Source organism: Haemaphysalis longicornis, unplaced genomic scaffold, assembly GCF_048455015.1.
Source record: "Haemaphysalis longicornis isolate Haplotype H1 unplaced genomic scaffold, Haemaphysalis longicornis Haplotype H1 scaffold_1, whole genome shotgun sequence".
Taxonomy (NCBI): domain Eukaryota; kingdom Metazoa; phylum Arthropoda; class Arachnida; order Ixodida; family Ixodidae; genus Haemaphysalis; species Haemaphysalis longicornis.
In genome coordinates, this window is record NW_027526203.1 from 398,583,641 (window position 1) to 398,649,287 (window position 65,647).

The window sequence follows — 65,647 nt, forward strand, 5'->3', positions numbered from 1 at the left end:
GATGGTAGACCCTATGGGTTGAACCAGGATTCCACGGGCACAGAATGAGCTCACGCTGATCTTGAGGTGACAAGCTGGTCAGGGCAGCCTGTCTTGTGTTGATATCAGGTGTACATGTAATATTTGAGTTGTTCACCCCTGAGAATATTTTTGGATTTAGCCAGATTTCGCAGTAGAGGGTGGGTGTTTGTCCCTATTTAGCACAGTTTTAAGCTAATGTCGGACGTTTTCCTACAAACATTTTCACCCATCTAGATGTGTGCATATCTGCGTTGGTTCGTATCCTGAGCGGAGTTTGCGATTCTTCAGCAATAAGATCCCCGTGGGCACGGGGAAAGATGGTGTTCCTAGGCGTAGGCTGAGGAGATTTTTCCCATATTTCTTGAGGAGGCAAGTTCCCTAGCCGGGGTCAACAGGAAGCACGGTATGCGACGGTTCGAGTAGACCTTGGTCGGCTGAGTCTCTCCCTTCCAGACCCTTGTGTCCGTGTTAAGGTATTGTAAACTTTTATCATTGTGGCTTGGAGAATCTTTCTCACGCTTTGAGTTACTCTGCCTATAGCCAAGAGACTGGGGGCCATGTTAAGCGTGTGTAATGATGTTTAAGCATGTATTCGCTGTTTTCGCTAAGGGAATCGCAAACAAGACTCAGATCCCTTGTGTAGGAAGATACTGCAATTACAGCGATTGTCACGGTACTCTAGTATGACAATTGCTGCTTTCGTACTTTCGGACATCCAGGCGCGGGCGTATACTCTTGCTTTCGTGGTTTAGGAACTTTCCTCAAAGGAATTTGATCCTGGGTTGTCACCTGTCCTCGTGTAGGTTAGGATCTATGTTTTTCAGTAGGGGGAGCGCTTTTTTGGAAAGCCTCTGCATCGGTTATATATCCATCGTGGCGTCCACCCTTTTCTCTGGAGGCTGGCCTATATTTTATAGGATGACTTGTCCCCATTTTGTTTTTCCCAGAAGTTCTTTTTGTCCTAGAAGAGTGCATGGCCTCTCTGATTTCTTCAACAGCATTATAAAACACAATTTAAAGGCTCTTGCGGTGACTGTGAAAATAGTAATGTTAAGGGCTGCCCTATATGCGGTTGGGATGATGGTGATTCTTTGGCCTTTTTCAGTGTGGGTAGGTAGTTTCTGGTACTGCGGGCTGCCACGATATCTGGCTCATGAGCAGCGGCTGCACAAGTTTTATCATTTTTTTCTGTCATCCTGTTGCACTTCCCCTCTGCAGGCGTTTTACAATGTGGGCTAGACGGTAAAAGATTTCTGTATTTTGGCGATTGTGAGATTCCATGGCTCTTACGTAAGAATGCCGAAGATTCTTACGTGACTTCTTTTGGGGATCACATACTGGCCGATATTTAATGCTTCTTTTAAATCTGCGGCATGGCGCCATTCACCATTTGCCGGACAGAGCTTGCGGCAATGACACGACCGCGAAGAATCTTTGTTGTTTTAAAATTCGTGTAATAAAGGTCATATATACTAGGTTATATTTGGTATTGTGAAACAATGTTGCTCGTTTCTGGTTACAATGCAGGCTTTTCTTGCTTTTTCAGGTCGTGGCGTTATTCTGTTGCCCCCTTTTTCCAGCTAGGGGTCACAATATTGGCACCAGCATCATTTCGGTTGTCAAAGAGGTGCACGAATGGTAGCGAAGCTTCGGGCGAAAAGCGGTTCAGAACCTATTGCCAGCGATATCAGCATGGGGGGCTTATGGAAGTGGCGATTGAAGCGCGACTAGGTGAGGAGGGAACAAACACTAGTAACGAAAAACCAAGTTTTGTTCAACAATAAAACAACATTTATATTTTTACGAACGATATTTATTTCTGAATCACATTTATTTAAGCACAGTATGTAAATAATTTATGAAAATGTTCATTTCTCAAAATTTTTTTTTTGTAGCGCCATCTGAAGAATGGCGTTGCTTTGTGATGCTTTGTGATGCAGTCCTTGTAGTGTTCGGAAAGGCGCTCCTAAAATTCGTCTGCTAGGGAAACGCCCCTCGCGTGTTTTGGTGGTGCGCATTTTGCATTCGTTTTTTCCTTGTTAATTTGGTGTGCACTTAATTTTTGGTGTGCGTGGAGTTGCGAGGTGCGTTGTATCGTCGGTGAACACGTTTAGTACCGTGCCCGGCGGGCACGGTGAACTACGGGACGATAATGCCAACGGTTGGAGCGGAGCGCTTTCCTCGGTACCTACGGAAACGTTGTGCTGTGCAAGCTTGCAACAGCAACTCCCGTATGCCTGGCGTTTTACTGCACCATTTTCCTCCCATTTTCACAGGTAACGCGAAACTATAGTACTGTTAATATGTGCACGGGGGTTGTGTGAGGGGGCGTGGTGGTTCTTCGAAAAAAAATGGGTCTAAAGCTTTGTTATGTCACAGTTATCTCTTGATTTCACCTCAGGCCGGCTCGGAGCAAGCGGTGTCAATTACTCTAGGACTGCTCAGCGTAGTACAACTCGAATATGAACGAGTCGCTTTAATTGTTTATCTCAGTGTCCTCTCTATTGCATTACAACGCTTGTAGTGCTCGTTGCTTCCCGCACTTGTATGCGCAAGCATTATTTCCATCGCAGTACTGTGTTGGGCTGCTCCGTGCTTTCCTGCTATGTGCTTTTACATACTGCCGTCGCTTTCGTTTGAATTTATCCATTTTTCCTCTTTTTACTTATCTGTTGCGACACTTGCTTATAATGCAACCAGGAAATTGCAGGCGTGAATGCTGAGTGAACTTCTGTAGAAACCCATGTCTACTTGATAAGACGCCGGGACAGCTGCGGTGTGCTCGCTGCACTTTCGTGAATCGGCATTCCTGCGGCCCGGTTTTCTGCGTCAAGATGCAGTGCCTAGTTCTTTTCTCTTGTTTCGAAGTAGTTCTGCTGTTGACGCTTTCATTGCTCATAATGGTATGTGTTACGGGTAAAGTCAATTTTTCGGCGCGTAAGGAAAATCATAATGCATGTAGTGCCCACGAACATTTGTATACTTATTGTATACGTGATGATTTTGTGCACTGTGATAAATTTGTTTTATGTTTATCCTGGAATAAAATTCGAATGTCTTGATTATAGCATGACTATGCGTTATTTCTTCTCTTAGAACAGAAGTACACAAACTGAGCAAGCATTATATAACCTTGATCTATACTTAAGGCACGCACGCAACCTGGGTATGTGCGACGCAATTAAGCCCAGCAGTGGCGTTGGTAGAAATTGGTATCGGGGTTAGGAGTGGGCACGTTTTTTATATGAAAGGGGGCAAGAAGAGTGGTCAAGTGTCGTTTTGTGCTCTGTATCCCAAGGCTGAAAAAAAATTCCGGTCGGGAATGGGGGGGGTGGGGGGGGGGGGGGGGGGTACGTTTGCCACTTACTGCAATCAAAATAAACAACTGATTGCTTTTATACAGCAGTGGAAGGCATGAATACAGAATAAAGGTTCAGAGAAGTTGCAAGATGTTTTTATAAACACCTAGGTCAATCATACGACAGTATGCTAAAGTACGTTTCTCTAGTGACGAGTATAAGCTGGCGTTGACTTGAAGCGCACACGCCAAGGGCTCGCCAACTTGCGTCAGATGGCAATGACATGAGCCCTCAGCGATCAGAAGCCTGCTAAGGCTATTTTGAAGTCAAATTTTCCCGCTAATGCCACCAGAATGACGTCACCTTCTGACCGGATCTTGCGTCACATCCTGTTTATTTTTTGTTCCGCCGGAAGTGTTCCCTCCTCACAGAGATGGCGCTAAGCCCCATGAGCAGCTTAAGAGCCGCCATTTTCTGAACGTATGGGCTTCTATGGAAGCTTCGCTACCAGATATATTGAGGTGCTTTGGTGGTGGCATAAGTTGCGGACACGGCTGGCAGCCATGTCTGCTAAGAAACGAACTTCACTGCGCAGGCGCGCGGTTCGCTCAAATCTCGTATATTTTCTTTTACCTGGGCCGTAGTATCATTGTCCTTCTTTCCACAATCTAATTGCAGCTGCTCGGCATTCCCTATTCCGGGAAGCCATCGTATCTGGGTGCCTCTGTAGTATTTTCCTGTTCGCACTGATGACATATATCTTCCGCGGACGCTTGATAAGCGTGGCTGATAGCGGACCGCTAGCAGCCACGGTAAAATCCAAAAATGAGCCTAATAAAGCTAGATCGTTAAAAGAAACAGTCCAAAGACGAAGGGCTAAAAAACTGCAAAGGAGGTAGAGAGTCAAAAGAAAGTAAAGACCTTTTTTGGTCTTTCGGCTTTGCGCTGTTTCTCTTTTTTAGTAGTAAAGTTCCAGCAGCTCGCACATCCCCACTGACGCCCCGGTACTCAAAAGCGATTAAGACGTCGACTTGAGTGCCTCTGCCTGAGGCAATTCCAGTCAGGCAAAGTAATAAACTGGAGGCATTATTGTAAGACTGTATAAGATAGCGTTACGAATATGTGCGATCTGATATCTTGTATTCTTAATATACAACGCCTTGTTAAGTTGAACAAAGAATACTAAACCAAGAAAGTGTGTTCGAGATTTCGGCGCACTTTAAAGGTCTCCAGGTAGTCAAATTAATCCAGAGCCCTCCACTATGGCGCGCCTCATAACCTGTGTAGCTTCGGTGCCTTAAACACCGTAATCAATCAACTATGCCAAGAAATGCGTTTCATCGACCTGCATCATTAATAAAGAATAGCCTTGATGTGCGGTGCCCTTGTTGTGAAACAAGAGCACAATAATTTGAAATCCGCGTTTATTCCATTCCAGAGAGCATAGGATTTTCATTATGAATAAATGAATGAATGAATGAATGAATGCAAATATTTTTTTCCAAAAGAGGATGGCGACTCAGTTGGTTTGAGGCAGGGGTGGTTGTGGTTTTAGAGGTTAAAGGGGGCGTGAAGAGAGCACAGGTTTGTTTTATACGAACGATTTGGTGTTTTATAGTGCCCCCAACGCTTTCCCAGCAGCGAACGATAATTTACTCATAAAGAAACGCCTAAATCTTTGTCTTGTTTACTGTCTGCCTTCATAGATGGTGGGACGATACCGCTCAACAACCGCTGTACGCACTTGCTCTATTATGTCTAGATTTGTACCTGGCTTGCCTTTGTTACGGTTGATTGTAATCATTCACGAAAAATTGGGTATGCTCGACAAACAGGGTCCCGTAAGTGGCGGTGGTGCTTATGCCAGTTGGCCAGTGTCAGACAAGCCCAAGCGCCCGACGGCTGTGCAGCTTTTGTCGGCAGAGCGCGCCATACGCACTGGTACTTCTACGTTTACGTGTTCGTTCGCAACCATTCTTACTGCTATAAAAAGAAGGTCCCCTCCGTTTAAGCGCAAATAGCTCTGTCTGCAAGCTTATAATAGCTGCTTAAATTGCGTTGGATTTTGCTGGCCTCAGCCAATCGCAACCAGCTGCCCATAATACGTCATTAGTTCAGTGCGAAAGAGTAGCTAGATTGTCGTATGCCTATTCTCTATTTTCCTCATCACACAGCTTAATTTTGTCATGTTCGCATTAAAAGTGGTGTCAGTGTTATTCTGGCAAGGCAATCTTTTTAACGAACCAAACTTGCATTTTGTCTTCATGGCCCATTTAAGCAGTCTTCACATCCGTGGGTAGATGTCGCTTGCTTGGGCGAATTGCGAGAGGGACGTGAAGATCTGCCTACCATCCGCTGCTGGTGGATATATATCCACTCGTGCAGCGATGGTGTTTTTCTCTTGTGTTAGTACTTTTCCTACCAGGGCCCCAGGCAACCCCAGATGAGGCTTTGTAAGTCATGTCTCGATCCGGTGTTGCGCGTGTGGCACGTTGCGTGCGGGTTTGGAAACAGGTTCTTCCTGCCTCTTGACCCTGTAACCGTCGTCTTCCTTTTCTGGTGCCGTATGCTCTCCACTTTTAGAGGGCGTCCTCTGTCAGTGCTGCTAAAATGTCGGCCTTATGGTTGCTGATCTGGCCTTTCCTGGGCAGGCCTTTCGGTCGAGGGTAGTCGTTGTTGGGAGTCATGCCTGACAGTCTTTTCTTTGTAGCCTTTCTGGGTGTAATACGTTTCTCGTTTGTACCAAGCGGAAGTTCATTGTGGGAAGCCATTGGGCATGAGCGTTTCTTAATAGCCTCGCTTTCTAGTTTCTGCGCTGCTCTATTGCCTCTGTTTTGCCCATCCTGGCACCCAGTCAGCCTTATTACTTCTTTGTTTTCAATGCTCTCACAGTTTCCTAGTCGTGTAGCTCAACGAACCTTAGTTCGGTGTCATTCCAAATGCCTTTATCGCTTCCTAGTAGACCGTAAGTACGGTCAATTGTCTGCAAGATGTCGGTAGTTTGGAGTCAGCAATCTTATTGATTGCGAGAAAACGACTCCCACCTCTCTTGTGCATTGATGAAGGTCCCTCTGCATACGTCTGTCGGAGAGCAACTTTCTAGTTAGTGTTATAGGTGCTTAAGCCTGATGTACCGCATTCTGTGTCCCACGCTACGTCCGTGACACAATGCCATTCTGTTTTTCTGGATATCTCGATTTGCTTTGTTCTTTTGTGTGATCTTATTTGCGACATTTTTAACAGCGAAACTGTTGATCAAATCGTTTGTGTATGGTGCCCGTAGTTAAAAATACCAAGATAATTCCGAGCGTTCGGGCACGCGTGCCTCGAGCGCACAATCGTCAAGCTAAGCATGCCGAAATAGGTAGATTGGCCATAGTTGGCAAAAATAAAACTCGAGCGTTCGCCCCGTGCCTCGAGATCACGTTCGTCAAACCAAGCATACCCACTTAGGAAAATTCTCCAACATTGGCCGCAAAAAAGAAAAAAAAAAGAAAAAAAAAACTCCAGCGTTCGCCGTATCGTGGCAACACCTGCTCGGAACGAGAAAGACACGTCATAGTGTACGCCCCACGTTCATTCGTCCTCGAGTCGTCGTCCGCATGCGCTCTGTACCGTAGAAGAGCCGCGACTTGAATGTCGAAGCTGCTGTAGGTGGTCATTGACTCCACATGGTCCGGCCGCGGATAGTTCGCACGGCCGAGGAAGGGGCCGCGCTTCGAGATGCTCGGTGTGCCAAGCATCCGCTAGAGACGATAAGTAGCGCTTGCAGAGTGGCGTACGAAAACGTCGACCAAAACGACGAGCCTACTCTGGCCTTGCTCAACATAAGGTCATTGAAATGCCATGCCGCTGACGTAAACCACGACACCACAACGATATTAAAACTCAAATTTATGTCCATCAATGACCACCTACAACAGTTTCGCCATGCAAGTCTGGCGCGTGAGTGCAAGCTTCTTGTTTCCTTTTTTTGCGTTCGCGGCTTGGGATCGACTGATATCAGATTACTCCTTGAGGGAAGTTTGACTAGCAGGGCGTCCATTGTATCCATGACTACCTGGCAAGAACTTAGGAGGGCCTTAGCCGCTTTGCCAGATTCTTTTCTAGCTTCATGTCCTTCCTGTCTCGATTGGATGATTTCAATTAAAGGTGGCAGTTTGGTTTGTGTAGCGGTACAATTCTTCACATCGGGTGTGCTGAAGCAGCCCTGTGACGACTCCTGTGCTCTGTGCTCTCCCTGAGCAGAATCTCTGCCAGCTTCTGTTGTCATTGTGTCTCGTCAAAACATACCGCGCCATAGGTTCCCTCACTTGTTAATACTAGCTCTGTGAGGACTCTCAACGTTCCTGTTTTGGACCGTCCCGCTCAGTCGCTAATATTTGGAACGATGGGCAGTTGCTTCTTGCATAACTTTTCAGATTGGTTTGGCATCCTGTGCAACCCATGTCCTCTTGTATGCGAACGCCGAGAACCTTTATCCATCCTTCTGTGACTGGTTCAATGGATTCCCCGGTGAAATGGAACAAATATGCGTCTGTCTACTACCTTGTTTCTTAGAAATGTTATATTTTGCGTTTTTTTTTCAGGGATGGTGACATTCTAGTGCCATGTTGTGCATGTTCTATGCTAGTGAGTAGCTGTTTAACTTAACGGCGTTTGGACTTTCGCTGGATTAAGTGCTGTCTTCCTTGGATCAATCTCGATCGTGATATCATCTGCGTATATGATGGTACACTGAATGTGTACGATGCCCCTTAGGTTCTTCGCTACTTTTGTCATGACAATGTAGAAGATAATTGGCGAGATCATTGCCCCTACGGTACGCCTTTTTGGTTGGTGTCGTTCTCCGGATGCCTTTTGACAGTACGTATTTCAAGCGCCCCTGCAGGTAATAACTCTTGACAAAATTGATATTTCGTTGGCCTACGTACAGTTCGTGCCGCCGATCTTTCATGTTCCGCCGCGTCAAATGCTTTTTAAGGCGATAGCGTTATTAGGCACATTTCTCGATTTCGCCGTGCCCGCTATAGCCGTCCCCTATCAGCCGTGCTCATCAAGTGTCCACGAAATACGTCACCTTTGCTTACCGGGAAGTACGACTGAGGCAGGCAGATGCAAAGTTTAACTGGAGGGTGGGAAGGAGGGCGACGATGCTATGGCGGATGCTATGACAGAAATGATGCGGGGTTCATAAAGGGTCGCGCGTATACGCAGCGAGTTCGTTCTTCCACCATTGGTGCATGCGCCGATGAGCCGCTGTTGACGCGATACCGTTACTCGGCTTATTCGGCGACCTTCCGTAAAGGCTAACTCTCTGCTATCAGCCGTGCTCATGAAGAGACCACGGAAGACGATGTCCCCGTCAACCGGGAAGTACGCCTGCGCACCCGAAAGAGAGCTCGCGCCTGAAGCTGTAATCGTGCGTGGTTGCTTAAAACCGAATGTGGAAAGGAGAATGCGGGCCGGTAGGCTTGCCGGAAGTAATACTGCTGCGCAGAAGACCGAGAGGGTACGTGGTTTTGTTAATTGCCGCTTCTGCGCAGTGAATCTCCTTCTCCTACATAAGGCCGTTGTTCCTAGTCTTGTTAGGTTAACTTTAAGAACTCAGAAAGCATGAATGGCGAATTCCGCAGCTCCGTTCGAAGCTCTCCCTTGACGACGAGGTAACGCTATCGCGTCTTACATGTTAAGACCTAAACGTGCATGTCCCCTGCAACTTTTTTTAGAGTCAATTACTACGAACACTCCTACTTCATGAGGTATAGATTATCGAAGGTGCCAAGACCAGGTCTGGACCGCGTTTTCCCTGGATAGCAGATAATTGTGGGGCCTGCAGTGCTTTTAGTATGTCATGGGGGCGCGGGATGACCATGCGTTTTTATTGAAACGTAATTACGTGAGGAAGATGGGCCTTTGATTTTGAAGTGCAGCTTGCTGGGCCAGTTGGTTCCTACTAAAACTTGAGCAAAAATTCTACAAAAAAAGCGACGCAAACATGAAGGAAAGAAGAGGCGGTGGATGTGTTGGTTTTTCTCTCTTTCGTCTTTGCGTGCCTTTTTTCGCTGTTTTTCCCTGAATCCTTTCAGTCGTTTTGTCAGCGCTTTAGGGTGCACTATACGGAGTGTTTCCGTGAGTCCGAGGGGTGTCCTGTTTTTCGTACCTAGTTAACTTTCTTGCACTGATGCTCGTCTGCCTTTTCTATTAGGTTTCTTAACATTTGCCATGTTACTTGGTCCTTCCGCGGGGTACTCTGTGTTTACCGATTCTAGTGGTGTGTGAAGTTCCTGCATAAAAATGGATGCCCCTCGACGTCTCAGCTGTCCGGTTACCGCTGGCGTGTTTAGGGCTCTGTCACCCTCGTCTTGTGGGAAGACTCTGCGAGCTGCCTGTCGTTCGAATTTATCTTCTTTCATTGGCAAGAGCTTAAGAATCTCGTCGGGTTTCAAGCACTGCAAAATGGTTTTGTAGCGTTGCTGTCGCCTGTGCACCCATGATCAGATACAACCACAACATTGATTGAACCCATTTTTTTCCCCTGAAGTGGCAGTCCAAGTTTTTTTACCTTTTTTTTTTGCGCTAATGCTGCACCTTGGCCGTGAAGTGAACCGTATACTGGAGAGTTCCGGATTAATTTAGACCACGTGGGAATCTTTTGCGCTTGCGCCAGAGTCTCGACGCGTGAGAGTTTTTCTTTTTCAGCTCCTTCACAAGAACGGCCGCCGCTGCCTGGAATCAAACCCGTTACCTCGCGCTCGGAAGTACTACATGTAAGCTATGGTTGCACCGTGGTGCTTTCTTTAAAACTCCAAGCGTCACCAATACACTTAAACTTTCTGCGTCTGTCTTGACAGGGCCTCCAGGGTGACCAGCGTACTGAGAACCTTCAAAAACAAACATGCGCTGGGATCATCAACCGGCTGACTTCCTCAATACGCGTACACGCACGGCTTCCTCGTATTACGACCGCCAACGACAAGGTCTCCTCTTCAAACAGTGACTGCTCCGCGGTTCGATATACGATGTGGCGAAACATCTACAAAATCGTTAATAGATTGGAACGTTTTTCAGCTCGCATATCTGCACACGTGTCCAAAGGCTCCATCTCTCATTTTGGCTTTTCCATTCATTTAATAATACGTCTAAGAAACAGTTAATGTGAGAATCGTGCAACGATGTTTACTTGGGATCCACATATACAGCCAGAAAAATTCCGCCTGTTTTCAGCAGTGATATTACTGAAACAGTTAAGTGGGCGAGAGTGCCCCGATAGATGTCCCGATGTCTTCGCAGCGCGCTGACATGCACATACGTGTAAAGAGGGTCGCATTAAACTAAAGCTGGAATTTCAGCTAATTAGTTACATGACATGTCGATGAGGACGTTAACGCAACAAAGAATGAACGATGCAAGATTATACCACGCTTTTGGGAGCACCATTTCTTGCCTCCAGTGTGCCTCGACATGGGCATGTGTTAAATTCAAATTCAAATTTATTTATTTTTCGACATATGGCAATGTTGATAGCCTCCCTGGCAAGGAAAATGAATGCCTTTATTACCAGAAGGGGCATGAATGCCCTGCTGGGGAAGGAGAGGGATACGAAGGAAGGGAGGGAATAATCGAAGAAAAAACACTGTTCAAGGTTCAATCACTTGAAATGATGGATAGCATTTTAAAGTCCGTTAACATATAGTTCGCAAATTTCGCGAGGAGATAGGTGCAACGTTTTTAAAACTGCCGATGCATCTGACGTGGCCAGAGAGCCATATTGGCAGCTCAAGGGCGAATGTCGGAAGTAAAGTGCAAATATGGAAAAGGGTATATGACAACGTACTCTTTTTGACAACACACACGGGATAATACTAAGCCGATAAATAATGTAAAGAGACAAATTTTTAGCATAAAGATAATCCTGACTGCATCGGTCTGATGTCATACAATCAATTACTATACAAGTAAATGAATAGAAAGAACAACTGCCGCATTTTATCGATTTGTACCTACACACAAATAACATCAGCAACGTGAATACACTTAAAAAGTCGTTTCTAATAAATATATCACACTAACAAGCACGAGTTGATGTTCCAAAATAGGTGGTACTGCTTTTTAGTCGATTCGATGTTTGGAATGCTGTATGCAAAGTACTGCCACACGTAATTGGTGCGTGGCCGTGGACCCAAGAATTGTTTCGAGTCACGAGTGCTATAAGTGCTTGTTCGTGGAGCTAGACCTGTCAGTTGTGTTAGAAATGTCAGATGCTCGCCATTTGAAAAGCGCAGATTTCACAGCAGGAGGTAAGAATAAAGCTGCTGAAAGTAATTATTCTATGCTGTTGAGCAGGTAGCAAGTTTAGTTAACTGTTGCGCAATGGACACCAATCACACTACTTACTTTCTTTAGGACAGCGGTGGCGTAGTCCGCCGCAAAAAAAAAGGGAGTTTCTCCTTTCGTCTCAGTGTCGCCTGGTCCAGAAGACTGATCCCAACAAGCAATGCACTTTATGATGATGGGATCACTATCACCCCAGCATTGCACATACCTACTTGGCTTAATGAACAAAACACACTCAACGTGAACCTATTTCTTAGGCAACTACGCCAAAATATTGAAATCTTTGTTTAAGCTCTCAATTATTCAAACCTGTAGAGATCGAGCTTTCACAGCGATACGAACAATTTCTGTAATTTTTAATCGTTGAAATTGGTAGTATCGCTGCATGCAGGTATACAGAGGGTCAGATATACTGCTCATATTATACCATGTTTTTTGAGAGGCGAAGCCCCTTAGGGGCTCGTGCTGCCGGCGTCTCATGTCGTCGTCGTAACCGTCGTCTCATGTAGTCACGGTACCAAGACACCGGTGCACTCGTTTATGCCTCGCGCTTGAACGTAACGCATACTAAAAAACACCGGGACATTCGTTTACGCCCCGCGCTGGGACGCTTTGCAACGCGTGCTAAAGAACACCGGGACACTTGTTTACGCCTCGCGCTAGAGGGCTTCGTGCTTCAATGACAGGAGACGTTTACATCAAAGCTGTATACCTCTACCCCCCAACGGTTTCATCTCCGTTGGAAAAAACACCAAGGCGCCAAGAATACACTTATACTCCACAGGTTTCACGTTAGTGGAGACGGCCCGGGATTTTTTTTTTTAGTAGAAACTGTACCTGTAGCGAAGAAGCCAATTAAGAGTAGCCATACGGATAGCAGATATGGCAAGGCCAATTATTTTTGTCATGCAATGTTTCTGCGTGCTCGTTTTGAAAGCTTATTAGCTTTGTACATCGGCTTGCTATGAAAAAATCATACTTACTGCTCCAGAGGAAGCTGTCGAAGCAGCCAACAGCTCGGGGCAGCGCTCGATCCCTTCCCGGCTCGGCCTTTGGGCTCTATGTTCGCTCGCGAACCTCGCAGTTGGCGCGAGTGTTACCCATCAGGAGCGGCCGACGCAGTAACTCGACACGAGCGGCACAACAGCCCGCAGCCGCCCGCTGCCGCTTTCGCTTCGTGGCTGCTTCCACCTTATGTTGCTCGTCATTTTGGGGTCACCGTATACTTTGGGTCTCCCGCTTCCTTGCTAGAAAGAACGACGGGCCCATAATTCCTTAACTACTGCATTAGGACCGCTATTCATCAACGAAGCAACGCTGTTTTCCCATCAGTGAGTTGCCAGGTTTATTTTGCTGGACATCGCGGTGTTAATGACACTTTGCAGTTTGTCTTCTAGCGGTTTTTTATTGCCCCCCTCGCCCCGTCTGTCGGGTGGCAGGTGGCAAGCGTCAACGCGTTTTGTAATAAAGGAAGCACTGCTCATGTTGTCACCCGAACACGGACTATTACCGAATGCTGAAGAGAGTCTTAGCCCGCATCAGTTTACCAAAACTTCCGGTTTTATTATTGCTTGAAAGGCACGAAGGTTGCTCATCAGGCTGGTTGAAAGACGATGGTAACCACTATTCACCATTTGGTGTCTTACGCTTCAACCGGTCAGCCTGAGGCCAACTTGGCTCGAAACTTGAGTCCGCCTCCGTGTGTTGTAGTTAAACGCAATATAGTGTAGCCTTTTCACTCCGATTAACTTACTGGCAACAATAATTGGGTCTGCGCTCATCCAGTTCACGTAGACGTTCTAACAAAGCACAATGCGGTCGCAATTATTGATAAAAATCGTAGTTTCACTTCTAAATTTAGTGCTTTTAATTCGCTGCAAACCACCGCCAAACGACTCTTATAAGACCTCTCCTATTAACCAAATCTACCGCTAATTTTAAGAATTCCCGAACAACCCGCACACATCTTTCAGCCCCCAGATCGCCCATAGTTCGTGTGTTTTTCTCGTATAAATTCAAATATGCAGCGCTCGTGCATTTCGACGGGCGACAATCTACAGCTCCTTTTGGGCGCCCATTGTGAACAGCGTGCAGAAATTGTCGAGCGCAAAAAGAAAAGAAAAGACGCGAGATTGCGTAATTAATTTCTTTCACAATGTATCGGCATGTGTTCGTTTAGAAGTAGTTTATTTTTATCGAAAGGCTCACGAAGGCTTAGGCTAGGTTCAGACTGCCGACGCAAAAGCGATATCGTGATTTATAGACGCAAAAAAACGGCGTGTCACGCAGTTCGGTTGCCTGAGACGTAAACAACGACATTCTTTAAATTTATTACGACAGGTGCGGCAACAGTCTGAACCCGGCCTCACTCACACACTTGTTACCAGCATTAACACTGGACGCGGCCTCGAAAACGTCACGGCATGTTTGTTCCTTGAACCTGCGCAGTACACTGCAGGCACCTCTAGAGAGCGGGACGCACTGGCGGCCGTAATCAGCTCAATGGATCCCACCGCATGGCTTTGTACTGCTGCGCGGTGATCACGAGAAATGGCATAATGCACCTCGCAGTTCGTTCAGTGCAACATTTACCACACGTATGGCTACGAAAAAATACACTCCACGCACTTTGGCTCATGCAAAATCGGTGTGGTGGGCAAGTTGCCCCTTGTACGAAATAAAGATACTTATTTCGCAAAACATGTTTGATATAAACATTTAGCATTACTTGTACAGGCTTCACAAAAAAGTAAAAGTTCAGAACAAGCTAATCATCTTTTTCCTCCTTATGAATCTCGCTTAAGACGTAGCATAAGCGATTCCGATTATTTTGTTCTAGAGTATCAGTATTCCTCCGACGCATCATCATTCATCATCATATCATCATGATGTCCTCGTATCGAACTGACAAATCAACTGCTCCTCACCGACCTGAGGGGTGAGTGAGTGAGTGAGTGAGTGAGTGAGTGAGTGAGTGAGTGAGTGAGTGAGTGAGTGAGTGAGTGAGTGAGTGAGTGAGTGAGTGAGTGAGTGAGTGAGTGAGTGAGTGAGTGAGTGAGTGAGTGAGTGAGTGAGTGAGTGAGTGACGGGGAGATGTGTGCTCTTCATATTCTGATATTTTATGTGCGGCGCTTGTCTTGGTGATCTCCCAAAGTCTTTTTTCGGTGGCTCTCTGCTTTCGCTTTCTTAAAGCCTAAGTCAACAGATTCGTTTCAATGGACACCTTACACGTCCGAAATAAAATAGTAATAATTAAATTCAAAACATATCAAGGCCTTTTCAAATTGCCCCAAGAGGACAAGTGTACTGAAGGAAGTTCATACAAGTGAACGTTTTACCCGCAAAAGAAGCCCTGGGCGGTTTTAAATAAAGCTTAATGGGAAAGCTAAGACGCGTGAACTGAAAATATTGTTTGGTGTCTTCTTTTTGTGCGGTAATAATAATAATAATAATACACGTATAGTTTTAAGGGGATTTTTCGACGCTGAATAAAGCTCACAAGCTTTTATTAGGAGGGAACGTTCTAATTCAAATGCTATCAGAATAAATTGCACCGGCTTTATACTGTATGGAGAATCTGATTATTTCGGGATTTAACGCGCCGAAGCGGCACCTGGGCTGTGAGGCGCGTCGTAGTGGAGGGCTCCGGATTAATTTTGACCCCCTGGGGATCTTTAATGTGCGCCGAAATCTCGTACACACGGACGTTTTTGCTTTTCGCCGCCATCAGAAAAGCGGCCACGGCGGCCGGAATCGAACCCGCGTCCTCAGGCTCAGCAGCACAACTCCTTAGCCACTGAGCCACCACGGCGGGTCTATGAATAATCTAAAGCCAGAAAAAGATTCGTTCACTTCGTTCGTAAGGAGTGTCCTTAGTCGCATTTTAAAAATGACATTTATGGTGGAAGCACAATTCGATTAAGGTTTTTTTTTAAATTCAAACATTGTTAATGCCATTAGAGTCGGAAACTCAACCAATGAGCTTGAAGGTTAATGTTTCATATTTTGCGTAAGGGTGTGGCAATGGGAACGTTGGTACGTTACATGTAGGAGTCATTTTAGCTAGGAAAACACAACACTCCGACAGGACTGCCTGTTTCGTATCATCTTCCCTCTTCCTGTCGTTGTCCTTTTCAGTGTTAAAATTACCAATCATCAGTACTTCACCGAAAAATTGTATGCCGCGTTGTCATCCACCACCGTCAGTGCTTAATAATGTCCCACGTAGTAACGTCGAACAGATAACTATGACTACCCCAACACACGTATCTGGTAGTCAGAAACTCTCCGAGACCACAAATCTAAACGTAGCACTACAAGAGAGGAAATGTGCCCATTCGCTTTACGACCAGTTTCAGGGGCGGGTCTGTCAGCAACTAGTTGACAGATCACTCGGCACAAGCTTAGTGCAGTGCCCCGTGTCACATGTGGACGCGAGAGCGTCTAGAAACATCCCAAAACGCGGCCGTGTGTACATGTGCCCTTGGTGAACGGCGTGCAGGCGCAGCGTTCGAGTCTGCCGCCGCCTTCGCATTTCTCCCACCACAGACGTCCGCAGCAGGATGCCTCAATGCCACGTCAAGCTTTGATGAAGTTTCGCAAGATCTCCAGACGGCTCCCGCGCAGTTGTTTTCCATTTGTCTTTCGGGACGTGCCATTGACTTTCGTTTATTGTAGTTGCTCCTGCCGAAATCTCTTTAAGACAGGTAGGCAAAAAGTCCGCTCAGACCGCTCGGTAATCATCAATGAGCAAAAAAAAAAAGCAATGGAGTGGATGGAGAAAGAGAAAGAGGGCGGCAGTAAAATAAAATAAAATATGGCTTCCAATCAACATTTATGAAGTCGACGCGATGCCCCTTTTGCTCCTGCGAGTTAAAATCAAGCACACTGAACGACGCTTACAATTTTCAAAGTAAACAGCTTGATAGAAATAACTCAGTTTCTTTGCGTGCATACAACCATACTCCCTTAATAAGAATGATCAAGCGAAATATTGAGCGCAACTGCATCCTTTCAGTTAGATTGCAGAAGAACGTTAACTGCTGGCGCGTCGTGCATCGTCACCTGTCGATATACTCCTTAAATACCAGCTTGCTGAAGTATTTGCGTCATAGGTCATAGTAAGGGCAGAAGTGAGCCGATATGTGATAAATCTGTACTCACTGGTTAGCTCTCTAGCTTAATTATTTAAAAAAAAAAGACTCCTGAACATTATCTTTGCTTCTTCAGTTATTTCAGACGCTTCAGACATTGCGTACACTTTGTGCGTTAAAATCATTGCATTGCTGTTGATGTCCTCTGTACGGATGCCCCCTCCGCCCCTCCATTAATTCGGGCGATTTGTTACAGGATACGGGACACTTCAATGCCTCAATGTGAAGCCTCAAGTCAAGTAGCAGCGGAGCTTTCATTCCGCAATTCGGCTAATGTGATCATCATGTAGATGAACTATACGATATATTTATGACTAATCTGTCAAGCATGGGCGTGATGCCTTTTTCTAGTTGCTCTGAGCTACTGCGAAATAGCTGGAGACGAATGTCTAAGCGGTCTACTCTACCCACGGAAATGTTGTTTCACTCAAGCTGCATTTCGCAACATCAAGGTGCGAGATCCCTGCACTCCATCGAACTCGAGACGACACTGGGAGCTCTGGGGCCGTAAGAGGCGCCAGAGCTCGTAAAACTCTACTCTCTCGACCTCGCTCTACATGGGCATCTACCTGCTAGCATGCTCTGACGCCTGCGGCGTTTCTTTACAACAGTACAACACTGGCCTAGCCCTGCTGGACTGGCCTCTCTGGGTCAACAAGCAGCGACAGCAGCTTTCTACCTCACTTTTGCAACCAGGCACACCGTCCATGTGCGGTGCAGAGAGCCTTGAAAAACTGCCATTCACCGTATCTATCGCAAAAATCAACGTGAGCCCGACATCGCTTTATGAAGTCATCAGGTTTGCAGGAATGGTTGCAGTGATTTTGTCAGCACTCTCCGTTTAGCTGCTGTTACTGTATGCCGCTATAATTTTAGAATCTTTTCTTGGCTTGTTATATTGAAGAGCCAGCCGTTACTGCGGCTCTTCCAGCCGATCGAACTCCAGCCGCATTAACCAGGCACCAGGTTCTGATCAAACAAAAATTCTAGGACGCATAAGCACTCCTCCGAATTTAGTGAACGCCAAAGCAATAGTGTTGAATTGTTGCAGGAAATGCCGGTATTGTGTTCGCCGTCATAGTATTTGGGACAACGTCGACGCGCGCTTCCTTCGCTTTAGTGCATGGAGGTTCTCGCCATCCCACGCATCGTAACAGCCCCTTTAAAACATGAGTCTGCTTCACCACAATGCACCTGAACAACGTTGAGTGCAGGAAAGATAACTTCGCAAACAATGGCGCCCAGAATACGATGCGAATAAAAACTAACACTTGCACTGTGACATCACACAATGCGAAACGTCACTGTTGCACCCTGTAAACAACCACATTGTGGTGCTATGAAGGTTAAACTTACTATTAGATTTCTCCTCAGGTATATAATATTTTAAAGCATTTTAAGTGTCAAACATAAGTCGTGCCCATCATGATTAAGTATATCTGTGCGATAAGCTGTCTCTGTGAGTTTGGGGGTTTCAGGGATTGGTTTGGGCCCTAATGTCTATTTAGTATTTTAATGAACAATTTACTTTCAGGTATTCCAAAATGCCGAGCACGACAGTGCACTGGCGAAATGTCTTTCTCACGAAATACGGGATTGTGGGAAGGCTGAACTATACGTGATTAAGTAATAATGGAAAGGCTGGACTATTGTTCAAAAAGAACGCAAGCCCAGCAATGCGGTGGTTTAGCAGAAGTTGCATTTCCATGAATTTGCATATAAATAGAAGCTTGGAAAATTCGACTCTATCCATGACGAATCTATCGGCGCTGTTTTGCATGAGCCCACTTCTTAACGAGCTACTATCGAATATGTAATCACAGTCAAGTATGCCGGGCCGCTCATAAACAGCGATTCCCCATGACATCATCACCTCGGGCCTTAGGAGAGTCTTTTGGTTCTTTTTACCAGAATAATTTCGCTCCACTTTCCGTAAGTCCGAAAATCACGCACGCATTGGCCGTCAGGTATAGTACGTGCAATAGACTTCGCGCGTGCTCAAATACAGTGTCAAGACCTTCTGTTACTGCTCTCCCCGGTCGCCTCGCAGAATCAACGCTGGTCTGGAGAAGAAGGATGTTTAGAAGTGTTGCTCACGACTTCGCAGTACCAAGGAGTGGGAATGCTTTTTGGTAACTCTACCTGCCTTTGGACGCCCGTTTGTGATGCTGCTATGTGATTTGCACTTAAGACTCAGTTTTTATTTAACCGCCGTATTTCGTCACTCCCGGCATTTTCATTCGAAAACCGCAAACACCTCCGCGTTTTAAAACGAAGGTTTACTGTTCTCACAGATGGCGTCTGTAACGCGAAAACGGGTGAAGTGTAAGAAAAAAAAGCTTCCCGTGGCCGCTATCGCACCTGGGTTTCTCGCGTTATGAAGGCGGCGTCTATCCGACTGCTCCCTTTCGACGTGGTCGAAGCGGTTTTGATTTGGAGAGGGGTGCATGGGCGCGCAAAATCAGACAGGAAAATCCTGCACACCACCGTGTAAGAAGGACGACGATGATCCGTCACGAGAAAGCTTCGCGTCCAACCAAAAAAAAAGTCCGAAAAGTGTATAGTATAGGGTGCGCGTAAATGAAAGACTTCAAAATATTGAATGAACTGCGTTATTAGTTATTTAACTGATTCCGATCTGGAAACGAAGTTGGAACTTTAACAAAATTCAAGGCTGAATTTAAAGGACACGTAACAGCTACGTTTGTTGTTAAAGCGTTGTTGAGGGCCGCTCTGAGGCCAAGCTCTGAGGTCCAGCCCTTTTCGTACTTTCAGCTCCTGCAAAAGGCAGTGTTTCTTGTTCAGGCTGCAGAGCACTTGTAACTTCTACTCTGCGTGCGTTTGCAACACCTTACGCCATCCGTTCTGTTCAGGACGTTTCAGAGCGGAACATCGCTCTTAATGTATCCCACAAAACTGTGTGGCAAAATTTTTCCCCGGCGCCATGTGGCGCAATTTCTGTTTCTGTAGTAATAGTTGGCATCTTGTTCTTCCTATTTACAACGTATGTAGTTCAAGATAATTATTTTTTTGTCTCACTGCTGTGATGTTGACTACGTCAAGGATTCTAAATGGACTCAAAAAGAAAAAAATTCTGTCCATCTGTGGCGCTTGATGCACCACACTGTCACCGCATACGAAAATGACATTAATTAGATGCGCTGGGGGCTTCATACTTTGACATCAGTCTCTTTATATTGACCCTAAAAAAATTCCTCGCCAAACTGCATATGTGCATAACAGAGAAGCCAACGTTAAAGGGGCACTGAAGTTAATCTCTCAAAACTTTTTTTTTTGCATTGCATAGACTGGCTCAAATAAACACACTTGTCATCGTTTACTCGGTCGAAAAAGTAGTATTTCATTTATACAGCCTCAAAGAAGAAAAAAAATACCGTGAGACATTAACGGCGGCAGCAACAACTACAGCAGATGACGCGTAGAGTTAAACCAGGATATAACAAAGTTCACAAAAATTCGCAAATTTTTCGTCAAATCCAAGCTCTCGTTGCATGCAGGTTTGTAGATAAGGCTTGCGTGAATGAAGCGGAAAAGAAACCAGATTTCTAGACATCAGTGACGGTAAGCTCACCATTCAAGCATTTATTTCACAGTGGAAAACTGCGTGATTTGCGCCTGCTGCTTTCCCACGAGCTTAATCACTACAGGGCACTCCAAACAAGCGAGGTTACTTACCACCGTATGCACAAAACGCCACCAAACACATGATGCTTCCCCACACTACGCCACACTTGTAGCACGCGCGCACACGGCAGTGGCGCACTGAGTCATAAGAGCGCCAATTATCCATCGCTCGCAGAGCGCACACACAAGTGTGCGCGTCTATAGAGCTTAGCCTGGTCAGTCCCTGGGTCATGCATACTTCGATCGTGTGACTGCAACAAGCGGCTACGTCGATACAGCTTGACGCGCTACGCACTCACCGCAGGGAGCGCGTGCATAGAACTATGATTGATTTGTGGGGTTTAACGCACCAAAGCTACACCTGAGCTATGAGGCGCGCCGTAGCGGAGGACTCCGGATTAATTTCGCCCACCTGGCTCCTAGGGATCTTTAACGTGCGCCTAAATCTTGCCACACGGGCGTCTTCGCTTTTCGCCCCAATCATAAATGCCGCCACCGCGGCTGAGATCGAAGCCACATCCTTGGGATCACGTGCACAACGCCCTTGCCTTTTGGCCTGCATTGATGTAAGTGCATTTGACACTCAAATGGGGCAGAATCGAAACACCGTTATAGCTTGAACGAGTATTTGAACAGCAAATTGTGGAAAAAGAATGCGATTGTAAGCGGTACGCAAACTACGGGCACGTGAAGCACCGTTCACCTTCCGCTCCTATGCACCACCAAGAATGATTATCTAATCATAAGAGCAACGTGTTCGCAAAACAACACACATGCGCGGTGGGTCATACAAGGTGTTACATCGATAGATGGAACATTTTTAAAAAATTCCTGAACAAACCGCTCCTCTGCTCGTGCTTAAACTTCACACGAAGTTTAAGCGCGAAGTTTAAGCGCATTTTGAGTTCTATTTTGTTCGACTCCGGGAACGACGGTGCTTACCTGTTTATTAAGAAAATAAATTAATGAATGAATATATGACCTTTATTTAGGAAGAGGCCTGAGGCCCTGGTGTGGGTTAGAAGGAAAAGGAAAGGGGAAGACCCGTATTTCAAATAATGATCACATGATGTTGTAATCGTTTAGAGTTTCTGTTCCGGTTAGCTACAGGCACGGAAATTTGAGTGTTCAGATAGGGACTGGTCGTTGATATGTGGAGCACTTTCAGGAAGGTTCACACGAGTACAGTCGCGTGCATGAACCCTTGAAAAAATGGTGGGAGTCAGTCAGCCACCATACAACTCTGTACAGACCACTTTGTAGAGCAAAGCATGCTACTCTTTCAAGCCAGTTGGTTGACCGGCGCTCCTGGTGTATGTGCTGGTGTCCAAGCCATGCGGACTTTGATTTCTTCAAAATTGAGTTCTTGTACCGTTTTTAGTATGGAATTGGCTGTAAAATTTGCGTAAAGGCTTTGTTGAGCTCCCAAAGGGCCACGTAGAGTCCGTTATGACTATGAAATTCTTTGTTCACGTTTCTTCCTTTGTTCTTATTTTACTTTTATTATTCTGTGCGTGCTTGACTTTGCTTGTGACATGGCTTCATGACATCATTTACTGCGGACGAAAAGGCAGCCTGTTCAAGTGCAGTGAATGATCTCATGACGCCATGTCATAAGCTCAGACATGCACGCACAGAATAAATAAAAGTAAAATAAGAACAAAGGAAGAAACGTGAACAAATAATCGTGAGCCTTATTTTGGAAAGCGGGGTAGCGTGGCGGAGCATACGACAGACGATCTGAAATTAACCGCGGAAATACTTTACTATGATTCGTATGAGCTCTTATGTAACTATTTGTGGCCATCATACTATCGACAAAAGAGGTTTTCTGATCGTCAGCTACCTCATTTGGGTCCTTCCTGCCGTGAATCACCATCGCGCGTTTTGTTTTGCATATCCCAGGTGGCGCCGTCGTTCCTAGATCAGCTTGCACGTCCAAATTGGCCGCCATTTTCCCATAAGCAAAAATGGCTCTTATTTATTTTCAGAATAAACAGGTAAGCACCGTCATTGTTCCCGGTGTCAAACAAAATAGACCACAAAATGCGACCTTCGTGTTAAGTTTGAGCGCGAACGGAGCAGTGGTTCACCCAGGAACAATTTGTGAAGTGTTCCCTTTATCGATGTAACACCCTGTATTTGGAGGTTGAGGCCTCTTGCTCCGTGGTTAAAGCTAAAGAAGCGATGAATCTACTTACGACATTCATAGAGCGCTCGTAGCTACATTCATCATGGACGAGCTGCGACATCTACCGTTCGTTTACTTACCGACGTCAAGGAAGCCGCGCTGCTGGCGCCCACGCCACCCGCCAGGTAGCAGGCGCGCTGCACGTGCGATTGAACAAGAGCTAATGAGCGGCTGTCACCGTCGCTTCGACGCCTTTATTTGCAGTTCGGTCAATGTCCCTTCACGCTCGGGCAAGCAATGTGCGCGTACACCCTTGTTCGTTGACGGAGTGTGGAACACACCACAAGAGTTCAAAAACACCCCCATCGAGGGGCACACCGACGAGTGCTATGTCGAAGGCGGTCCAAGCTGCGTCCGTGTGGCCCTTGCCTACGCTGCCATCGCCTTGAAAATGAACGACACGTGGAACAGGTGCAAGGCTCCAGTGACCAGCCCCATAGCCTGGAAGTACACAACAAAAATGGCGGGTTTTGTGAACTCTGTACGCTCAGCAGCACCAGTGTCACAGCTAGAAATAATCTTCAAGGCAACACGCAGAATACCATATATGGGTGCACCCAGGTAGCGCACAAGAGCCTACAGGCGTACGTCTGCTATCACGATTACTCATTCCATTTCATTTTATTTATTTCATCCTTGAAGGCCCGAGTGCATTACATAAGGGAGGGCAACTGGCTAGGTACAGTGCAATGTTCAATATAACACACAAAAAAAAAGCAAAAGAAAACAAACAGAAACCAGTATCCAATCGATGTAGACAGTAAAAACAACGAAAAACGGGAATGTTGCCCGCAAAATATAACAAAATTACATAAGAATTACAAATATAAGGTACGTACAAATCTAAAATTCTTGACAGAAAAACATCAGGTTGTCAAATTATCACAAACAAGCAGGTGTTCGAGATTTCGGCTCACGTTAAAGATCCCTATGTGGTCAAAATTAATCCGGAGCCCTCCACTCCAGCGCGCCTCATCGCCTGTCGTCTCCTAATGAAGAGACTGTGGCGCGACGGCCCTAACTAGGGCTGTTTAGAGAATACAGATCTCTCTCTCTCTCTCTCTCTCTCTCTCTCTCTCTCTCTCTCTCTCTCTCTCTCTCTCTCTCTCTCTCTCTCTCATCCCCTGTGTAGCTCGGCGTGTTAAACTTGATAAATAAATAAATAATAATAAAAACAGGCAGGTTGCTCAGACAAGTGGTCGGTGAGCTTAGAGCGGAACGATTCGCGGTCGGTGCATGACGCGCAGTGTTCCCCGGTAGAGCATTCCACAGGACTGTTGCGTGGGGAAAAATGAAAAATGAAGTGTTAAATGCTGATGTCTTGCCGGTGATACGAGCAATGGGTCTGCTCTGATTAATGCGTGCTGAAGTTCAGTGCGCTGGTTGCAGCAAGGGATGCCGTGAGCGGGGATGTTAGCAGTAGCTGTGAAAAAGGCACAGCCGGGCGACAGTTCGGCAGGATTTAAGCGTTGGAAGGGAGAGAGTGTGTTTTATTGCAGTGACGCTGGTTCTGTGGGAGTGTTGCGAAGATATGAAGCGAGCGGCACGTTTTTGAATGGACTCTAGTTTGGTTGTTAGGTAGGCTTGTGATGGATGCCAGATTGATGCTGCATATTTACGTTTCGGGCGTACGAAAGTGATACAAGCTAGTTTTTTAACACGAAATTGTTTTATGCCGGGGTCCACCACGATCTCACTGACGCCGTATCCATCACGGAAATGACATCGCCAGAAATACTTCAATTGACGCGGCTGCGCCGGTATTCGAGCCACGAACTCTTTCGCCGCAACGACAGGTAGGAAACGCGCTCCTAATTGCGCCATGAACAGCCGCGTAAATAGGACGACAAACGCGCCTTATATCATTCCCTTCATATGGTGTTGCCGTCCAGGAGAGGCGAAACGAAGTAGTGCATCATGACGTTATTGAGCGTCGACCGTTGGCGTCTCGATGCCAGCGCCTACGTGCACGGGGGACGTGCAGCGCATAGAGTTTCGCACTAGGTGATATTGAGAAACTCCATGGTGCATCGTAAGCTGTGGCGGAGCCGGCAACGACGCCGACTTGCGAATGTCGCGGTCGTGACAGGGTCCGCTGCTCCTTTCGCTGCAGTGGACCGTGTGTTCACCAAACGATTCGCTGACAACCCATTTGGTTTCGTTCGCACGGACGGTTTGCGAGCGCCTGTGGTTTCAGTCGGATTTACGCAATGCTCCGGCACGTGCGATCCATTGCCTAACGTTGATCCGCATAACGGTGTCATACCGACGAAATATAAATAGCGATGTGCAAGTTCATATCGATACACAATAAACATTCAACTGCTCCTGTGAAGGCACATTTCACTTTCGTGTTTTACCGGTTCCTGTGGAAGAGGGATCGACCACATTTTTTAGCTTCTTACTTCAGTGGATGCGCACTTGAGCTTGCGTCGAGGGTAGCCAAGAGATCTCGATGCTGCAGAGAAGATTGTATCGATATGGGTCCTCCAGGATATATCGATGACGTCAAGTGAACCCCGAGATATTTGTAAGATGATACCGAGGCGATGGGAGGGGCATTAATGGAATAAGGGTAGGGCACTGCTGTACGTTTACGACTGAAGGATAATGGTTTGTACTTAGCTATGTTTAGTGGTATGAGCCATTTATCGCACCATGCAGCAATGGAGTCGAGGTCGCTTTGAAGATTTGAAACATCGTCGGAGTTGTTTATAACGGTGTAGATGACGCAATGATCAGAGAAAAAGTCACGGCGTTAGTGGGATTTTATGCAAACGGGCAAATCATTACCGCAGATGAGAAAGAGGAGGGGCGATAGACCAGCGAAAGAAACGGCTTGTAAACATCTCCGACAATTGGACAGAGCATTAGGGTGGCTCCACGGAGGTTTTAAAGCGCCTATAATGTTCAGCGGCTATCGCCATTTAGGGCAAGTTATTTACCTTGTTCAAAAGGTCTTCAAAAGTACGCTCTAGAAATTGAATATGCAGGAGCCTTATGGATGGGCCAATCTGAATTTTCAGCACCTACTGTACAACGTTATGAATAAATAAATAAATAAATAAATAAATAAATAAATAAATAAATAAATAAATAAATAAATAAATAAATAAATAAATAAATAAATAAATAAATAAATAAATAAATAAATAAATAAATAAATAAATAAATAAATAAATAAATAAATAAATAAATAAATAAATAAATAAATAAATAAATAAATAAATAAATAAATAAATAAATAAATAAATAAATAAATAAATAAATAAATAAATAAATAAATAAATAAATAAATAAATAAATAAATAAATAAATAAATAAATAAATAAATAAATAAATATGCGGGTGCTAGGTTACACCTAGGTAAGCCATTTCTCTGTTTCCGCAGCGCAAGGGGAGGGGGCGGCGGGTTGATTCAAAAAGATTCTATCGCTTTTTAGTACATGCGAAGCTTCAACCTCCTCACGCCTGGTCTCGTTCTAGTCAGCTAACAAAATATCTGCAACATCAAAGCATGACCACACCCACATTTGCAGCAATGCTTAGTCAAGTAGGAGAGTGCGTGGCTTCCCGTTTCACCCCTGTGCTGACAAAGCATACGCACCGCCCGTCTTGTGTAGCCGTCTTGTCCCCCTCACTCCTAACGGCCTTCTTTGCAAGGCTCTTTCGTTTAACTGACGTTTTCTTTCAAGGTGTTTAGTAAGAGCTTAAGCATTGTGCATTGTAAGTAAGCAATGGAAGTACACGTCGCTTGTATGCTAGCATTTTGTTTGTGAAAGGGGCAACCTATTGTTCATTACGTGAGAATGCTTTTTCGAGGTTTTCAATCCGATACTGATTCTACGCTTTTTTTTATCGTACTTGGAATCAGCACTGACAACTATTAAGTGTATTCGTTCACTCGATCGTTCCATAAATTCATTCCCCAGGCTGATGGGCTGGCTGACTGCTTGAAAGCTGAAGTTTACTTTCAATTTATTTATATTTATCTTTAAACAGTTGAAACTGAGCTTTCTCAGTACAGGTCCTGGGTGATCATTTAAAGTTCCTCTCCAAGCACGCAGTACGAGACGACGTCATCCTAAAATCTTAAGTGGCTTGAATATTCCCCACTTCACAGTATTCCCAACATCTCCCCGATTAAGCTTCCTAAACACACCCTCAAGAGAGGATGAAAGTCATTTCAGAGAGATCGTGTGCCCTTGTCTGGCGCTTTCCTCAATTTACCTCTCACCCCAATTTCGATGCATTAACGTCTCCGAACATTCTTTGTTTACGCTCACCAAAATTCCCATGTAAGCCTCCTCAGCTCTCCGGTATATTATTGCTTTCACGGCTGTGGCGGTTTCCATAACATGCAACTATCTTTTCCTAATTTATAAAGGCACCGTGCACAACATTCTGCGAATTAATTCTTTACGTGGTTGATGGTATGAATGTGGTACAGGTGCCGTCAGAAGTAATTGGAACACGGGAGCTGTGGCCGAACCGTGTTGGAGCGCCGTGTAGCTCCACCGGCGGTAAACGAAAGGAGGAAAACACTCATACGCGCCTGCCGATGGCGATAACCACGCGATAACCCATCTATATCTCTCAAACCACTTCTTTTAAGCTGGCTTCGAGCATTTCTCGCAGCGTACGGGCACGGCCGCTGGATGAAGGGCGCACTGCGGTCTCATCCAGCGGCCGTGGTACGGGTCTCGGGGATGACGCTAATTACATACACACCTAAATATATTTGAAAGAAAAACTGACACTGCAGATTCCTGTGACAGCGCGCCGGTTCTCCGGCAGCTCGCGTGCGCTGGAAGTGTGCCAGAGCATCGCCTCCTGTATTTTTTTCAATTGAAAACGCATCAGCGCCGAGCGGCCAGTCCAGCCCTTGCCTTCTACTCCGGCCACTCTCCCCCCAACTGCTTGCCTTCTCAGTGCTTTACTCCCGTGACCGGTTAATCTTGGGACGACGATTGGTGGAAAGTGGCAACGTAGGCAAAAACGTGCTCGGCCGCGGCGTCGAATTTCCTATTGCTGGCCAGAGCGCCGCTACTTCACCGATGGCCTCCGCGATCGGCTGCCGGCGACTGCGCCGCCGGCAGGAGTCCATGCTTCAACCATAGAGTTTCTTACAATATACACTAAAGAGGAATCTGGCGCTAGCGTCTATGCGGCTCACATCAAGGCCGTGTGTGTCGTCATGGGCCGCCATTACATCATGCACTCGCCTTAGTTTCATCATTGGCTTGGATTGAAGCGTTTTCGTGGTCGCAAATTTAAACAAAGTGCCACAAAACCGCGAAGAATATTGTGCAATTATCTAAGCGTAAAATGGAACAGGTTGTTTTAAGACTAAGTAAAAAGGAAGTAAAGCGTATTTTTGCCGGAAAGGTTGTGCCTGCTATTATGCAGGCCAAGGTGGTAGCTACGAACAATGTTAATATTAAGGGGGGGGGGGACTCATTAGAGATTCTTATTTTATTAATTTTACCATTTCTTCAAATAATAAGTTGTTTGAAGAGTCTGGAAAGTTTTCTGAGTGTGCCTATGAAAACGTCGCCTTCGTGGTGAACCGGTGCACGTACCGTCAGCTACAGTTTAACAAGAAAAACGAAAACGTGGCGTTAAACAGTCGTGGACGATGACAATATAGGACGGATACAGGCGCCCGTATCTGTCGTATCTTGCCTTCGTCGAAGTACGTTTTTTTTTTTTTTTGTCAGCTAGAGATTTCGCGGCGGCATATTACCCGCTCAGCCATCCGTCCTTCGACCTTCGACTGCGGCATGGCCAACGTCAGATACGATCACGCACTGCGTGCTGTTTCACCGAACACGGCTACCGCAGAACAGGGAGGATTTCGGCGTTTCGGCGACCTCGTAGCTCGTAGACGTGTTAATGAATAGTGAATGAAGCAAATCCCAAAAACCGCTTAAGAATCCAATTGTCATACCAAGCTCCAGCCAAGAGTGGCCCCGGGGCCTTCCCATAAACCCGCATGACGACATGGATTACGAGGCACAGTTTCCTCTCTAGTACACTCACTAAGAAACTCTATGACTTCAGCGGTCTCGAGCATCGGTTGCCTTGGCAACCAGGCACAAGCCGCTCTCGAATTTAGTTACGCTCTGGGACACGACCGGGGATCTCGGTTAATCTCGGGGCCCCAGCTTACGACATGTGGCGAACCAGGCGTCCCACTCACTCCCATTGTGAAGCGGGCGACGCGTTTGGCATTGAAAGAGTACAAAAGGCAATGGCCAAAGACTCTGCCAGGTGCGTCACAGCTATCAGCGCCACCACCGAGACCAATATGCTGCGAACAATGTTCGAATCCAGCTTAAAAGAAGTGGCTGTCGCCGTTGGCAGGCGCGCATGCGTATTCTCGTCCTTTTGTTTACCGCCGGTGCAGCTTAGACGGCGCTCCTATGCGGTTCGGCCACAGCTCCCGTTCCAATTACTTCTGACGGCACCTGTACATTGTCGAATAACCTTTCTTAAAGGCACCATGCGTAAATAGAAAATGCAAGTTTGTTACATTAAAAAGGCTGCTTGGTCCAACAGTGATACAAATTGCATAACAAACTTCAAACAAATAATCGAGATATTAAAGAAAAGATAAGGCGCACTGGCGACTCTCCAGCCCCTTTCCGGCGATATTTCCATGGCACCACAGAATCTTGTTTGTGCCATTGTCGGAGGCCGACCTCCGCCAAAAAACGTGACTGGGCGACTGTAGTGGGGTCTCTACTTCCGTTTTATCATATCACTTGAATGCGAACGTGCAGTAAAAATACTGATAAAAATGTTTTTAGTGCTGCCCCGTAGTACATCACACCTACCCATACTACGGCGCAAAATCTGAGTTTATCAACATTTCTTTCGTTTTTTAACACGAAATCGTTTTATTCCCGGACACACGAAGATTTCGCTGACGTCATATCCGTCACGGAAGGGACACCAGTACAACGAAGCAAGCGGCCTGTAAAGGGTGCACCCGTGCACATTGGGTCTTCTTGCGGGGAAACAACCTTTAGGGCGAAAGAGTACGTTATACTTAGGGTTGTGGTTTATATTTTAACACGAAAGTGTTTTATGCCGCCATACCCCAAGATTTCACTGACGTCATATCCGTAACGGAAATGACGCCAGTACACCTTTGCCGAAGCGACCCAGCCGCAGGACGTCGTTCACCTAGCACACCCACAAGGCAGCCGCCGACCCGCCAATCATGCTCAGCTGCACATTTCGCTGCACATTTCACTTTCGTGTTTTACCGATTCCTATGACAGAAGAATCAACCAGTTTTTTTTTCGGTTAAAAAGCGTATTTCGTGGCTGGAATGAAGTTGAGTGAACTACCGAAAGCTAGTTATTTGCAATAGAATAGATAGAATTATTGCGTCTCTCATGCAGTCTATTATTTCATCGACGAACAACTTGCGAACCACGGAGAATATAGCTGAGGCTGCCCGTAAATGTTAAGCTCCTTGGCATCTCCGTTCTTGTGGAAAAGAATTTTGTTTGCGTTTTCGCAAGCAAGTGGTACTCGCTGTTTCCATCGACTCTTGTGCAACAATTAAAGTGCTGAATATTCATGTTTAACTTACACCAGCTGCGTTCAGAAGGTCGACGTTGATCTTTCCGTAGGCTGCATGCTGCTGCTCAGTCAGCTCGCCCGTCCAGCGGGCGATGAGGACCAGGTGTGCAATGGAGACGACTATGAACAGTAGGGACCCGATGACGTGGAACGTGAGGAACTGCGAATCACATGCGCAAGGATGAGTAACACAAAAAAAAGCCTCAAGGCCAACCTTCATGCAGGTAGAAAATTATAACCCCTTCCCTACGGAAACGGAGGTGCACGCGAAGCTTGACCTCAGTGAAAGCGAAAATGACCAAAATCGTAACGCAATGACCGTAGAACGAAAACGAAAACAATTGTGCCAAAATCAAAACACCATGGCCGAAATTAAAACGCAAAGCCATTGCTCGATCAAAACGAAACCCTTTCATTTCTCTGAGCTTTACCCGAACGCAAATGTGTGGTATACGTTATTGTCAAACTTCTGTGATTATCTGGAACGTTTGCATTGTTAAATGGCTGCCTCGCTGCCTGCTCTTCTGCGGAGCAAACCAAGCGTGGCCCACCCATGCCGCGCTAGAAAATGGACTCCCCGACCAAAGCGAGCGACCGCACCTGCGATGTGGGGTGATTCGAGCGACGACGCTGACTGGATCCCTTTGTGGCGTGATGTAGTGCGACCCTGCGCGCGCGGCCGCGACAGCTGCGAAGGGCGAGCGAGGGCTGCGCCCGAGAAGGGAGTCCCCGGGAGGGTTTCAGTCTATACCTCAATTTATAGGTTCTAACGGGGGCACAGTCAACACTTCATCCCTGCTTAATTTCACCGAGTGGGTACACGGCAAACACTTCAGGGGAATCATCATCATCATCGTCGTCGTCGTCGTCGTCGTCATCAGCGCAGCAGCAGCACGTGGATAAAGTGGGTTATGCCAAAGGCGTTTCGGTGTGCCCCGCGTACCGACGGCGCAAGTCAGGTATTTTAAGCTTCGCTTCAAAATTGGTCGCGCATGTGCTTGCTTGGAAGCTTATGTCATCGAAAGACGAGTCTTCAGCCGCCCCTGCCTCGTAACTCCCCCTCCCGTCTCCCCACCCATCAAGCTGTTCCCCCCTTTCCCTCTTACCTAAATGGAGCAATCGTAGTTTGTTCGATTCGGTTCAATATTCCCGGCTTCGCATAGCTCGCGCGAAGGCAGGAGCAATGCGAAGGCGAGCAAACTCTGTTCTTGTTTTCTTTCGTTGTTCTCCTTTTATTTCCGTTGTTCCCCAAAACAGTTCGAGGAGAAACTTTTTAGTATTTATTTCACGGCAACAAATCGGACGTGGTGGCAACTAAGTCGAGGGTAAAGAGATGGACGAAAAGGCGGTTCCGGAGAAAATGTGCTTGGCGGCTGCACTTCACTTGCACGCAGCTGTGCACAGAGAGCAGCTTAGAACCAGCGCCTAGCGTTGGGGACGTTGTGGTATACACGTAGGCAGCCGCAGCGCTGCACGTGATGCGGAGGTCCGTGTCGCTATGCCGTTGGGGGGCCTCGATGTCATAACGCTCCACCAGAACACCGTCGCGACGCCTTCAAAACACCCTGCCACGTAGATGCTCCCTTTGAGGAGCACGGCCAGGAAGGTGCGCCTCGGGAAGGCCATACTAGGGAGCTAGACCACTGGCCCTTGCGTACGTCCAGTCTCTCGGCAGTGCCGAGCCGAGTGTCGCCGTCAAAGCCGCCCATGACGTAGGCATCGCCACTGTTAACGACTGCTTTAAAACCACTGCGGGGCTAGACATACGCGTTACTCGGATCCACGCGTCGGCTGACGGGTCGTAGTATTCCACGGTATCCAGTACATCGAGACCCCTGAACCCGCCCATGATGTAGATGCGGCCGGAAGCTGATACGGCACTGGCATCACTGCGGAAATCATGCGTGGGCGCCACGAATGGTTGCGCGCGGCGTCATACCTTTCATAGGGCGACGTGCGGCCTTCACCGTCGAATCCGCCCATGGCGTATATGTGCCCTCGGGGCAACGCTACGCTGACGTAGCAGCGATCCGTGTGCATGCTGGACTTCGCGATCCACTTGTGCTCCTGGACGTCGAGGCAAAAGACCGAGTGATGGCAACGCGTGCCTCAAATAGATGAGTAGCCGATGAAATAGATGAGTCCGTCCAGCATAGTCACACCGTGGTACGCCCTCGGCGGCGTGTGTTGGTTGGGGTGAAACACCCAGCGATGCGAACGGCAGTTGTAAGTAAACAGGCTGTTGGATTCGCCGCGAGTCCAGCCGCCGAACATGAAAATGACGTTTTTAGGAACACGGGGTTGGAGCCAGCGCCGATCGACGAGGTACGGCCAAAATCCCCAGTCTCCGTTGTCTAATGCCTCATTGTCCAGCGTCTGTTTTATGAAGTTCAGGACTTCGAGGGCCTTCTTGTCAGCGCGTACCAGCGGCTCGGCCTCCACTTTCTGCATGTCCGCGTTGCTGCCGAACAAGAACCTGACAAGGGGCAAAAGTCGAGACAAGAACCCTCGTCTGGCCTCGGCGTCCCCGGCGGCACTTGAGAATCGCGCCGAAGGAGCCCTCGACTTCGCTAGTTACATGGAGTTCGTCGTCGTGGAGCACAGTCCACAGCTCCTCGAACGCCAGCGAGTGGAACTGTGGGCTTGTGGTCCACACCATTTTGAAGTTTCCCACTATAAAACGGAATGCCTCATTGCTCAGCTGCTAGTAGCCTTTGCGCACGGCCAGCTAGTAGGTACCTACGCAGTTGCCCGCTTCCAGGCTCTCTCCTAGCAGCTTGAGGCAGTGTTTTCGCACCGCTGAGATGTCGACCGCGTCTGCGAGCTCCAGAACCTCGACAACGTTATGTGTAGTAACGTGCTCGTGGAGCGGGACGTGGTATGTGAGGTCGACGACGAGGTTCAGCATTTCTGCACTCGGGTCACTCATTAAAACCTCGGTGTTGGGAGGCCACTTGACTTCATTTAACAGCTGACCCTGCTCGTCGCCTACAGTGGCGTCCGGTGCGTCACATACACGGGTGAAGAGTGCGCAGAGCAGCCCCGGCGAGAACGAAGCGGTGGGCCAAAATAGTACCGCCATCTGGGGTCCTGAACTTGACGTCGCAGTACTGGCCGGCTTGCCTAAGGGCCCTCAGCTTGGGCTTGGAGCGAGCCACGGTCCCTGGTGAGTATGTGGACTGGCGGCCGCCGTCGCTGAAGAGCTACTGGACAGACGCGGTCGCGGCGGCGCTGTTGTTGCATGTGCCCTGTCCCTCGACGACATCCTCGGTGGCCTTCATAGTGCGTGGGCTCCAAGAAGGCACGTCCATGCTGGTGGGGAGCCGAGCAAGCAGCGCCGATCATTCCAATCGGCAGCTTTCGCAAGACACCGCAGTGTGGCAACCAATGGCAACACCGACCCCAGCGCACACGATGCCCGGGGCACGAGATGGCCGTCACTAGGCGCATAAAATGCTATCTGCTCTTCTTCAGTTTATGGCTGTAGAAAGCTGAGCGTCCTCGGCACGCTTAGTGGCCTTAGCCAAAAAAAAAAAAAAAAAAGAACTGGCAAAAACTCCGAGCGAGAAAATGGCGAGCGCTTGTGAGCGTGTGCCTCGCGGCGACCGCCGAGACCCCGCTCGCGCGGTGGCTTTAGCAAAAAAAAAAAAAAAGCTCCTGCGCGGTTGTCAAGCGGTACCGCGCATGTAAAAAAAAACTGCAGCGCTAATGCTAAAGGTGAAAAGACAACCCGTTTGGTGACCACGGCAACCGCGTTCTCTAGAAGCCATTATGGATACGTTAAGTCTCCTGCCACGCGCGTGGCACGAGCCACGCCCCCCCCCCCGCAACGGCTGCTGCCACGCAGAAGTGACGTCAAGCTAAAGTAATCACGTGACTTCCTGTGACGTCACAAAACAAACTTCATATTTACGTCATTTGATCATGCCGCTTTTTTGTGTTAACGACGACGGCGGCCGGGTGTTCACGTCTTGTGTCCCGATGTTCTCCGCCCGTGTTTCGAATGGCAGGCCTGACACAGCGGCTGCCTCGCGGCGCTTTTTTCTTGTTGGGAGGTGTGCTTGTAATTATTTAGGTTGGGTATTTTTTGTGAACTTGCTGTTGCACGTCTTGGTAAGCCTAACGCATTGTTTTCTGCACGCTGCTTCGCCCCGCTTTTTACATGCTCCTAGAACTGTAGTGTTGTCGTTTAATATTTTGTAAGCTTCACGTTGTCTTGCAGTTCGCGTGCTATCGGCTTTACGCGCCTGCATTCGTTGTCTACTTGTGCCTCGCTTCTTCCATGCCAAGCCTTGTGTTCTAATTCTGGAGTGGTGGCTCAAGTATAAAACGTGGGGATCAGTATTTTCCATCGCGTCGCGCCGTGGCTAACGAGGTAGCTGTCTTTGATGACATGCCAACGCGAGCGACGTAGTGTCAGCGTGTGCATGAATCGAGTGTCGTCAGGTAGCGCACGGCATCATCGAACGCAATCCGACCTCGCATGTAGCTTCTGCAATTTTTCCCCCGGGGCAGTAGTACTATCGCCGAGAAATGTATCCTGACTATTCCGCAGAAACGATCTGTGCACGCGGCGTTGCAGTATCCGTGCAGGGAGCGCAGCTTCACTTCCGTGGGTAACTGCCCGTCCAAAGATATCTACTCACGATACCACTGAAACCATTCGCTGACTGGCTGGCTTCTTGTGCAAGGAGGCTCAAGCTCCAACTGTGCAAGCATGGGAGAAGTGCAGCCGATAAGATCGCCGTGTGAGCAAAGTTTGGAACTTCTGCTAATAGTCCTTTAAAAGTATGGTGTGCATAAGGTTAACAAGTGACAGTTCAGTTATTGTTCATCTATGCTCAGATTTGTTGCTTAGAGTACCATTGTGCTTTCAATTCAGAAATTCTTAATGAAATGATAGGCAAGGCTTAAAATTACTGCTTGGCTTTTATTTCCCTTTCCTTCGCTCCAGTACCGTTCGCCTCCTCTAACCTGGTTAGGCAACAAAACTTCCTCCTGCATCTGCTTTGAGTATGTATTTTTTATAGGCTCGTTCCTTCTTTACTCTTGTGTTAGGCTTGGTTGGAATTGAACATAACCAGCCACAATACTTTCATTCACTCTCAGCAGGAAGGGCTAATGATGATGAAAGCTTATATCGGAGGCTTTCAGTCTATGCACAAATTCCAAGTGGCTGTGACATCTATATGCCCATCCCAAGCACTCTACGGAGTTCAACTTGACACTAATGCTTGTATTCGCAACTGGTGAAGCATGCTTAAGCGTCTACTGTCCAAGCCTTTGGGGTAGTGAACAGGAAGATATTCCAATTGTGAGGGGAGGTTTCACATTCTATTGCTTTTTAACTCCGCACTGTGTAAACTGTTTTGAAAAATTGCTCAAGTGAATTTACTTAGTGGTAGGGGGCATTATAAAATGTCCCTCATTTCGTTCACAATGATGCAAGTCTCGTCAGAAGCCAGCTGCTAGAAAACACATTCACGGGTTGTGTGTTGTGTGCCCATTAGCTGTTTCTTTTTCTTCCACAAAAGGGGCACTTAAACAATCCTTTAAGCCAACAGGCTTAAAAAATAGTTTATCAAGTAAAACTTCGGGGTAATGGTTGGTGTCGAGCGTGACACTGCCCACTCGCGAGAGTACTTCTTAATACCTTGTGCAAGAACTGGAGCCAAGGCCACGTGCGTGGATGTGAATACCTGTTGGTGTTTGTGAAAGTTGCAGTACAGCTGGAAGGTGTATGGATCGTGGGTGGCTTTAACAATAAAATGACTGCTGAACGTACTTTTACTCTGGTATCAATAAACAGCATGTGAGCATTGATAAGTGTTTCACTGTTGACATTTTTGTTACACAAAATCAGGCCATGTTAAGGCCCCCAGGCAAATATTCATTAAAAACACTGGACCAAAAAGCTGCCAACACATGGAAACCATGTTGATCACGGCACCTTTCCTAGTACTTCAGTACCGTTTAATAGCGCTGTGTTTCCCCCCCCCCCCCAACTAGTAAACTATCCCAGTGTTGCACTAAGCCAGAAATCAAACACTTGCTTGTCAATGACAAGTGATCTGCCAAACTTCTATGTCTATGCAAAAAGTGAGTAGCTCTACTTTCTGTGCACTGTTTGTGGTGTGAAGCTCCATTTCTAAACAAAATGCCAGGGTTCTTCTGGAAGATGCACAACGTTAAAACCTCAACAAAAAGGAATAAGCAAGCGATACTTTCTTGCACTACACTAGAGCCCTGCGGGAAAGCCAAACCAGCAAGTGATCTTTTTTTACAAAGCGCTGCAGAGGAGCCAAGAAAAAGATTCCTTTTTGCGGACACCAAAGCTACGCTGGAAAGCCAAAATGTGTGGTGTCTGTTACTGCAGATTAGCTGCAAGATTGGCATGTTCACGCAAATATTTATGAACCAGGCTGGCGGGGTAACAAAATCATGGAATGAGGTTACAACAAAATGTGTTATGCAAAATGATATAATACTGTTTGCTATAAATAGCAATTAAAGGTATACAATGGTTTTGACACTAGTTAAGTGGCCTGTTGGAAATCATTGGCAAAACCTAAAGAGCAACATTTCATACAGCTGCAATTGTGAAATAGCAAAGCGTGGTTGGGGCCTAAATTCAGCAGGCATGCTCCAGCTGAGAATGTATAATTGCAGAGCAAAACAATTATAAAGGCCTAGGGAAAAGGTGAGCTTAGTTGAGTTACCACCAAGGTATTTGGTAGAGAGAATAGTTTCAAAAATAAAGAAGCAACATGGGAAGCTTTATTTTCTCTGATTTAAGTTTATCAGCACTGAGCTTCATGTTCTGCATGTCCCATTGAAGAATGTTACACCTGCATGCACTCGGCACATCACATTGCGGTATAACACAGTAGCGGTATAACATTTTGCGGTATAACACAGTTTACTTCGAACATGGGTAAATAAGAGAATATTGCATAAGCAGTTCATTTATACGTTAAATAGAAACAGCAGGGTTTTTAAAACGAAGCCCGTAAGTGTGCTGAATGAAAGGGACCAATGATGAGTTTATGTTGTTACTAATAACAAATTTCAACGACCTTGTCAGAAACAAACCCCTTCCATGGAGGGACTGTGTGTAATCGTAAGATTTTTTTGATAAATGCTTGTAAATGCCCCGTAAATGTATGTCAAAAGGTATTTTAACGCCCTAGTCGTGGCCTGCTGGTGTTTAGATGATCAAGGGCTGTTGTACGGGATCCACCTTCTCTTCTCACTTTGGTCACCGTCTTTCTTAGTCACTGCATTCATGTGCTTGGTCAGGGAGCTAGCAAGCGAGGACGACAGTCGGCACCAACTATCAGCCGAGTTCCTTCAGGCTGGGACAATTGCTGGAGAGGCTAAACAATGTTTTTAAAATCCCTAACTGAGAGCTTTCACTTTTTCTTTTGTTAAAGAACATTTAGGCAACCCTTGAAGAACTGTCCGAAACAACAAAAATGACTATTGTGCCCGTTAAATAGTTAATCTGCGCACAGTGAACGATGGCATAAAATCTATCAATGCGAACCTATCCTTTGAAGCTGCTTAATATTTAGCAGAGAGTCACTCCATTGATTAGCTGTTTTATGGCACTGTGTGGGTGGGCTACTGGTTTCCACCTACGGAGCCTGTGGGCCGCGCTAGTTTCCAGTCCTCCTGTCAAATGTTTTTGGAGACTAGCACTACCCTGCAGTGTACGAGACATGGATTCCTTGAGTTGGCCATGGGAAATTCTAGTGAATCATTACAAGCCACCAAAGAAAAATAGCATTTGTTTATCGACCACTGTTTTGGTCGATATGGTCGATTGACATGGCAACGAGTGGGCCATTCCTTACCACGACGACTTGCAGATCCCGCCACCGCAGCCTCGAGTCGATGACGTAGAGCTCATGGAAGTCTACAATGCTGAGGATCACTTTTCATCCACCACTCGATGCAAGGAAGAAGATGACCTCTTCGATGCGAATGGCGACAATTACTAGCGCCGAAACTATACAAATAAACAATGATACTGAAACTTAACTATGTGTCCGGCAATGGTTACCTACACCAGCTCCGCCATTTAAGTCTCGCGCGTGAGTGAAAGCGTACCTGAATTTTCTTCCAATTTGTGGAACCAATCGACCTTTCCTTTTGCGAATTCCTATGTTTGATTGTCCGCTCTTTTCTTCATTCAAATTTTTTGGTTCCCAACTCACAATTTTGTAATTCGGGCGCGCTATAGACACTCACAGCTCCCGATTCCTGGCAAATCCCCTAGGAATTGCCCAAGTGGGCATGCATGTGCCTGTGAAAATTATTGTGTCAGGTTCTTGCTGTTCTGCTACAAGAAAAAGCACAGAGTGAATAGTTCCTTCAAAAGGAAACTGCACTGCTTTATTCAAGGGTCGTAAAAGCGAACACACGTATATCTATACAATTGAAACGTGAAACCTTCAAGGACATGTAAAGAAAGGCTGAGAGAAAGAGTACCTAGATCAATGCGAAGCCGTCCTTGAAATGCACAAGACGGACGACCAGATCAATGAGTCCGAAAATCACTCTGAACACGAAACGGAAGAGTCTCCCAACAGTACAGCAAAAAAGAAAAAACGGGAACAAAAGTGTTTCCACGAGGTGTTGGTGTCCAACGTCCAGGTTGTTCGTCAGGCATCACAGAAACGGTGGTTGGCAGTGAGGTCACGCAAGAGCGTAGCGGACAGGCGGGAAAGACACGTCGAAGCCGTCGCGTCGAAACGAGCGACGAATCTCGAACCCCAAAATGGTTCTTCAGAAGGCCGTCCGGAACCGCACGCAGTGGCGTGTTCACGCGTATACTTGCGGTCCTTGCAGTGAGATATGGCGTACCTCTCTATATAAGCACCATGTGCATTTTACACGTTGTCATTTTGTGTTTAGTTGCGCTGCTTATAGAGTACAGTGTATCACTCACTAACCCAAACTTATGCCCGCTCCTAGAAATAACGAGAACTGAAACTGAATACCAGGAGTTTTACAAGGCAGATGCATGCAGCTCTTGGAATATAATTATGAACTGCTTTCGCAATATCTCTGGATAAGGTTTCATGCATATTTCGAATCAATCATGAATTCAACTTGCGCTGACAAAACAAAACCATTGTGACAGCGTCTGCGGGACAAATATGCGGAGGTATACTACCAACTTACGTAGGGCGTCGAAGGAAGCACAGCGCGCCTTGTGCTTAAGCTCTCTGACAGGATGAACAAAACGCACTGGAGCCAGTAGCTAAAGCTGAGCGCCATCAGAACATTCCCAGCGGCTGTCGACTGCATCGACTGGAGGGACAGGGCGTAGACCACGATGGACAGCACCTGCACAGAACGACGCGATGCGCTGAGGTGGCGAGAAAAGTCGTTGGCGACCGCATCACGTGTGCGGCTCTCCAGCCTTTGCCATGTTGCACACAGGTGGATATAACAATTGCTAACCACTTAAGCAGCTAGGGTTTGCTGGTGAAAAAAATTATCAAATAAAACAAGCAAGTCTTCGACATATATCAAGAGGTTTCGGGCAATCATGTGACTGAAAGCACTTGCTAAGTCCCGGCAAACAAAAGATAAAAATTGTGGTTGATCCCTCTTCCATGGGAACCGGTAAAACACGAAAGTGAATGTGCCTTCACAGGAGCAATTGAATGTTTATTGTGCATCGATATGAACTTGCACATCACTATGTACATTTCGTCGGTATGGCACCGTTATACACATCAACGTTAGACCCTGGATTGCACGCGCCGTAGCATTGCGTAAATCCGACTGAAACCACCGTCCGTGCGAACGAAACCAAAAGGGTTGTCAGCGAATCGTTTGGTGAGCTCACGGTACGCTGCAGCGAAAGCAGCAGAGGACCGTGTTACGACCGCGACATTCGCTAGTCGGCGTCGTTGCCTTACAGGCTCCGCCTCAGCTTACGCTGCACGTCACCGTACACGTAGGCGCTGGCATCGAGGCGCCGACGGTCGGCGCTCAGCAGCGTCATGATGCACTACTTCGCTTCGCCTATCCTGGACGGCAGCACCACCTGAAGGGAAGGATATAAGGCGCGTTCGTAGTCCTATTTACGCGTCTGTACATGGGGCAGTTAGGATCGCGTTTCCTATCGTTGCGGCGAAAGAGTTCGTGGCTCGAATCACGGCGCAGCCGCGTCAATCGAAGCTTTTCTGGCGATGTCATTTCCGTGACGGAAAAGGCGTCAGTGAGATCTTGGTGGACCCGGGCATAAAATACTTTCGTACTAAAAACGTCAAATAAAATAGGGGCCGGTAAAAACCGTCATTAAAGGCAATAAAAGTATGCTCAAGATAAAATTATAGTAAAAAATGAAAGCCGCTTTCTTAAGGGAAAGATGGTTAAAACGCGATGCTTTTTCCCATGCAACCAGAGCCAAAGTCAAAGGCCAAAATTCAAACTGTTCCAAACGTGTTTCTATTGTGTGTTAAGTGTCTTGTCTTCTAAAGTTTTCTAAAATTTTCATGCATTGAAGAAAAAAAAGTGTAGGAATGGCCAGTCGGATGTACAGTGCTCACGGATTGAAACGCGACACTGTGAGCGCGTGGCCGCCGGTACATGCAGCGCCGCCCGTGGACGCTCGTGGAGGTTAGGTGTTGTGGATGAGAGCGTGTTGACCGTAAGCTTACTTCTTCCGGTTGCCCATGAGTGGGACTGTGGTTCCCCGCAGCGACAGCGGGGCGCTGCGAGCCTGGAGCGCTTATAGTTCCTGTATATCGCGTAGCGCAAGAGTTGCGCGTCTGATTGCCACATGCCGCGGGTTCCAGTTCGACAGAAAGCCCGCTTTCAGTGCTGCGCACAGTAAGTTCTACTCAACTGGGCATCGGCGGTTGTGGAAGCGGCGGCAGCGGCGACCGCTCATCTGATAAGCAGACGACTATCGTGCGCCAGTTTTTGCCCGGCCGCTCCTCGCCACTCCTCCACGGCGGCCCGGCGGCAGCTTTTTCACGCGAGAAGGGTGGCTTCCCCGCACGACCTGGAACTCAAGATGGCGGGTGGACGCGCAACTCTGCTTATTCGCCCCGAGCGCGAACAGAGTCGGCCCCTGGCGGCGGCGGGACGAACCGCTCCTAGTGTGGATGGCGCTCTCGCGTCGTCTGCTTTTTCACGTTGCGTGCGGCGCAAGACGCGTGCTGCACACGACAAAACAACCAATATGTGTGCTCGTTTGGCAGTAAGCAATGACATAGTTACCTCTGCTTGCGCATTTCCTCTGGAAACGCAATAATCAACGGCCGTTGCGGGTTAATGCGCTCACTGAATTCCACGAAACATCTTCGCCGTGGTCACTGCTTGAGTGTGAACATTGCTTCCACACATTGCACTTTTCCTATTGCTGAGTGCAGTCGTCTGCCGTTTCGGGAACGTCGAAGGGTGCTTATTGAAGGTGGCGTGGTGATTATTTAAAGGATAAAAGTTTAGTACGCGAAACGGGTAAGAAGCGACAAGACCTGTGCATACGCGTGCAAATTCCACACCCTTGTAAAACTGCGCTGTGTCCTTATAGAAAGAAGAAACAAACAAAAACATTTACACTGCACACGACCCCTGAACTATCGCCCATACATTACCGGACACGTATTTTACACCAGCAAGCGCCTGTGTGATCGTGTCCTTACCGTACCTTTTCTAAAATAAATACCATTTTTGGACAGTCGTTGTTTATACTGAGGAGGAGGAATAAACATTTATTCAACTGTATCGAGTTGCTAATTTTACGTATTATTTAAAATACGTTTCTATGGATGCGCAAGAGTATTTAGGGGGGATTTTTCGGTAAAATTAAGCAGTTGTGAGTTTGCGTCTGTCGTGTGGCATTTCGTGTGTCATTTTCATATATATCATTTTCAAATCCGACATGAATCACCTTGTCCAGAAACGTGTCTCACTCAGCATAACCAAATGCCTAATATGGTCACGTCTTAACCTATTAAGGTGGACCTAAGTTTAAAGAAAGAGGAGAAAACGTGTAATATACTGCACGTTGTTGCCCACATGTGTGAGGAGTGTGTGCCTTGACTCGTTGATTTTTTTTTTAATTTTTTCCCACAATGCTTGCTTTCAATACATTTTTTTAAAAAGGCGAGCCACAATTCCTGGACAATCTCGGACCAAAGGGGGCTTAATTAATTTTGAAAATACGTGTTAAAGTACTGCTTTTTCACCGCTACAGAACACACGCCTAGTGTAGTTTCCATTGTAAGTAATACTGATAACCATAGTTTGGCTTTTCGCGTTACATGCGTTCTCTTCTCTCTGCTCTTGCAACGTTGCCAGGACCCCCTCTTCCCGAAAAAAAAAGGAAATGCACAGAATTTCATTTTTTAACCAATCCTCAAGAATTAAATGCCAAGACAAAGGCGATATTCAGTTTGCAAAACAAAGTAGTTACCGGGAACCCGTTGCGCTGATTCGCAACGAGAAATAAAAAGGAAATGTTTTACTACATCTGCAACAGCGCAACTTCGATCATTTATTGCCATCTTTAGGGTTCGTAAGCGACCTTATACGCAAGAATGCAAACACATGTCGCTGTTGCAGGCACCTGTTAGATTTTAAAAGGAACGCAAATGGTCAAAAGAGCAGCCATAACAGAAAACTTGTGCTCACTGTGAGATCCCAGAAGCTTGGTTTGCACACTGTAAACCTGCTTGTCACTTTGCTAAAACCTAGCTAAACATGAGATGTTGATTGTACTGCGTGCGTTGACAATTCAATTCGCAAGTTCACTTGCGACGAAAGCCGTAAATAAGTGATCTGAAACCGTTATTCATCAAACCTTCCTTCAGAGTCGCTAAAATTTAATTTAAAAGACCCGTTGGTTACATTTATATCTCTGCGCTGATCAAAATTCAGTAATTTTATGTTGCCTTTTGAACACACAAGAAATATCGTAAGCTCTTAGAAAGAATTTCGGGGCAGTTAAGTAGTGTTACCATTTCAGGGCATCCCACAAATGCAAGAATGCGTCATGCTACCAGTGAAAGCGATTGAGATTGCCGTTGTAAACTGAGTTTCAGAGATCGAGGATTCCTGATTTGTTTCTATTTATGCTTTTATTGAAGGCTCAAAGCCATAGTCTGGAAAGATCGAGGTTGCTACGAGCCACAGCGTACAAATTCATTGTCACAATTACGGCAATTCTGAGATTCCCGATGAGCCGTCGCTTTTTTTGGCGTAGTAATGAAAACTGACTGCCGCTTCCATGCTATACATTGAACGTTGAGGAACCGAACTACAGCATACCACTCTTATTTGCGCCTTTCGTGCGCACATACTGCGGGAAAAAAGCACGAAGCGCGCCCACAGTGTGTATTCTTACGGGCCGCTCAGCGGAGCATCCACACTAGCAGCGCGACGCTGTCGCCACCTACATGTCGAGCTCGCGGCGACAGCTGGACGGGTGGCGCCACCACTCGGCGCTCACCTCGTCAGTGGAATGAGCCGGTGCATTGGACTACACAGCCTCCCGTTGTTTTTGTCGTGTTTGCTTCGGTGCTTTGAACGTTTTGGTGGCGTTGTGACCGTATATGTGCGGTGAAACAAAGTATAGACAGATGTGTTGGGTTCTTAGATGCAGTAATGACTACGTAAACTTGTCGGACGCTTCTAAAGTTGGGTATCGGCTGCAATCGCATGAGCGCTTTTTGCAGCGATCTGCGCTTGGCTACACCCGTTCTGAGTACGAATAAAACTACTATTAGTAGTATTATTTTCTTCTTAAATGCACTAACGGCTACGCAAACTTATTGGATGCTTGTAAGGTTGGGAATGGGCTACACTGACGCGAGCGCTTTTTGCAGCGTTCTGCGCCTGGCTCCGCGAAATCTGAGCAGGAATAAAGCTATTAGCAATATTATTATTCATTTCTACCACTTTAAATTATATTCACTGGTTTCAATGACTACGGTTTCCACGCCAGCCTTAGCGCTGGGATACCTCGATACGTGTGCTTTAAATAGAAAGGCACCTGCATACGAGATGGACTACCGTGTAGCCGTAGAAATGTTGCGGTAGTTTACACTTTCTATAACCGCGAGCTTTGTGCCTTCGGTTTTGGTGAGCGACACTGTGACAGCATGGGAGCCTGAAAGCCGAAGTGTAAATCCAACATTTGTGGTGCTCATTTTATCAAGAGCCAAAGTTATTCACCAACTCAGCAGCCCAAGCTACAAACCATCCACCATCCCTCCTCCCCTTCCCATTTTACACCTGCGTAGAATAAAGGCTGGCACCGATAGTTAAAAAATGTGGCAGTGTTAACGTCAGCCGGTGTTTTTTAATGCTTAAGTATTCTTTACAGAGTACCCAAAAAAATCGTGTAATACTTGGTGAAGACACCAAAAACGCGCGATTAGTTGCCTCAAATATGGGTGCATCAGCCCGAGTCCTCCAGCACAGACACGTTTCCGACACGCTGGACAAAGTTTAGATTTGGAGAGGGGGGCATGGAAGTTCAACATTAAACAGCAAAATCATCTAGCCCTCCGTCTAATGATTATGGTGGTTGAACGCAAAGCTTTCTTCCTGCGAAATCGAATGGGAAATGGTCAAAGTCAAAGACGGTGCGATCAAAAGACCAAACTGCGTGCTGGTCAAATTCGACGCTCAACTAGTCAAAGTTTAAATCCAGAAGGCAAACAAGGAAACCCATACGATAGAGCTTTGCGATAAACCCTCATCGTCGTTAGATGAAGGTGTGCATCATTTTTCAAGCGTAGGTGGCAGCTTGTAAACCGACCGCAGCATTCAATTGTAAAGCTGCATGAGTACAGGTTTCGGGCACCCTCCTGTCTTGCGTCCTTCAGCCACGCAGGAATTGGTTTGTGAAAAACCATTTACCAACTAGCCAGCAACCATTGCAATTCTTGTAAAGCAATGCTTCTCCACGACAAGCAATAACGCTCTACTATCATGCGGTATTTCTTCTATCAACGATTCCCGATGACTGTAGTAAGAGCATTTCTGTGAAATTAAACACGTTTCAGCCGTAGGTAATGAAGTTACGGAAGCGTCGTCCATCACAATTTCGGTTTTGAGGTAAATATTAGAAGACACCCCCCAACTTTGTCTTTCGCTTGTGCACGACGTCGACGCCGTTTCGTCATCAACTGCCCAAGGCCAGCGCTGCGGCATTAACTCTATGCTAGATCGGTTGCACACACCGGCTTTGTGGGAGCATTTAGCTGCAGTTATAATGAACTAGAATACCCAAGTATTCTAGTTCACTATAGCTGCAGTATACTCCTCGATACGCGAAACTGCATGCAGGCATCAAAAATTGCATGAAGCAACGAACTTTCACTTCCAGCTTGGCGCATTGAGCGTCGTCTGCTATTTGTAAATACTGAGTATGGGCGTAAATCACACACATGGCATGCCTCGTAAACGTCACATCCACGCTCAAGATTTACCGATCTGAAAACTGCACGTGGGGTTACGTACGCTTTGCAAGCCGCACCGCAGAAAAACGACAGAAAGCCATGCACAGTCACGCTGCGCTGACCGCCACCGGCATTCCACTGACGAGCGGTTCGCCACGGGCGGCGCTGTTCGCTGAAGCGACGGTGGTGCCATACAACGATACAGGAGCGCTGGAATGCGTTTGTGCGCCGACGGTATCAGCCCGGCTGGGCGCGCAGCCGATTTCGCGACATCGTGTGCGCGCTCTCTTGTTACGCGTGCCCTTCCAATGCGGCACAGTAATGTTCATGTAATGCACATTCACGTTCATCTGAATAAAAGAAACTTCTGTACTAAGGAACAGCAAACTTTATTCCAGGATGTAAACTAAAAAAAAAAAGTAAAGACGCCTTTGCAGGCACGTTCGCGTGTGGTGCTGTGCATGAGTACTTCGTCGGCTCTCCTCTTTTTTTAGTTTATATCATGGAATAAAGTTGCTGTTCCTTCGTGTAGACGCTCGTTTTATTCAGATAAGCGTGACCGTGCCTTACATGCACAATGTCTGTGTCGCATCGGAAGGGCACGCGTAAGAGCGCGCGAGCAGACGATGTCGCGAAATTGGCTGCGCGGACCGCCGCCGGCTACCACCGGCGCACAAACGCGCCCCAGGCTCTCAGCGCACCGCTGTCGCTGCGGTAAACCACAGCCCCGCTTATTGGTAACCGGAAGCAGCAAGCCTTCGGTTAAAACGCTCTCATCCTCGTGGTATACCACAATGCTTCACCTAGCTTCCAAGGGCGTCCACAGGCGGCGCTGCATGTACCGCAGGCCACGCGCTCGCAGCGTCGCGTTTCAATCCGTGAGCACTGTACGTCAGCTTCATAACGAGAGGGAGCCAGGTTCGATTCTCACCCCGGGAGAAGTTTTTTTTTTCTTGAGGCACTTGATGTGCCTTCGTGGAAGCCCATTGTGTAAGTTGGCTTCCCTGCAGTGCGTTTTGGGGCAACGATTTGGATTTTGACCTTTGACTTTGGACTTTAAAGAAATTGGCTTTAGACCAGAGAAAGCTTCGCGTTTCAACCATCTTTCACTTCGCTCACGATCATCATCATCGTCAGAAAAGGTTGGTTTTCCTGCAGTGCGTTTAGGTGTTGACGGTCGCCATCAGTGAGGCGATGAAAGTTTCGCTTTAAAAGATGAAACACTCAACGCACACACCATAGGAATTCTAGAACCTAACCGCACTGTTCTCGTCCATCGTGTCCCTAACGCGAACACATATTTCGCGCTGAGGCACCGAATAAAACGGGTCTTCCACACCACGTGGAAAGCCATACTTGACAGATCAATCACTTTGAAAGAAACGGGTCACTACATCCGAATTCTTTGTGGCGAATTTATCAATCATAACTATAGTGCATTCAGTCGGTTTGCACGTTGTCTGCTGACCTTTCTTGCTAACTATTGTTCCAAACGGCACACCTACTTGGGCGTTTTCAGCAATCATACCTAACATCTCCTGCTCAAAACGCCGGGTTTTCCGTCTCATAGGGCCGGGTTTTCCGTCTCATGGGGCACAGACGCAAACAAGTATACGTTCAGTGCCTAGCAAGTCAAAGTCACATTGTACTGTCATGGTCGCGCTCAGAGCTCGTTACGCGTATTCGCCCCCCCCCCTCTTTTTTTCAATCTTTGTTTTTGTGTGTTTTATTGTTCTTTAATTGTATCCCTTTCTCCACCGTTTTCCGAAAGGGCTTGAAAACTTAGCGCACTGTCTTCAAAATTAACATGTACCAACCACCCCACAGGCAAGTTCTCGTTGACTCAGTAACGTTCTCAGTACACTACCTTCCGCCTTCCTTTAAAACAGCATCACTTGATCAGCATCATACTTTACTGCTACATCACGGATATTTCATGCTGGTTCCGTGAAGGTAACATGCATATAAAGATGCGTAGCTTCGCAGCACGGAGTTGTGAATGGTCTGCGGTCTCGTAACCGATGAAGACAAAGAAAGGAAAACGATGAAACAGACGTACATACGATGTAGCTGTACAGAAGCCTTTGGTTAGTGTCGCCAGGGGAAGGTATGCTCTACTTTCGCATCCCAACAATGTAAGCAGACTTAAGTGCCCCGAGGGATTTGTTTGTAAGTAGTTCTTTTAAATGTAATTCACTCAAAAATTTACTAAATACCTACCGTGATGTAAGAAAATCATGGACTATTTGTTGCCGTTCAAATAACATGAGGCAAGCACGTGGCTTCGTATCCTGTACTAGTAACTAATGAACTTAATTTATAACATCTGAACCGAAAATGCCCGAGGAAGCATGCGTGCACTCAAACACAAAAAAAATCTGAGAAGGGTCGTGGTCCACTACAGGCATTTCATGAACCAGACACCGGGTAATAAAAATCCCGGGTCATCTGTACTAACGTGAGACCTGAGGAGGAAAGAAGCATGCAGCGTAAAAGTGTATCCTTGGAGCCTTTCGGCAAGACTCTGGATGGAGGCTGGCGAACAAATGACTCTCGCGGAGCCGGCGCCGGTAGGCCTCGACGCCGTCGACAGACGCTGCGGCTGCTACCAGGAAGGCGGCTGCATATGCCAGGAAAATAAGAGCCTCGGCTTTTATAAAGGCTGCGAGCATGCCGGCACTGCCGAAAGACGGAATCAAGATCGTGTTATGACCGCGGGGCGGTCTGAACGTCGCCAAGACTGGACTCGTGGAGGTGACCGCAGCCGTTCGGGCTGATTTTGTGCATCAACGCTCAGCAGAACATCGCGGTGATCAGCACCGCCAAGGAGCAGCGGGCCACCCGATACGATAGGATCAGCGAGATCGAAATCAAGGGCAAGAAACATGAGGTCAAGGGAACCATGAGGAGGATCCCGCTAAGCGAGACCCCCCGGACATCTACACGAGCATCGTCAATGAGTACAATCCGCTGGCCCTCGCGGCCAACCGGATCGGCAACACGACGACGCCGATTCGAAAGCCCAAAGGTACCGAACTACGTCAGATACAGCTCGGCACGATTGAGGTGCTATTTATATCCGCAAGCAAGTAGACGTCTGCTATCAGTGCGGGCGTGTCGGACATCGAAAGGACGTGTGCCCGAAACCCGCCGAAAGGAGATGCAGAGGGGGCGGCAAACTCGACCCCGAGGTGACTCTTCTATGTACGCCAAAGTGTGAGCTGTGCGGAGGCGGCCATTTAACTGCCGATAAGAAATGCAAGGCCAGATACAAGACACCGTACGTGGTTCGCAAGAGACAATGGGAGCGACATGAAGCAGCCGCGGAGGAGCAGCAGCTGCAGATCGAATGCGACTTCTCGGTACTCGGCTTGCTGTCTGCGTGCAAGTCGAGATCTCCTAAAAATCGCTGGCTGTCGAGAGACGGCAGCAAGCAGCGGCGTCAGAGCCGCAGTGCTAGCGCCGGGAAGAACGGAAGATCTCCCTCCACGGAGCGCGTTAGCTGGGCCGATGCGACCAGGAGAACCAAGGCCGAGTCAACCAAGAGCAAGAGTAACAGAACCAACAAGCAACAAATGAAAAGCAAGCAGCTCGAAGGTTATCGATGCCCTACGCAAGGAGAATGAGGAAATGAAGAAAGCTATCCGGCGACTCACGGAGGTCATGTCTGCCCTCTTCTTCAGGGGAGTTAGCGGGAAACTGGGAGACAGAGGAGCCACGGAGCAACCGATGGAGGTTGGGGCGACTGCAACATTCGAACCGACTACCAGCAAGCCCATGACACGGGAGGCGGAAAACGCCCAGGAACCCAGGGAACCGGCACACAAGAAGAGAGTTACCGAGAAGTGGGGTAGCAAGGAAATCACCAACATCGACGCTCAGCTAGAGGCGGTCGATGCCAGACTCGGCCGGCTCGAGAGGAAGACCGAAAAGATGTTCACGTCACTCAAGACCACCATCGAAAGGAGGTTCCCCGAAGTCGACAACACATACACAGCGTTAGAAAGAAGCAACCAGTTGATCATGAGCCATCCGATATTTGCACAGAAACAGGACCCCCGAGTGGCGGCGGCGGAAGGCAATTCCAGACCCGATCAACCATGGCCACAACAGTAACGAGCAAAGTGGTGTGGCAGTGGAACTGTAGCGGCCTGCAAGGGAAGCAAGTAGTTTTACAACAACATATCGAGTATGCCGGACACAATCCCGACATCATATTACTACAAGAAACTCTCACGGCAACACCGTCCTTCCCTGGCTACAAGGTGCAATCGGGACTGGCCGACGGCCCAGGACTGTGTACCGTTCTAAGGAAGGGACTCACATGGTGAAGCACCAAATTACAAGGGCGAATATGAAGCACGCTTTTTCTGAAATAGTGGCGGGCAAAGACAAGAAATAAAGCGGCTTTGTCCTTAATATCTACAGCAACCCAGCGCAGACTCAAGACGATCCTGCACAAAGCGAGTATGGCGGCGGGCAACGCTAAACTGCTAGTGTGCGGAGATTTTAACGCCATGGACCAATCGTTGCACTACTTCAGAAGCAACGCCAAGGGCAGGAACCTGGCACAGGACGCACTGGACATCGGGTACGTCCGCATCACGGATCCGGCCAACCCCACGAGAATAGGAAACTCGGTGTCCAGGGACACAACCCCTGATCTGGCGTTTACCAAGAACATCGTGGCCTACGAAGTCACCTGTAAAAAAACCGGGGACGTTCTAGGCAGCGAACACATGATCGTGGCAATCGAGGTACTCACGCCAGGAACCAAGTCGCCCCCCCCCCCCCACTCAGGCACACCTGGGTTGACTGGGAAGAGTTCAGGAAATTAAGGAGCCAAGTGGCTAGTAATACTCAAAACATCGAAGATATTACGGAATGGATGTAGGAGATCGTGAGCGACGTCAAGACTGCGACCAGGAAAATTGAAACGGAGGTACAGGCCGACGGAATGGACAACAGACTAGCTCCCCTCCTCGAGCCGAAGCAGTCCATCCTGCGACGGTGTAAGAAACGAAAGACTCAACAGCAGGTTAAGGAAGAGGATTGCGGAACTAAATCGAGCGATAGAAGAGCCGAGTGCTCAGTAACCAACGGTGGGACGAACTCTGCAACATGGCGGGCGGGCAGCACCATAACAGAAAGACGTGGAACCTGCTCCGACACCTGCATACGCCCTCTCCCACGCAACATTCACCCAGTGCACAGCAAAACACGCAGGGAACAACGACCACGGGCCTTGACTGAGAAATACCCCATCAAGCCAAGCACGCTTTACGTAGACGCGGCAGACTACAGGCATCATGACGCGTATGCTGTGGCGGCAATGTTCAGCCGTAACTCCCCACCCCTCAGCTCCCTCACAATACGCACCCGCCATCCGGCAACGGCGGAAAAAGCGGCAATCGCCCAAGCACTAACGCAAAGGCCAACTTCCACAATCATCATCTCTGATTGGAAAACGACCATTCAAAACCTTGCCAGAGGTACCATCTCTCCTCAGGCGCTCCAAATTCTTGTTCAAAATCCCCCTACAGACTCCGTGGAGTTGATTTGGACTCTTGCCCATAAAGGGCTGGGCTGCAACGAGGCAGCCAACAAAGAAGATCGAGAACTCACTGTCCAAGCCGGCCCAAGCCTCGTCCCCTTACACGGAGACCGATCAGCCCGAGACAGCTTGCTTAGCTATCGCGAAATAACTGCGCATTACCGCCTCACCCGCCGCATATTCCCGCCGGTATCATCCTACCCTCTTTCACTCTGAAGAACGCTTATGGCGCCTCATTCAAACAAACACCTTGCCCTATCGTGCCAAACTGCACCTCATTCACCCCACCCTGTATCAATCCCCTCAACTGACCAGCATGTGGCTTGAAGGACACCATCATTCATAGGATGTGGGCACGTAACAAAGATCCCTTCCCATTATTCCGTACCACCGAGCAATGGGAGGTGGCGCTGGGTAGCTCCGACCCACAGATGCAGAAAAGTCTGACGGAACGGGCCGCCTTGGTCACCGGCAAGCTGCAACTACCGGTCACCGCCCCCTCCTAATTACGAATCGCAATGAAGTTTATTTTTTCTAGCGCGAGGCGTTGGAACACGAGTGTCCCGGTGTTTTATTACCGTGACTACATGATGCTACGACGGCATGAGACGACGACGGTATGAGACGCCGACGGCATGAGACGCCGACCGGGCCGTGCCCTTAAGGAGCTTCGCCCCTAAAAAGCATGGGAGCAAACGAGAATCACGAATAACTGCATCTGAAGTTGTAACGAATTTGAAAAGGTTCAGTGCAAATTCCAAACGTGTCAATCCGGCCCAATCCGGGTTGTTTGGCGAGAACCCCCAACTGCGCGTTTTTTGCTGTTGTCGTTGTTTTCTTAGCTCAGCTTGGGACAGCAAGTGGTATCGAACGCAACATTACACCCGCCCGGCCCCGCAAGCGTCGCAACTTACCATTTCGCCCACGATGAGGAGACCGGTCGTGCTGGCGACGAAGTCTTTGCTGAACCGCGGCACGATTACGCGCCGCGGGAGCGGTTGTGAAACCCTCGGTCCATCAGTGATGCTCACAGGCGTGGGGGCCAGGGCCATAGACATCCCAAGGCCTGTGCAATCGGCAGTGCGAAATATAGTGGTGCATATCTTCATGCACACAGGTTGCACTGGACGGAATCGTGCTCAAAACCTACAGCACCGCCCCCCCCCCCCCCCCGCCCCGCATAAAAAAAAATGTTTCAATTTCCGGAGCGTTCCACCAAAATTAAATTTAGGAAATTTCTTTCCTGCTTTTGTTTTTCATGCCATCGTCGTTTTTATTAAAAATTGCCAAACTCTTGGTACAGTTCTGGCTCTACAGGCGTGTCCTGGCTTCCTATTTTGCGGTGCCCACGAAAGCGCAGCATTGGGCTCTCTGAGAAATTTAAAAAAAAATTAAGGAAGCTCGCACGACAATTCTTCGCTGCCGCAACGACCTTTACTCCATCATTGTTGCTATAAGTGTGAACTGAAGGGACGGCCCCGCCGCGGTGGCTCAGTGCTTATGGCGTTTTGCTGGTGAGCCCAAGGACGAGGGTTTGATTCCCGGCCGCAGCGGCCGCTCTTCTGATGGAGGTGAAAAGCAAAAACGCCCGTGTGTTCGAGATTTCGGCTCACGTTAAAGATCCCCAGGGGGTCAGAGTGAATCCGGAGCCCTCCGCTACGGCACGCCTCATCGCCTGTGTAGCGTCGGCGCGTTAAACCCCACAATCGATCTATCAATCGAGCTTAGGGGACGCCGAGAAGTCGCCGCGAGGCCCGCGCTTAGGTGCGCGTGCTCGGAAATTTCTTGGTATTTTTAATTGCGGACACGAAAAATTAAGATTTGCTAAACAGCTTCACTGTTAAAAGACATGCCTACGTGCCAGGGGCGTAGCCAGGGAGAGTTTTTCGGTGTCAGAGCACAGCCAAAGTTTATGCACGCAGAAAAATGGCATGTTAAATGTCCTGCGCAGTGTCTCTTTCTGTTTATTTTTTTATTTCCCCGGTGGCGTGCAACACCCCCCGAAATATATTTCCGGCTACGCCACTGTACATGCAAATCAACTGCCACCTGCACGCTTGCGTGCGTGCCTGTGCGTGCGTGTGCGCGCGTGTGTGTGCGTGCGCACGCACGCACACACACACGCACGCTCTCTCTCTCTCTCTCTCTCTCTCTCTCTCTCTCTCTCTCTCTCTCTCTCTCTCTCTCTCTCTCTCTCTCTCTCTCTCTCTCTCTCTGAAACCGAAGTTGTCGTCTCCTTGATAATCGGTCGTGCCCTTTTTTTGTGGTACCGTATATTTTCTTCCCTTAATTGCAGGAAACTGGAACGAACGGAGCACAACGATAGCTGTCAGCGTTTTCATTATTCTCGCTTTTATTGTCGCGTTGATGGCAGCAATCACTACTGAAACAGACGACTGATATGCTAATTTGCTTATTGGATAACATATCCTTGTCCTTGTACAATTAATGGTTGAATGGCGAAATGGGCCGATCATTCCTTGCTTGTGGTTTGTGGCAATGGTTCTCCAATAAGCGTCTGCAATGGCAATTATAGTACTCTCATACTGCAAGCGGAGGGCCCTCATCCGGCAAACCCCTCTTTTGTGTCGCATCCCTGCCGCCACGCGAATGGTTCGCTTTGCCTCAAAGCTCGCATATCTCTTTGGCTTCCCATTGCGATGCTCTCCTTGACGTTGCTCTTTTTTATGGCGTCGAAGGTGTGCAAAAAGCGTCGTTAGACACGCATCGAGAGGGCATGAAAACAAGTGTGCGGGAGAGATTTTTGGTCGCATGAAAAAAAGTCTACAATACGCCGCCTGCTCATATCCCCTCACTTCTGTCCCCGTCCCTTTTCGGGTTCCTTTTTCCCTATCGCTAAGCCGCGAGGTATCAATTCTCAGTGCTCCCATAGTTATAAACAACTGATTTGGCGATTGCTAATGCCGTCGCAAGCCGTACCGGCATTGGGTACTGAGGTAATCGGAGTATGCACTGCGCATGGGCTCATGTCCTGGGTGTGTTTCTCGACCATGGCTACGGTATTTCTATTAGAGACGGAATAAATAAATAAATAAATAAATAAATAAATAAATAAATAAATATGTCCGTGTATGGGGACACTTTTGAGTGCACAATGTTGTCTAAGTATAATCCTACAAAATGTGGACATTGAGTTGTATAATGCCCGCGATAGGCCCGAAGTGACATAAACTGCGCTCAGCGAAAAAGTGGTCACTTATTAGCAACCTTTCTACCATCAGGCCTTACCGATGCCCCACTTGTACGACTTCTGCCTGCGCTTTCATTTGACAGTTGATTACATACTCACAAGTGCGCCCTACATATACACAATGCGCCACTCAAGACACAATGCATTCGAAGGCCTTCGGAACGGCCAAGTATCACAGGTATCAGTGGCTTCAGATTGCTTTACAACCTCAGAAAACAAATCCTAATTAGAAAGCATCGCGCTCAAATCTTCATTCGTGTAACCCAAATGAAGAAAAAAATCCTCTAGAGAACACGGGACGCGTCCCAAGGAAAAGCTAACCTTGACACTGCAAAAACGAAAGATGTGTGCAAATGAAGAGAGCAGGGAGACCTGCACGAAGGGGTATAAATCTAGACAGCGATAGTATAGCATTTTAAGCATGACATCGTAGGACAGAACAATGACCTCTGACGAAGAGCAGGTGGAAACTTTGGCACCTGTTTTTCGTCCATGGCTTTGCACGATGTCCCTGCTGTGCGCTATTGTGCATGTTTGAATGAGTATGGCTCGGGCGTCTCCCCGACGTCTAAGAGTTGTAGTTTTTTTATATATAACGTTCTGAAGACAGGGGCCCACTGTCCGATTTATCTGCCTAATAATAAGTTGCGTGAACGGCAAAGCGGACACGGGGATGAGATAAAAGCCACTTTTTTGTTCTACTGCAGCGCACACGGCACAATTCTAAACCCCAGATACTCTCGTTGGGGGCGTGTACTTAGTCGTGTAGACCTCAGAAGGGAAACTGCTTCAGAAAGTGCTGCGAAGGGGAAATTTAAATACGAGGAAAAACGAGAGCTTACCTTCTGTTTGCTCCCAGAGCGAGGAAAAAGCGCTGAGTTCACCAACGCTTCAATAGCGCAGAAAACAGTTCCGAAGGGAAAAACATGTGCAACATCAACTCGCGCTGAGCTCCAAGTCGAATGCCAGGATCGAAGAACTAGGAAGATAGCCGAAGAATACAAGTGCGTTTCGACACATGAGATAGTAGCCAGGACAACGGATATGCATCGAACAAGAGGCGCGGACGGCACGCACACGGGAGGGTGGGCAAAGTGGGCGCGCGAGGTGGGAGCGGTCGCCGCGTACTCCCCTGCCAACCAGGATGATGCCTGGAACTTAGACAGGTATACACCACGATTGAGCGCTTAAGTCACTGCGTCCTGGCGTCACTGGGCGAACTAATATTAATAAACAACATCATGCGACTTGTGCGTGCAACACAGCGTGCGTATCAGGGGCAACCCCGGTCACGCGAATATTTCTACGCTATGACCCAGATTGCTGCAGCACTTTGATATGGGCCTCCAAACCGAGTTACTCGGCAGAGAGCGTCCAGGTTGAGAGCCATGCCTCAAAAATGCCTACATACAACGAGGAATATGGATGATAATTACAAGGGCGGACGTATACGAGCTTGTCAATCGGGGCAAAATCTGATTGTTTACACCAAGCCACATGGATCCGGACGCGTCGGAACAAGAGGCAGGGGATGATCGTTCCCGGGTATTTTCCGTGTCTGCCGTTCGCGACATTCCTTTCTCGGTGGGAAGCCGCACACGCCATATGACACACGGGGTTCTTTGGTCGCTTGTGCGACGCATATTGCGTTTTTTTACAGCGAATCTCTCCATTGCGACAGGCTCTGCCCGAAATTGGATGCGTCTATCAGGTCGCGTCGACATGGAATCGTACGCGCTCACTCCAGAGGTAGTAGTGTAAAAAGCTCTGTAGCTCTCAATGTAGAGTAGGTATCTTGGAAAAAAGCATACTGAAATTGGCCGCTAAGACGACTCTATTATTACGCTGAGCTTCGCACGTTTTCGCTTTTCGCCTCCATCAGAAAAGCCGCCACCGCGGCCGGGATCGAACCCGCGTCCTTGGGCTCGGCAGCACAACGCCGTAGTCACTGAGCCCCCGCGGAGAGTCGATTGCGAAGATTCTTGCGCGAAATAAGGAAGTACCAGCAAAGTTATTCGCTCAAATGCAGGTATGCGAGTATGTCGTTAAACTTGCACCGTTCGGTGAAAGCCAGGATCAGTGCGTTGACGCGCTGGTATACCTGAGGTTGGTGAAGTCACCATCAAGTCACAGTCGATCGCAAGCGTTGCACAAATGACCCAAGCAGCCTGCAGTAATTCTTTGTAGAACGTCAAAATACTTTCCTGAATGCTTTTCATGAAAGAGCCGCAAAAACGTTTCGTCCAAGGTGACCATGAAGCGGCCACGTAATATATATATATATATATATATATATATATATATATATAGTCTGGAATCAAAAACTCACACAGAGCGCGAAAAAATAAGGTTAGTAGAGACAGAGACACACGAGAAAGACATTGAAACTAAAAATAAAAGTTTACTGACGTTTCAGGGAGAGGACTCCCTTTCTTCAGAGTACAAAATAAGTTCGTTTCAGAGCTATATATATACAGAAAATGTAGCAAGGGCGAGGGCAAGATGAGAGAAGGGAGAGTTTGTACAAATGGATCATGGTTGGTGGGTAGCAAAAGAATGACGAGAGAGCGGGAAAATAAATTATAAAAAGGATAATAAGAACACACAGTCACGCGGTACGAACATGGAAAGAAAAGAGAGAGAAGAACCGAACACAGAGAAAGAAAAAAAATAAGTAAACAAATAAATAACAAGGTAATTTTCCTCCGCCGTGGCAACGGGGGTCAAAGAGGGGTCAAAACAAGATATGCCCATGCACGTGTTTGACATGGGCGAAAAGATTAGTAACGCGGAACAGAGACGTTCCAAAGAAGATATACACCCGTTCTAGGAATCCGGGTAAAGTCTTTGAAACAAGAAACACGTGGCTTCTGTTGGTGGGAGGCAAGGGTCGCGCCCAAGAGCAGTAGGGCAGGCAGTTTCGACAGGAATGAGTGTACATTGGTATACAAAGAGCGGGGAAAACAAATTAACAAGGTAATTTTTACCTCCCTCGTGGCAACGGGGGTGAAAGAGAGGTCAAAATAAGATATGCCCATGCACGTGTTTGACATGGGCAAAAAGATTAGTCAGGCGGAACAAGGAAAAGAAGATATGCAACTGCACACAAAGGATGAAGATCTGCCCTTACACACCCGTTCTAAGAATCCGGGTAAGGTCATTGAAACATGAGACACGTGGCTTCCGTTGGGGGGAGGCAAAGGTCACGCCAAAAAGCAGTAGGACAGGTAGTTTCGACTCGAAATGAGTGTACATTGGTATGAAAAGAAAAAAAAAAAAGTCAAGGTGAAACAAGTCATGAAAAGAAAGAAAACAGGCAGGTGCAAGCGTATGACGCGGCAGCAGGTGGTATTCATCTGGGCGGCGCATGGTGCCAGTTCAGGGAATGCCGAGGCGGTCAGCAACGAATAGTATTAGAAAACAACAATACAAAAAAAGAGGACACGAAAGCAATCACACACGCTCGCATTCACAAATTAATTACAAGGTGAAAATAACAAAGCTAAAAATGGTACTGCAGCCTTCTACCCAGAACACAATGTCCAGACTTGTTCATCAAATTAGGTTCAGTGAAGCCATTGTGCTAACAAACGTCGTGCTAGCACGAAACTATACCCAATAACGGGAGCTTGCCAACTAATGGGAGCATATTATCGAGGGAAAGAAATGAACAGGCATAACTCTAGCCTGAGAAATGCAGCCGAAATTTTAATCGGAGGAAAGACACGTTAATTTCCCATAACTTTCATTTATGCCAAACGACGCTGATTTAAACTTATAGATAAGGTAGGACTCACGAACCTCGCGATCGTGATGCGTTTTAAAACTAGATTCAAGAATTGTGGCCTTCGGTTGTTCAAAAGAATGACCAGGAGTGTTAACATGCTTTGATAGAGGCAAAGAAGGGCAGGTTTTTGCATGAGAGCGGTGATTGTTAAACCTCAAACGAAAGGGTGTTTCAGTCTGGCCGATGTATTAATACTATTGAGCAGCATAGGACAGGATATAGTACCGTGAACGAGCTTGAAAAGAAATAAGAGATCGGCGCGATTTCGCCGGCAGCGAAGTGAAGGCAGTGACAATAGTTCAACGGTGTTATAACACGAGCCAGAGTCATTTTTAGCGAAGCGATGGTTGTAAACACTTAGAAATTTTTTTCTGGACACGCTCAACTACGTTACTTAAGGAATTAGAGATGCCATTCCAGATCACAGATGCATACTCAAGTTGAGGAAGACATATTGCGGTGTACAATTTGCGAAGTGGCATAGGAGAATTGAATTCTCTCGATATTATACAAACACAGCCGAGAGAACGAAGACCCCGCATAGCAACACGCTTAGTATGAGCTGAAAAATGCAAGGTGCTATCAAAGAGAACGCCGAGATCATTGATCTCACAAACCCTACATAAAGGCACAGAATTGACAGAGTATAAAAAAGATACGCTAGATGATTTGCGAGTGAAACTCATGACTTTTGTCTTTGAAATATTGAGAGAAAGGTTATTGTTATTACGCCATTCTGAAAAAGAACATAAATCAGACTGCAACAAGCGACAGTCGTTAAATGAATGAATTTCCCTAAATATGTTTATATCATCGGCATACAAAAGGAAAAAAGAATTGCGAATGGCAGAAGAAACGTCGTTAACATACATTAAAAAGAGGAGTGGGCCTAATACTGAACCCTGAGGTACACCACTGGTCACTTTGTAAAAGGAGGACGTTTGGCCATTGACGGCAACATAACATGATCTGTCACGAAGGTAGCTATGCAATAGATTCACAACAGCGGTGTAAACATCAAAATGAGCAAGTTTAACCATAAGGATTGAGTGACTGACTACATCGAACGCTTTGCTGAGGCCACAGTAAATGGTGTCGACCTGTCCTCTCTGGAATACAAGTGTAGATATTTGCGTCATGAAACTGGCAAGATTAGTGACGGTTGAGCGGCCAGGGACAAATCCATATTGATTATTATTCAATGAGTTTTCACATTAAAAGTTATTAAATATGCTAGTCAGTACTGGGACCAATATACTGCTATAAGCTTTTAATATGGCTGAGGGGATACCATCTGGACCACATGACAAGGATGGTTTCAAGCGCTTAATGCATTCCCTGATTAGATTTTCATCTAGCGACAGAGCATTGGGTGTGTTGATTTCCAAATGTTGTTCGATAGTAGTGCTAGAGTCAGAGGCTTTATAAACGGAAGAGAACTGCGTGGCATAACAGTCAGCGACGGCTTGTAGTTCTGCTCCATTGGAGTCCAGTAGTATTAAAGGCTCTTCACTTTTGTTAGACCGTTTGCGTACATACTTCCAGAACTCAGCCGGCCTGTCAGAGGCGCTTTTTTCTAAGTGTGCAATATATGAACTGTGATCCCGTTTATATAGGCGTTTACAGAGAGTTCGAAAGCATCGGAATTCTTCCTTGCGCTCGAGAGATGGAGTGCTTTTAAGCTTTCTGTGTGCGCGATCTTTATGCTTTAGAGCACTTATAAGTTCAGACGAGAACCATGGGGGATATTTATGGAGTTTAGGAGTATATTGTGGAATATATTTGCGCATACTGCTTAAGATAAGTTCCGTAAGCTGATCTACTTGGTCATCAACATTGGTTTTTTCAGTTACCAGAGACCAGTCAATGGAGGATAAGTCACGGTGTAAGCCAACGTAGTCACCTCTTTTGAAAGCAAATCTGGGCGATTTGTTGATGTTATTTTGAAAGCTCTGTTTTTCCCCTGACAGAGAGAGTGTTAGTTTAAGTGGTGGGTGAAATTTATCGGGACGAACAAGAAAAATGTCAGAGAGTGACACTTCAATAGGCTGATTGTTCGAAATACACAGGTCTAATATGTTACCGCAAGGATTGGCAATAGAATTATGTTGTTGAAGGGAATTAAAATCAAGAAAATCTAATAGCAGGCCGCACTTATTCTCTATGTATTGATGGTAATGAGAATATTTAAGTGTTCTCCAGTCGATACCGGGGGTATTAAAATCACCAATAACAACAATCCTGTGCTTCCTATGAGAAGCTATGACATTGTCAATAGAAGAGATGATGTCATTAAAAGAGATTGGGGTAATGCTAGGCGGCACATAGAAGGACCCAATCAACAATTTTTCGCAGCGATCAAGGCTAATTTCGACCCATATTGATTCAGGAACAGTTTCAATGTCACTTCGGCGTACACATCTCAGAGAATTATCTACAGCCACAAGTACGCCACCACCTTTTTGTTTGGTTGCACTGAAGTCACGATCACTGCGGAAGGTGTTGTAACTTGATGGAAAATAGTCTGATGAGGGAATCTCATTGCACAGCCAAGTTTCGGTAATCACAATGACAGGAAACGAAGACGAAATAACATTAGCGAAGAATTCAGTTGGCTTAGTTCGTAGACCACGAGCGTTTTGGTAAAAGATGTCCAAATTACACACCTTCACTGTCAATTACAGACTCTGAAGGATGGAGCATATCATCATGTAGAATCCCACGGAATGGCTTGAAAATGCAGCCACGCGGCCACATTGAGGGGTCGTTCAGACGCTTCATGTTTTCTTCGTCAACCATGACGTAGAACGAGGAGTACGACAAATATTTTGTTTTCAGCCGCCGGCAGGAAAGGGGACAAATATATTGAGATTCAATGTGCTTCTTCAGGTCAGCAGTGGCAGTGTCAGGGCTCAACTTTGAAACAAATAGTGCCCTTTGACGCTGCGGCCGCTCAACCACCGACAATGCACACGACTCCATGGCTCCAAGGAATGCAGGCCTGTTTCCCTTCTTTGTATTCTTTTCACCCTTTGTGGCAATTGTTGTCAAAGGGGGTCGGGCAGGATCGTCAACGCGTTGCTCCGAAGGGGATTGACGAGCTGGCGGCGTAGGGCAAACAGGACTGGTCTCGGTGTCTCGAGGCGTGTCGGAGGGCGAGGGGTTGTCGGAGGTTGAGGGGATCACGGAAGCTTGAAATGGAACAACCGTCGGGGACTTCGCAGGCTCGGGGGTCACACGGCGGGCCAGCTCCTCACGTAAAAAACGAACCTCGGAGCGGAGGGAGGCGACGATTCGAGCCTGCTGTTCGGCTCCACGGGAATGGTCCTTTCGGAGGCGCTCATTCTCTTCTCGCATTTGCGACACTTCGTCGCTCAAAAAAGAAATTCCCTCCAAATAATAATAATAATAATAATAATAATAATAATAATAATAATAATAATAATAATAATAATAATAATAATAATAATAATAATAATAATAATAATAAATTCACTTCCTGTAGCACATGACCCCTTAGTGCTGAGTGTCGATGTCTTTCTCGATTGTGCAACATTTATTTTCCGACCGTCGCCCTCGGCACTCAAGCCCCCCACATGCTTCGCATCGTCCTTTCTAAGCGCTTCCCCACAGCCCTTAACACCCGCACTCTCATATAGGCCTTTTAGCTTTTCCTCCAAATAAATGGTTCCGTCCCCCCTCCATTATTTGCTATTTCTGTACTGTTTGCGTCTATGTGAACCAGTAATTAATATATTATTACTGTTAGTATTTTGGCATGTTATAATTACATTCTTTTATTGATGTAAATGACAAAATTTATTTCCCCTGTTTTATTAGAGGTGCTATATGTCTTATTGTATATAGTCGTGTATATTACTACTTGTAACAGATATTTGTTTTCGTTTTTTTTTTTTACTTGTTTGTGCGCCAGCACACTCTATATCAGGGAACGTTCATAGGCGCAGGATGCCATATGGACGTGAATGGAGCACATAGCGATCAATCTGTTCACATTACCTGCTCTTGTTCATATGTGCAATATTTTATTTATTTTATTCATTTATTTTTACATACTGCAGCCCAATTGGGCTACCGCAGGAGGGGGTGTGTACAGGGGGAATTAAAAGAAATGCGAACGACATAGCGCACAGCCTCCGACGCATTGTTGGGACTTGGGTGGTCTAATCCCACCGCTGCCACCAGTTGTTGTGCGTTACGTGGTATGATCCCACCACGTTCAACAGTTGTTGTCATTACGGGGTTCGGGAATCCATCTTGGTAGCGTGACTGGTGACCGGAGACGTTGATCAAGAGACCGATGCTTGCTGATGAAGGAGAAAAAAACTTTATACGCGTATTTACATGATGAGTACAAGTTTGGATGCTGTGCTCGAACAGCAACAGCAACTGCAACTGCAACTGCAAGAGCAACCCCAACAGCAGTACTCGGCGGCTCGCAACACTGGCTGCGTTTTTGTTCAAGCCAAAGTCCCTAGAGTCCTCCTAGGGAATTCAACTCCCAGACAGAGAGAGAGAGAACAGACTTTATTGTCATCCCTTTTTAGACGAATGTACCGTGCGGAAAAGTCCGGTAATGTCTGGTCCAATCATAGACCCGCAATCTCACGCACTTCGGCACCGCCTTCGCGCGGAGCCGTTCTGGTTTCTTGCCCACGCGACCACGAGGGAGAGGAGGCGATGGTACCGCCGGTACGAGGAGACATTATTGACGCGCGCCGTCGGTCTTAGATTCCATGCCCTGCGCTATCGAAGTCGTCTCTGCTGTTTCATCAGAATCGCCCGTGCCGGGATGGCTCAGCTATAGGAGTCGCGTGCCCGGCCTCGCATGCTCGTTTCCGCTAAAGTCACTCAGAGGTGACGAGATGCGGTTGACGCAGGGTTGATGAACTGCTATATTCAATGCGGATTGACACGTGGAGGTCCGTGCTTGGGTGCGCCGGTTCCGGAGCCCGGTCATAACAGCATGCTGCACCATCTGGCTACAATGTCAGTAAACTGCGCGCATGCGCACTTCGAGAGCGTTTGAGAGTGTGGCCTACACATGGATGGGCCTACATTTATGGGAAACGCTTGATCAAGAACTTAGAAGCGACGCCAGCCGTTTATTTTGAGGCGCCTTTTCACACTGCGTCGCCACTGAGCAGGATGATCGTTGAAGGGCATCATGATAGCTGCAATCAGCCTGCTGCGCGCTTGGCTCCCAAATGTAGTATACAGTCAAACCCGTTTATAGCGAACTTCAATATGCACCGCGATTAGTTCGATATATCCAATAGTTCGATATAGCCGAACCCGCCTATAACGAGCTTATTGTTACGAGTTCGCAATCCGCTGGAGCCCCCCGCCGCCTCCCCAACTCCGCCATCCGCGTAGGCAGAAACGAACACAGTACAGTAGCCATTACCATACCGAAATAATCCATTTATTGCAAGTATCAAAGCTACTTTCCGCCTTAACTGCCCACGTTGCAAAAAAAAAAAAAAGCCGGTGATTTTTGTTTTCACTTTCGTTTTGGCGGCTTCAACTAGCGTAGCATTCTCTACACGAAACATTGTTTGCACCAGTTCGAGTCCGCGTCCTCAAAAATCTAAGAAGCCTTGGCGGAGCACATCGACTGCCGAAAGCGCTTCATTATAAGCGTCGGACAGATTTCACTCGCGACATCATCGGGAACGTTGGCGAGCTCTTCCCACCGTTCACCGATGCTGCTGTCTTGGTCCGGACTCGCTGACTGGGCGGGTTCCGTCGCGAGTCCCGCGCATCGGAAACAGTTACGGAAAGTATTAGGCGTCACGTCGCTCCATGCGAGGCGCAATGTCTCAGTCGCCGCTCTTGCTCCGTGGTCGCGGCCAATCCACATCTCAATCGCCGCTCCGAGATCATGCATTTCGGCTGCCATTCTAGGCACCCAGAGTTCGATGTATCGGATGTGAACTTCGTTATAAGGAATATGTTTCCCATGTATTTCTGTAACTGAAATATTTTTGTTCGATATATAGCATAATTCGCTCTATCCGGGTTCGTTATAGCCGGGTTTGACTGTATAGATTAGAGGATGCTCAGTGGCGACAGAGCATAAAAAGACGCCTCAAAATAAATGACCGGCGTCGCTTCTTTATCAAGTATTTCCCTAAACAGTAGGCCACACTCGCAAACGCTCTGAAAGACCGACGCATGCGCAGTTTACTGGCAGCCAGACCGCGGTGCGGCATGCGTCGGAGGCTGTAGGCTCCGTTGTTCGTATTTCTTTTTATCCCCCCTGCACATAGAGTGCAGTAACACTATTCTGCACAGATCAATACAGACATAATTCACAACCCATTAAAACTAGCATATATTTCGCGAAGTTCAGACACAGCAGGACTGAGCAGGTAACAATATATACAAGAAAGACTGAATGAAATTATTGGCGGTGAGATTAGAGTTCCTCTATATAGCTCCCGCAGTTGGGTCTATTCGATTCAGCCTGAACCTCTTGAACCAGTTCACAGCAATGCAAAGTGGGTTCCGCCATCGGCGGAACCAGCCCTGCACTTTTTTCGTCTGCTTCTGCACCTCCTCGGCAGGGAGTGCAGGCAAAGCCATGAACTCGTCCTGCACCCGTCGGCACCACCGGTGAATCGAACGGTGCGGTTCAGGTGCCGCGAGCTGCACCACTGAAACGAACGGCGAAGTGCCGCACCGCCTGAACTGGTTCACGTGGTGCAGGGGAGAATCTCCCCTGCACCACGTGCCGGGAGATGTTTGAGTGGCGCCCCCTGGCTCTGACGTCGGCTTATGGACTCGTGCGGCTGTCGTCTGCTACCCTCCGCTTGCGAGGGGCAGCATTGCCTGCGCTAGAAATCGCCCGCTTTGGTGCTTTAGTGCATTAAAAAGCGTACTTCTAGTAATTCTTGTTACTTTCAGTTATTTTTGACATCTTCTGACACAGCTGGATAATTTCAAGCTGTATCCCCCACAAGTTTGCAATGCACGAAAAGAGCGAGAACAACTTTCTTCAGAGCATCGGTCAGAAGATCGTGTGTAACTCGTCCTTTCTAGATTATTCGCGAGGTTCAGGGCTCAGAGCTCCTCGATAACTATACAAAATGCGTAGGCTTCCCTACAGTATTTTTGAGATGCTCTTATGACGACTCAACAGTCTAATGCTACGTACCAAGCAGCGGGCCCCGACACGCGCATCGCACAGCAAGGAATAAAGAAGCTGTCTTACATTTCTTTCGTTGTTGTTGACTTGCCTCAGATGAATGTGTTTTTTTTTCTGTGCCCAACGCATTAATTTTTCTGCACCGTTACAAGTTCCGTCTTATTACTAGGTTTGGGGATGTTTGGGAGGCTCACAAAGATCGTTTGGGTATTTTCTTCGGGCTGTATGGCACACATTCCTTCTTCACA

General features: G+C 47.3%; 1 protein-coding gene across 1 annotated transcript; it reads right to left on the reverse strand.

The window, feature by feature from the left end:
- Nucleotides 1-22,877: 22,877 nt before the first annotated feature.
- LOC144155367 (uncharacterized) lies at nucleotides 22,878-55,421 on the reverse strand. The gene is made up of 5 exons (XM_077686738.1): nucleotides 55,284-55,421; nucleotides 52,145-52,296; nucleotides 39,432-39,596; nucleotides 30,253-30,402; nucleotides 22,878-23,087 (listed from the first exon to the last, which is right to left on the reverse strand). The coding sequence occupies exons 2-5, from the start codon at nucleotides 52,286-52,288 to the stop codon at nucleotides 23,016-23,018; spliced, it is 531 nt and encodes a 176-aa protein (XP_077542864.1). The 5' UTR covers nucleotides 52,289-52,296; nucleotides 55,284-55,421; the 3' UTR covers nucleotides 22,878-23,015.
- Between the last annotated feature and the right edge of the window lie 10,226 nt (nucleotides 55,422-65,647).

Excerpts from the sequence above, each read along its gene's own strand:
- LOC144155367 (XM_077686738.1), bottom strand. The coding sequence starts at position 52,288 with ATGTCTATGGCCCTGGCCCCCACGCCTGTGAGCATCACTGATGGACCG. Across the intron at positions 30,403-39,431 it reads TGCTTCCTTCGACGCCCTAC|TTCCTCACGTTCCACGTCAT; the intron begins GTAAGTTGGTAG and ends TGTGATTCGCAG. Across the intron at positions 23,088-30,252 it reads ACCTTCTGAACGCAGCTGGT|GCTATGGGGCTGGTCACTGG; the intron begins GTAAGTTAAACA and ends GTGTACTTCCAG.